This window comes from Bos javanicus, chromosome 23 (genome assembly GCF_032452875.1).
Source record: "Bos javanicus breed banteng chromosome 23, ARS-OSU_banteng_1.0, whole genome shotgun sequence".
Lineage (NCBI taxonomy): Eukaryota > Metazoa > Chordata > Mammalia > Artiodactyla > Bovidae > Bos > Bos javanicus.
Genome location: NC_083890.1, coordinates 29,549,594 through 29,621,682, shown reverse-complemented (window position 1 = coordinate 29,621,682; position 72,089 = coordinate 29,549,594). Strand labels below are relative to the sequence as shown.

At 39.0% G+C, this 72,089-nt stretch overlaps 6 protein-coding genes and 2 pseudogenes across 6 annotated transcripts; all 8 read left to right on the top strand.

Moving 5' to 3' along the window:
* Positions 1-1,270: 1,270 nt before the first annotated feature.
* LOC133236543 (olfactory receptor 12D1-like) lies at positions 1,271-9,223 on the top strand. The gene is made up of 2 exons (XM_061398634.1): positions 1,271-5,245; positions 7,175-9,223. The coding sequence occupies exon 2, from the start codon at positions 7,178-7,180 to the stop codon at positions 8,102-8,104; it is 927 nt and encodes a 308-aa protein (XP_061254618.1). The 5' UTR covers positions 1,271-5,245; positions 7,175-7,177; the 3' UTR covers positions 8,105-9,223.
* Positions 9,224-19,487: 10,264 nt separating this feature from the next.
* Positions 19,488-20,612, top strand: LOC133235907 (olfactory receptor 1361-like; annotated as a pseudogene).
* A 2,425-nt stretch (positions 20,613-23,037) lies between these two features.
* LOC133236542 (olfactory receptor 12D1-like) lies at positions 23,038-24,934 on the top strand. The gene has a single exon (XM_061398633.1). The coding sequence runs from the start codon at positions 23,516-23,518 to the stop codon at positions 24,440-24,442; it is 927 nt and encodes a 308-aa protein (XP_061254617.1). The 5' UTR covers positions 23,038-23,515; the 3' UTR covers positions 24,443-24,934.
* Positions 24,935-32,359: 7,425 nt separating this feature from the next.
* On the top strand, positions 32,360-33,369 carry LOC133235906 (olfactory receptor 1361-like; annotated as a pseudogene).
* A 3,801-nt stretch (positions 33,370-37,170) lies between these two features.
* Positions 37,171-38,442, top strand: LOC133236541 (olfactory receptor 12D1-like). Its single transcript, XM_061398632.1, has one exon. It carries the CDS (start codon positions 37,171-37,173, stop codon positions 38,086-38,088), a length of 918 nt encoding a protein of 305 aa, XP_061254616.1. The 3' UTR covers positions 38,089-38,442.
* Positions 38,443-45,149: 6,707 nt separating this feature from the next.
* On the top strand, positions 45,150-46,381 carry LOC133235905 (olfactory receptor 12D2-like). The gene has a single exon (XM_061397687.1). The coding sequence runs from the start codon at positions 45,185-45,187 to the stop codon at positions 46,136-46,138; it is 954 nt and encodes a 317-aa protein (XP_061253671.1). The 5' UTR covers positions 45,150-45,184; the 3' UTR covers positions 46,139-46,381.
* Positions 46,382-55,211: 8,830 nt separating this feature from the next.
* Positions 55,212-56,138, top strand: LOC133235904 (olfactory receptor 12D1-like). Its single transcript, XM_061397686.1, has one exon. It carries the CDS (start codon positions 55,212-55,214, stop codon positions 56,136-56,138), a length of 927 nt encoding a protein of 308 aa, XP_061253670.1.
* Positions 56,139-68,541: 12,403 nt separating this feature from the next.
* Positions 68,542-70,188, top strand: LOC133235903 (olfactory receptor 12D1-like). The gene has a single exon (XM_061397685.1). It carries the CDS (start codon positions 68,976-68,978, stop codon positions 69,900-69,902), a length of 927 nt encoding a protein of 308 aa, XP_061253669.1. The 5' UTR covers positions 68,542-68,975; the 3' UTR covers positions 69,903-70,188.
* Positions 70,189-72,089: the final 1,901 nt, after the last annotated feature.

Here is a 72,089-nt window from a genome sequence, read left to right as displayed (position 1 = left end):
TGAATCTTCAGAATCAAGTTTAAAAATAAAAAGTCTTACCTACAGAAGAAAGTGAAGTTGCACAGTTGTGTCAGAATCTTTAAAGCTGCACAGTCATGCCCAAGTCTTAGCGACTCCCATGGACTATACAGTCGATGGAATTCTCTAGGTTAGAATACTGAAATGGGTAGCCTTTTCCTTCTCCAGGGGATCTTCCCAAGCCAGGGATCAAACCCAGGTCTCACACTTTGCAGGAGGATTCTTTACCAGCTGAGCCACAAAGGAAGTCCAGGAATGCTGGAGTGGGTAGCCTATCCCTTCTCCAGAGGATCTTCCCGACCCAGGAATCAACCCAGGGTCTCCTGCATTGCACGCAGATTCTTTACCTACTGAGCTATCAGGGAAGCCCACCTATAGAAGAAAGGTGTTTGCAACTACAAATGCACTAAAAGGAACAACTCATCAAACACCGTTATGGACCACTGTAACACATTACCACAAAAGAAAATGACAGTTTCTAGAAATCAGACTTAAAATATAATGTCCCCTAACAGATAAAGAATTTTAAAAATAAAGGTTTCCACTACTGCATCCCTGCTACTGTAATAGATCTCAGCCAATGTAATTAAATAATAAAATGAATAGGAAATAAAAGAAGAGGAAGGGAAGAGACAAAAACCTTAAATAATGCAGAATATATTATTTTTGACATTATAAAAACTGTAAATTTATCCAAAATAAGTTGCAAACTTCCGTTCACACAAAAACCTGCGCATGGATGTTCATAGCAGCTTTATAACTGCTGAAATTTAGAAGTAAACAAGATGCCCTTCAACAGGTGAATAGATACTGGTGCATCCTTACACATGCCTGCATGCTCAGTCTCAGTTGTGTCCAACTCTTTGTGACCCCATGGACTGTAGCCCACCAGGCTCCTCTGTCCTTGGAAATTTCCAGGCAAGGATCCTGGAACAGGTTGCCATTTCTTTTTTTTTTTTTTTTTGGTTGTTGATTTTTTTATTGATATATAATTGACATACATTATATCAGTTTCAAATATATAACATAATGATTTGATATTTGTCTATATTGCAAAATGATTACCCCAAAATTAAATATATATATAAAAGGTACAATCTTCCAATTATAAAATAAATATGTCCTGGGTATACAAGGTATAGGTTGACTATAGTTAATAATTGCATATTTTAAAATTGCTAAGAGAGTAAATCTTAAAAGTTCGCATCACAAGGAAAACAATGTTTATTATATGGTGACAAATGCCATTTCTTCTTCCAGGGGAACGTCCCAACCCAGAGACTGAATCCACATCTCCTGCCTCTCTTGCACTGGCAGGCAGATTCTTTACTGACTGTGCCACCTGGGAAGCCATATCCATACAATGGATAGGTAAAAAGAAAAAAAAAAGCACAGCTATCAAGCCACAAAAAGACATGAAGGCATCTTAAAGGCATATTAATAAGTGAAAGAAGATTCCAAGTACATGGCATTCTGGAAAAGGCAAAACTGAAGACAATAAAAAGATCAGTGGTTGCCAGGAGTCTGGGGAGGGAGAGATAAAGAGATCTAACTTGGGATTTTTAGGGCAGAAAAACCATTCTGTGTGACACTGTAACTGTGGATACCTGACATTATGCATTCGTCCAAACCATAGAATGCACAACACAAAAAATGAAACACGATGTAAACGGTGGGCTAGAGAAGGAAATGGCAACCCACTCCAGTGTACTTGTCTGGGAAATTCTACGGACAAAGAAGCCTGGCAGGCTACGGTCCATGGGGTCGCAAGAGTCAGACACGACTTCACGAATAAACCACCACCACCACACAGGCTTGGAATGATGTGCCAGTGTTGATTCATTGATTGTAACAAAGGTATTTCTCTGTAGAGATGTTGGTAGTGAGGAGGCTGTGTGGGAAACGAGGAGGGGTTATGTAGGAACTATGTATTTTCTGCTCAATTCTTCTGTGAAACTAAAAGTGCTCTGAAAGTCTGTTCATTTAAAACAGTAACAATAAAATCGATGTAAATAAGAAGCAAATTTAAAATGAATTTGAAGCTTAAGTAATGCTGCCTAATAAAAACCAACATATACAAATCAAATATTCAGCTACAACAATAACGATTATATAGAAAATTTAGTAGACCATGAAATACAACTAAAAATAGAAATGAATTCACTTTTTAAAAATGAACAAAACTTACAAAAGTTTTTCTATCCAAAGATTTAAATTAAAACTGAATAAAAGTAGCAATATATCACATTTAAATATGAGATAATTAAATACTGTAACAGATATCTTGTACAAAAAAACAAAAACAAAATAAATCCAATAAACTTTAAAGAAAATTCCACAATCAGTGCAAAGGGAATAATGAAGGAGACCACACAATTAATGAATAATGTTCCTACCTAGACCACTCACTCTAGAGTCTGAACAGGTCAGTTCAGTTCAGTCTTTCAGTCATGTCAGACTCTTTGCAACCCCATGGGCTGCAGCATGCCAGGCTTCCTTGTCCATCACCAACTCCTGGAGTTTACTCAACCTCATGTCCATGAGTCAGTGATGCCATCCAACCATCTCATCCTCTTTCGACCCCTTCTCCTCCTGCCTTCAATCTTTCCCAGCAATAGGGTCTTTTCCAGTGAGTCAGTTCTTCGCATCAGGTGGCCAAAGTATTGGAGCTTCAGCTTCAGCACCAGTCCTTCCAATGAATATTCAGGACTGATTTCCTTTAGGATGGACTGATTGGATCTCCTTGCAGTCCAAGGGACTCTCAAGAGTCTTCTCCAACACCACAGTTCAAAAGTATCAATTCTTTGGCACTCAGTTTTCTTTATGGTCCAACTCTCCCATCCATACATGACTACTGGAAAAACCATAGCTTTGACTAGACGGACCTTTGTTGGCAGAGTAATGTCTCTGCTTTTGAATATGCTATCTAGGTTGGTCATAACTTTCCTTCCAAGGAAAAAGCGTCTTTTAATTTCATGGCTGCAATCACCATCTGCAGTGATTTTGGAGCCCCCCAAAATTAAATCTCTCACTGTTTCCATTGTTTCCCCATCCATTTGCCATGAAGTGATGGGAACAGATGCCATGATCTTAGTTTTCTGAGTGTTGAGCTTTAAGCCAACTTTTTCACTCTCCTCTTTCACTTTAATCAAGAGGCTCTTCAGCTCTTCTTCACTTTCTGCCATAAGGGTGGTGTCATCTGCATATCTGAGGTTATTGATATTTCTCCTAGCAATCTTGATTCCAGCTTGTGTTTCATCCAGCCAGCATTTCTCATAATGTTCTCTGCATAGAAGTTAAATAAGCACAGTGACAATATACAGCCTTGACATACTCCTATTTGGAATACTTATATTTCCTATTTGGAAACAGTCTGTTGCTCCATGTCCAGTTCTAACTTTTGCTTCCTGACCTGCATACAGATTTGTCAAGAGGCAGGTCAGGTAGTCTGGTATTCCCATCTCTTTCAGAATTTTCCACAGTTTATTGTGGTTCACACAGTCAAAGGGTTTGGCATAGTCAATAAAGCAGAAATAGATGTTTTTCTGGAACTCTCTTGCTTTTTCGATGATCCAACAGATGTTGGCAATTTGATCTCTAGTTCCTCTGCCTTTTCTAAATCCAGCTTGACCATCTGGAAGCTAATGGTTCATGTACTGTTGAAGCCTGGCTTGAAGAATTTTGAGTATTAGTTTACTAGTGTGTGAGATGAGTGCAATTCTGCAGGAGTTTGAGCGTTCTTTGGCATTGCCTTTCTTTGGAATTGAAATGAAAACTGACCTTTTCCAGTCTTGTGGCCACTGCTGAGTTTTTCAAATTTGCTGGGATATTGAGTGCAGCATTTTTACAGCATCATCTTTTAGGATTTGAAATAGCTTAACTGGAATTCCATCACCACCACTAGCTTTGTTCATAGTGATGTTTCCTAAGGCCCACTTGATTTCATATTCCAGGATGTCTGGTTCTAGGTGAGTAATCATACCATCGTGATTATCTGGGTCATGAAGATCTTTTTTTGTATAGTTCTCCTGTGTATTCTTGCCACCTCTTCTTAGTATCTTCTGCTTCTGTTAAGTCCATACCATTTCTGTCCTTTATTGTGCCCATCTTTGCATGAAATGTTCCCTTGGTACCTCTAATTTTCTTGAAGAGCTCTCTAGTCCTTCCCATTCTATCACATGGAAATATTGAATGATAAGCAGGTCAGGCTTATCAAAGGCATGGAGTCACAGCGAAAGTGGCTATTTTGGTTGAGCCACAGAACTTCAACTGGGCCCGTCAGGGCCACAACCAATCCATCCACCATTAAGCCAAATAGACAGGCTATGTCCACCAGCTCCAAGTACCATCTGGGAGTGGCAGAGAGGGTAATAATTACTAGTAGGGATTATATCCTTTGACAACCACCCAGAAGCATCCAGCTATCCTGGGAGAGTCAAAGATAAAGAACTGGATCAAGGAACCAGCCATAGAAATAAATACCTCCTGCAGGAAGCCCTTTAGCATTTTTGGCATCACTTTAAAGATGTAGGGGGGAAAAAAAAGATATGGAGATTATCAAGGAAGGACAGAAATACAAATATATGGACTGAGAACAATATTTTACACAATGAGTATACAATAATTCTTATTGATTTGTATTCTATTCATAGCATATCCTAGAACAAGAAACTATTAATGTGATGAATATGTAATGAGTTTCGGCAAAGCAAGAAAAATAAACTGCAGTAGAAAGATACATAAAGTACATGGCATTCATAACTGTAATTAGAAAACTTTGATAGATGTTAGATCACATACAGGTACTCCTTCAATGAATCAGATTTTTTACCTAAAGGATATAGGAAGAAGTGAAGATACACATTGGAGAGACCAGCCTCATTCTCCCAGAGAGAAATGTGAGCTCAGGGACCCCAAAATTAAAGAAAATATTTTAGTGTTAATACCAACAGTGAAGAATCAGATTTAGAAGAAACAAAAACAATACTACTTCTCCATATTCCTCTTTTTTTTTTTGTTTTGTTTTCCATAGAACCACAGTAATAAATGAGCAAAATATTTAAAAGGTATTGAAATACAGATATCTTTCTGTATGGATCAATGGGATATCACTGGCCCTCATTCTTTAACTGTCATTGCTCAATTTCCTTCCATTTCATACAGTTTTTGAAGGAAAGTGCCCAAGATAAGAAAGTGCATCCACACCTCTGGTCCCAGGAAATAAAAGGTAATTTAAGAAAACACGAGGTCATTGTGAATTGTCTCAAACTGTTTGTGGTTCTAAAACTAAGAAAGAAACACAGTAAGCAAAGAAAATAGGAACAACAACAAAAATGGAACTCAAGATGACGAATTCCCTGAGGAGAATCCTCTTATATTGCGAGGAAAGAAAGGTAACATGTTAATTTTTACAATAATCTTCACAAACCCAGGGGACACTCTCTCTTAGGGATGATATGTTTAAAGATCCGTGGATCATAAAAACGGGCAGAATTTCAGCAAGAAGAGGTTTTAGAAGATGAAGAGCTTATACTGTAATCCCAATATAAACCATCACATCAAATATTTTTCAAATATTTTTATACCATTTACTTTTCAGGAGTGTCAACCTGATAAGGCTTCTTAACTGTGAATTTGAACACTCAACCAGGTAGGAAAATGAACTAGGAGACAAGCTGGAGAGTTGTCCATATTATCTGTCTTCTTGCCTGTAGTAAATTTATAAGCCGAGGATTTAGACCTGTTTCTTATCTTATAATGAAACTTGTGTTTGTAGATTATGAAGGTTCTTTACTGTCTACAATTTTATTGCCATATCTCTAGATATTCTAAAAAGTAGATATGTAATCTCTACATATTCACTGTGATGCAGTGAAATAAATCATTTAGTACAGAAAGTTTCATTGATTTTTTTTTAATGTTAGGAAATGGTTTTTTCTCCAAATGAATTTTTGATACGATTTTGTTTTGTGTAGAGAACCAAAAATAATATCTGGCATGACAATTATATCTTAAGCAGGAGTCACAGAGTTTAACAATTTACAAAATATACTTGGCTATTAAGGAAAATTAATAACAATTATTAATTTCCCTGATGCTGGGAAAGATTGAAGGTGGGAGGAGAAGGGGATGACAGAAGATGAGATAGTTGGATGGCATCACCAACTCAATGGACATGAGTTTGAGTAAACTTTGGGAGTTGGTGATGGACAGGAAGGCCTGGCATGCTACAGTCCATGGGGTCGCAAAGAGTTGGATACGACTGAGTAACTGAACTGGACTGATTAAGGAAAATTACTCTGAATCCCTTGAAGCCAGTCTTTCATAAAGGTGTAATAAAAGTTAGATAATTTCTCAAACTTTATCTGGTTATAAAGCCTAGAATCCCACAGGATCCCTAGAAATGTCCCCTAATTCACTTTTCTATTTTAGTCACTTAAAATCTTTTGTCTCTCCTCTCAGGGATTTTCCAAACTTGAGATGATTTCCTGTTTATAGGGAACACTTTAATGTTTGCATCTCTATTCAGATTCTTATAGCTCTTATTATCCTTTCATTGTCTTTTTTTCTGAAGTGAAACCCTTCAGGTGGTTTCCTACTAAGTCAAGAGACAGCAGAGGGGAGTGCTTAAAAGTTTACCCTCTGTTAGAGCTGACTTGGGATGACAAAAAGGAAGTTGCATCAGAATGTAGAAGTTCACAGCCAGATAAGATGCTAGGCTGGCAACATGCTCCGAATCTCTGGGTAAAGGAAAAAATAATGATAAACCTAATGAAGAAAAAAAGTGGTTAGGAAACAGTTCATTACCAACATGTAGCCTTAATATTTATGAAGTTAATGGTCCAAATATTATACAATTTCTGGTGCTGTAAATGTTTAAAATAACAATGCTCTCCCTCAGAATATGGTGTCTAGGTAGGAAAATCCTCAGCAGGAGGCTTTTGGTTCTGATGAAAGTGAAAGTGGCTCAGTCATGTCCGGCTCTTTGAATTCTCCTGGCCAGAATACTGGAGTGGGTAGCTGTTCTCTTCTCCAGGGAATCTTTCCAACCCAGGGATCAAACCCAGGTCTCCCGCATTGCAGGTGGATTCTTTACAGGCTGAGCCACCAGGGAAGCCCACAGGAGATAGCATTTCATTATTGTTTTGTCTTTTAGGTGATGCTGAATCAAACTTCCGTCACTGAATTTTTCCTCCTGGGAGTGACAGACATCCAAGTACTGCAGCCGGTTCTCTTCGTGGTTTTCCTTACAATTTACTTTCTCAATTTGGCTGGAAATGGAGCCATCCTGATAGTTGTCATCTCTGATCCAAGACTTCATTCTCCTATGTATTTTTTCCTGGGCAACCTGTCATGTCTAGATATCTGCTACTCCACGGTGACTCTGCCAAAGATGCTGGAGAATTTCCTCTCTACACACAAAGCAATTTCTTTCTTGGGATGCATAAGCCAGCTTCATTTCTTCCACTTTCTGGGTAGTACAGAGGCCATGCTGGTGCCCGTGATGGCCTTTGACCGCTTTGTGGCTATCTGCAAACCACTTTGTTACACTCTTATCATGAGTCATCAGGTCTGTATCCAGATGGCTGTCACTATCTGGATCATTGGTTTTTTTCATGCCCTGCTGCACTCAGTAATGACCTCTCGCTTAAACTTCTGCAGTTCCAACCACATCCATCACTTCTTCTGTGATGTTAAGCCATTGCTCAAGCTGGCCTGTGGGAACACTGAGCTCAACCAGTGGCTGCTCAATAATGTCACGGGGACTTTTGCCATGGGCTCATTCTTTCTAACCCTTCTCTCCTATTTCTACATTATTATTTATCTGTTCTTCAAGACCCATTCTTGTAGCATGCTCCATAAAGCACTGTCCACGTGCGCCTCTCACTTCTTGGTAGTTGTTCTTTTATTTGGTCCTGTTTTTTTCATTTACATCCGTCCTGCCTCGGGTAGCTCCATGGACCAGGAACAGATCATTGCCATTATGTACAGTGTGGTCACTCCTGTACTAAATCCACTGATCTATACTTTGAGGAACAAGGAAGTGAAGGAGGCATTGAGGAGGGTGATCAGAAGGAAACTCTGACTTGAAGAAGTCTATGATATTTTCTGAAGCATAAACAAGCAATGAGACAGTTGAAATGTGAAATATATTGCTTCTCAAATTGTTTATCAAATATATAAATACATATATATAGATAGATATAAATACATATATATGTGTGTACATGCTAAATCACTTCTGTCAGGTCTGACTCTGTGACCCTTTGGACTGTAGCCCTCCAGGCTCCTCTGTCCATGGGATTTTCCAGGCAAGAATACTGGAGTGGATTGCCATTTCCTCCTCCAGGGGATCTCCCAGACCCACGTCTCTTACACCTCTTGCATTGCCAGGGGGGTTCTTTACCACTAGAGCCACCTGGGAAGCCCATCTATACATGTGGACCTGCAAAAGGCTTGTCTAGTGTTCAACAATACATTCTTAGGTAATAGAAATGAAATGTGAACAAATGAAACATCAGCCATGGAAGTCTAATGCTGAATTTGTTTTTGAGATACCAGTGATAAAGTAGATTTGCTATATATCTCAACAAACTCTTCTCTGGATTTAGTTACAGAAATTTGCCTCTGTTGCCCATGTAACGTGTACAGTTTTTTAAGCCTGTCTAAATCACCCCTCCAGGTTAGCACATTTTAATGTGAGAAGTAAAATTATTATGCTTTCAGATTTTGAGAATTTTAATCTAGGACATAATTACTCAGAAAATTAAATGTTAACTCACCATTTAACATACGATTTAAGGGGAATTTTTTTAAGAGGTACATCATGATTTCTTGTTATCCAAGCAGGGAGGCAAAATAAATAAAATTATATTGTAATCATGAATGAACAGAAAATAACCAGTAATTTAACTTCAAATGATTTCAATATTTTTAGAACTCAATGGTCAAATTCTCAATTACTATGAAGTGTTATTAATAATGGAGGCAGCTTGAAAAGACATCTCAAGAATATCTTTTATCTTATTTATGGTTTAGTTATTTTTCTCAACTTCTGGTCATGGAAAATGTTGATTTACAGAATTTTTTCTAATCTTTTGTTTTTCTTTTACATTCTACCCTTATTTCAACAAACTGTAAAGCAGTGTGACATGAAGTAATATAAGAGAAATATTAAGAATAAATAAATTAGTATATTCTTTCACTTCTCTGTTCTTAGTCTTATACTTAGTGGCTTTAACTGATAACATTTTCATTATCACTGCAACTTCCATGGATGGCAGTCTCTGTTTACCTGTATATTTCTTCCTGAAACATCTCTCCTTCCTGGACCTATGTTATATTTCTGTGACTGGACCAACGTTCATCTGCAACTTGACTCTGCACAGTAGCAATATTCCCCTCTGGGAATGCATTTGCAGTGTTGTGCTTTCACTCTTTGTGGCTCTGCTGAGATGGCCGTGCTCACAGTGATGCCTTATGATTGCTGTGTGGCCGTCTGTCTGCCTTCCTCTGCGCTCTGAAAGCATCATGAACGTCAACATCTGTACTCAAGAAATCTTGGCCATTTGGATGAGTGGGGTCATCTCTGAAGTTATGCATACATCTGCTACTTTCTCCATCACTTCTATGGTGCCAATATCATTTACAAACTCTTCTGCAATATCTCCCAGCTCCTAAAACTCACTTGTTCCAATGAGTATGTCAGTGAGCTTGGGGTTACTGGCTTCCTGTCCTTGATGGCATTTCTTTGCTTCATTTCCATTTGATTCACCCAATCACACACACACGCACACACAGACACATATTCTCTACTGTGTGGAGGATCCCATCTGCTGAGGGCAGAGCAAAGGCCTTTTCCACCTGCCCCCTCCACCAGCTATCATCATATTGTGTGTCTCTACTGGTGTCCTTTGAGTTTCTAAAGCACATACTGACTCTCCAACTGCATTAGACTTTACTTGAAAGTGAAAGTCGCTCAGTCATGTCTGAGTCTTTGTGACCGCATGGACTAATGCAGTCACTGGAGTTCTCTAGGCCCGAAAACTGGAGTGGATAGCCTTTCCCTTCTCCACGGGATCTTCCCAATCTAAGGATCGAACCCAGATCTCCCATATTGCAGGCAGATTCTTTACCAGCTGAGCCACAGGGGAAGCCCAAGAATACTGGAGCGAGTAGCCTATCCCTTCCCCAGCAGATCTTTCTGACTCAGGAATCGAACCATTCTTCTTCATTGCAGGCGAATTCTTCACCAACTGAGCTATGAGGGAAGCTTACTATTTTTATATTGTTTTTTTATAATATTTTGCTTCCGACACTTAATCTGATGCTCTAAAGCCTGAGAAACAAAGCCATGAAGGCAGCTCTAATAAAGTTTTCAAGAAAAGAAAAGCCTACCTCTTTTGCTGAGTCACATCTATTCATTCCTCACTGAGAAACAAATCAAAATATATTGGGAAAATATGGCAGAGTCAATCAAGAACTTAAAGCTCAAGCATAACTCATAATAAGGAAAATCATACCAATGGAGTGTCTCTGAGCAATAATAACATATACATGTTGCTGCTTTGCTTACATAGAGTTATCTAAACACTATTCTTGTAAATAGAGTAGATTTAAATCTCACTATACAATGCCAAGTATGGTGAAAATATAAATTTTTTTAACTCTGAAGACTCCAACTTAATTATCCTTTCTGACTCATTTCTTTTTTTTTTTCTTTTTTGGTTTTCCCATTTAATTTTTTTATTTTCACTTTGACTCATATTTTATCTCAGGTTATTATTATCTCCTGTGCTTTCTTTGCTTGGTACACATCTGTCTTTTCCTTCACTTTTAACTTTTCCAGGTCCCTTTTCTTTAGTCTAGACTCTTATTAAATCATGTATAGACAGACTTTGGTTCTGTTTCAGCTCAAGGGTCCCTCTTCAGGAATAAGGTAATTCCTTCAAAATTTCTGTACCACATTTTGTCTAATTTTTATCCCATTGTTTACTGTGCTTCTAATCTCTTATTTTCTTATTGTTGTCTTCATCATATGTCATATCTTCTTTTTCTTTGAGGACAGTGATTGTAAGGGCATCTGTACATTGCTTTCTGGCTAATTTCTGTCAAAGAAAAGGACAGCTCATTCTTTTTTCTGAGTTACAATCAAGTTTGGAATATTATATAGTACGTAAACACATAAGAGAACCACCTGGCCCTCAGTGTTTTCTGTCTGTTTAAGGGTCCACCTAATGTCCTATTAATCTTACAGGGCTTCAGTTGGTAAACCACATGGTCATCAGGGACAAGTCTGGTGCTTTGTGTTGCACCCTTGTCTTTCATGTGAGTGACAAGTTGAAAAAATACAAATAATACATGACTCATAAAATGCTTATAGGAATAAATACAAACACAATTAAACTAATATGTTTTTAAAATGCACATTTGAAAAATAAGCAAAAAAAAACATGTCAATATAATATACAGTGACCAAAATGTAAAAGAATGGATGATATAAGCAGCAGATAAAATGCAAAAAAGGGCAGAAGAAGCTAGCTGACAGATCCAAGAATTTCTCACAGAATGAGGAAAAAAAATTTTTTAAGCATGAAAAAGAGCTTAGTTTTCATAAAAGATACAAAAAAATATTCAATATCTGTCTAATAATGGTTCCAGAAAGATCTACTTTCCATGCAATTGAGGGAATGTGTGACAAGGAATATTCAGAGAAATAACTTTAAAGATTTTTTTCCCAGAATTCATAGAAATGTAGATCATCAGGTTTGAGAAGCACAACAAAAATTGGCAAGGATAAGTAAAATGAATATAAATGTAGTTATATCATTCTGAACCTATAAAATACAGAAAACAGAAATTTAAAAAATCTTAAAGCAGAAAAACTGTTTTAAAAATACCAATGTTATATCCTAGAAGCTTTATTATTTTACCTTTTCTATTTAGTTCCGTAATCCATTGGAAAACAATTTTTGTGATGGCATAAGGTGGATGTCATTGTTTGCTTTACTCATTGATATCCAATTCACTACAATAATTAATTGGAAACAAACTTTTCCCCCCAAAGAATTGCAGTTGGTGCCTTTGTAAAAAGTTTAGTAATTGTATATGTGTGGGAGTCTCTCATCTGTTCAATTGATTTATGTATTTATGCTTATTCTATTAAGCTCTATTAATTATTGCAGCTATACAGTTTTTTATATTAAGTTGTAAGTTTTCCTACTCTGCTCCTTCAGATCTTATGGTCTATTCCAAGTCTTTTGCTCATCCACATGTTTTAGAAACAAGCTTTTAATTAAAAAAAAAAAAAAAAGGTATTGACTGAAGTACATTGAATCCATAGATCAAACTGAACAATCTTCTTTAAAAGTTTGCATCTTCTAATTTATATAAACAGGGTAATTTATGAACAGGGTATTTTTCTGCACTTCTTTAGGTTTTTAAAAATTCTGTCAGAAATGATGTATAATTTTGAACACAGTAGTTTCAACATCTTTTATTTGATTTATCTCTATGTATTTGATGATATTTTAAGTTGTAATTGTAAAAATTTAATTGTCTAATTTTTGTGTATATAGTACATAGAAATCCAATAGACTTTTGTACATTAACCTTATATTCATTGATCTTCTCTATAAACATATACTTTCTAATAGATCTTTATAGATTCTTTTAAATTTCTATTATACATTGTTATCTGTGAATAAAGAGCTTTATTTCTTAATGTCCAAAATTTTAAACTTTCATTTCTTTTCCTTGCTTTTGGGCTGGCTAGGGTCAGATTAGGATCTAATTATGGTTCAGTTATTCCTAACAATGTAATCATGAGCAAATGGCTTATTTTTTTCTGAAACGTTTGTTTTCTCTGTAACACATGGATGTGATACTTACCTTGAGAAACAATTGAAATGATGTTTGTGATGTGTCGCACAGATCTTTGCAAAGATCTACTATTTTGTCCCATAAATAGTAGATTCTAGTGGAAAAAATATAGTCAAATTCTGAATACTCTAATATTGTAATGGTGATTCAGTCACTTTAATTCTAAAAGATAGAAGTATTTCAAATTACTATAGAAGAGTGATCTCACCAAGATGGCAACATAAATTGTTCCCAACTTTATTCCCTCTCGCAAAAAGAACAACTAACAAGTATTCATGGATAATACATCACTGAGAAAATTACAGAATTGAGGCCAAAGCACCACAGAGACCAAGGCAAACTGCATTAGAAGGGTAAGAGAAATGGCTACCTGCTGACTGCACTGACTCTCCCCCAGGTCAGGGGAGAATCACGCTGAGAGCCTAGGTTTGAGCAATCCTGAGAAAGAACAACAAAGCTGGACATATTACTCTCCCCAATTTCAAATATTACAAACCTATAGTAGTCAAAGCAATGTGATAGTGGCATAAAAATGGATGCATAGATCAATGAAACCAAAGAGAGTATCCAGAAATCAGGGATTAAATTCTAGACAATTAGGTGTGGAAAATTTTCTACAGGAAAATAGCATGATTACCAAAACTAATGCAGCTCCAACAGTTGACCTTGAGGATAAAAATCATATGCTAAGGACAGAGAGAGTTTTACTCTATAATGACCCACCACATCCTCACCAGACTACCTACCTGGACTTAATTTACATTAGAGAAAAATGAACTTATACTTGTTTATAACTCCATATTGATAGTCTTTAATGGCTGAATGTGATTCCTTTATGAACTCAAGAAATGATATACCACAAACCTTGTTATTAAAATGGTAAATATCAGACTAGAAACAAGGTAAAGTTAAGAGGTTGGGGCATTCTCATTTAGATAGAATTAAAATTGAGATGCTTGTCAGATATCCAAAGGTAGATGACATATGCACAGTCTTAATATTCAGTCTCTCAATCTATTTATACAAAAGACAGAAAAAGGATTGTTATTTTATATATATATATATATATATATATATATATAAAGGGTTATGAAATGTTATGGTCATGTGTTCACCTCTTCAAAACAATCTGACTTAAGGAAGCAGAGCAGTAACCAGAGAGAAATTTTGAGTTTTAGATAATCTTTCTGATTTTACTTCCAAGTTATTCTTAATAACAGACCTCTGTTAATTATTGACTTTATTCCTCAGCACCATTTATAGCCAACTTTTTCTACGGAAAATTCCTCAAGATTTGCCATTAATGAGTAACTCTGGGAATAGTCTCCAAGGACAAGAAAGATTCCTAGTGCTAACCAACCCTTTCCAATCCCAAGAGACATGAATACTGTTAATACTCAGCTCCTGAGCTACATCTTTGCAGCTATGAACATCACCTCACCAATGTAGGCAAAGGATTCTGGGATCTCTGGACTATACCACTTGCTTAATAAAAGCACTGGATAGAATACATATATCAAATGATAGAATACATAGATCAACTCATGGGTTGAAGATTATGAATGCCAGTAGGTAAGTGTGGAAGGTAGCATTTGACAAATAGAGAAACAGGCTCAGACTTCAGAGTGGAACATAGTGGATGAAAGTTCTGTGCTTGAAGTCTACATCTGTATCTGTTTCTAAATCCATATGTAAATCAGTTGAGCTATAAGAAATATCTTAGACAGTAAAACTTCTAACAGACATTCATACGGACATATCTAATAGGAAGTTAAATATGCAAGTCTAGAGTTTAGAAATGGAGAAGGAAATGGCAACCCACTCCAGTGTTCTTGCCTGGAGAATCCCAGGGATGGGGGAGCCTGGTGGGCTGCCGTCTATGGGGTCGCACAGAGTCGGACATGACTGAAGTGACTTAGCAGAGTTTAGAAAAGAAGATGGATTAGAAGATATAATTTAAAAGTTATCTAATTATGACAGAAATAGGCTCACAAACTTAGAGAACAAACTTACGGTTGCTGGAGGGGAGGGATAGTTAGAGTTTGGGATGGACATGTACACACTGCTGTATTTAAAATGGATAATTGACAAGGACCTACTGTATAGCACATAGAACTTTGCTCAATGTTATGTGGCAGCCTAGATGGGAGAGGAGTTTGGGGGAGAATGGATACATGTACATATATGACCCTCTTCAGTCAGGCTATTGCTCTTAACATACCATTGAAATCACTCTCATCCATGTCAAAGTTCAATTTTCAGTCCTTAAGTTACTTGATGTCTCAACAAGACTTACCCCAGCTAACTTCTCTTACTTCACATACTCTTTTTTGCTGGTGATCTCAATGATGGCTCCTTAGTCTCCATGTCTGGCTTCTCCTCTTTCTTATTATTCATTTTTGGACCTCTTCTTTTATTTCTAGTTTCAGACTTCAAATATCTATAAACAGGTAATTTGTTAACCCTTAAATTTTTTTAGGGCATAGCCAATTAACAATGTTTGTGAGAGTTTCAGGTGAACAGCTTGACTGAAGACGATTCATAAAAAGCATGGAAGGTAAAATAACAAATCTGGAGAGTAATGGACAATGTGTGATGGAGACAAGTAGCTTTTTGAAGGATCTGTCATTAAGAGTGGAGAAGTGGAGGAGTAGCTGAGGAAGGCTGAGGGGAAACAGTAGGATATGAGGGTATTGTCCATCTGAGGCTGAGATTTTAGACAGTTAGGACTTCACAATTTTAGATAGTTAGGATCTCGTATATTTTCCATGTGGAAATATGATTCTGATAACCTCAGTTTTCAACCACTCCTGGTCTATCTGAGATCCAACACGAATGATTATTTTTCAGGTGAATTATCAGGAGGTGGATATAAAAGCAGAAAGGTATTCAAGCAAAAGTATCAGGAAGATTCAACCTGGGAAAGGATGTAAAAATGTGAGAGGTATGGTCAGAGAGAACACACACTCAACTTGTAGACTCTTGGTTTAAAGAAATTTTTTAAAAATATATGATTCTACTCTCAGTGTATTTATAATATAATTGATACAAGAAAATATGTATGTCATAAACATTAGAAAACATCTTAAGATAATATTCAATTAAGGACTAGGTTGGAGAAGGCAATGGCACCCCACTCCAGTACTCTTGCCTGGAAAATCCCATGGACGGAGGAGCCTGGTAGGCTGCAGTCCATGGGGTCGCGAAGAGTCGGACATGACTAAGCGACTTTACTTTCCCTTTTCATTTTCATGCATTGGAGAAGGAAATGGCAACCCACTCCAGTGTTCTTGCCTGGAGAATCCCAGGGATGGTGGAGCCTGGTGGGCTGCCATCTGTGGGGTTGCACAGAGTTGGACACGACTGAAGCAACTTAGCAGCTCAGCAGCAAGGACTAGATTATCCTGTGTATATATCAGTGTGTGAAAGCATAAGTGAGAATATTCGTGGAGTTATGACATGATCAGCTCAAGGAGAAAGGAGACTAAATAGTGATAAAAAGTAGAAAATCGTGTTTATTGGAAAGTGGGTACAAGGATAGAAATTATCAATAACTAGACACAGATAGGTAGAAGTGATGCATTTTGTGTGCATGCTCATTTGCTCAGTCTTGTCCTACTCTTTGTGACCCCATGGACTGTATGGTCTTCCAGGCTCCTCCATCCATGGAATTTTCCAGGCAAGAATATCAGAGTGAGTTGCTATGTCCTTCTCCAGGGGATCTTTCCAACCCAGCAATGGAACCAGCATCTCTTATGTCTCCTGCATTGGCAGGTGGGTTCTTTACCATTAGTACCACCTGGGAAGTGATGCATTAGAAAATAAGACATTAGAGATATTTGAGCAAGGGAGCGTCAGGCCAAAACCATAAAGCTGTACGTTTTCTGGAATCAATAAAGCTGGTAAAGCCACTGATTAAGTAACTGGGAGCAAGTTGTTGAAAGTACAAAGATGGTAACTGTAAAAAGTTGAGAAAAAGACAAAAATGAGGATCATTTTGTAGTTTAAAAAAAGTGTTATACTACTAATATAGATTTTAGGGATGAAGTAAGAAGATGAATCAGTGTTTCCAGTCTTCTAAGAGAATATTTGAAGGAAAAATCTTTTATTCATAAAGTGTTGAAATGGAAGGAAGAACATTTCAGCACTTGGGAGGAAAGCTCATGATCCTCTCCTGTCCTCACTATCAATTAATTTATTTATTATTCATCTTGTGCAAATATACTTTATGGATGCCTACACTGGGAACACAAGGGAGAAGAAAACCAGACACGTTATTTGCCTTAATGCACTTTATGGCCCCCGTGAGGGAGTCCAACACTAACTGCTGCTAAGCTGCTAAGTCGCTTCAGTCGTGTCCAACTCTGTGTGACCCCATAGACCACAGCCCACCAGGTGCCCCCGTCCCTGGGATTCTCCAGGCAAGAACACTGGAGTGGGCTGTCATTTCCTTCCCTAATGCATGAAAGTGAAAAGTGAAAGTGAAGTCACTCAGTCATGTCCAACTCTTCACGATCCCATGGACGGCAGCCTACCAGGCTCCTCCGTCCATGGGATTTTCCAGGCAAGAGTACTGGAGTGGGGTGCCAGGCCTTCTCTGAACACTAACTAAATATCTTAAATAAATATTTGAACAAAATAAATATGAACAACATTGTCCGTATGACACCTATAGCAATTCTATGAAGGTGCTACGCGTGGTAGCGTATGAAAAGTAGGTTTGACTTAATCAAAGAGGCAAGGGAAAACTTTCCTAAGAAAGTCACTAATTGATCTGAGACTGTGAAAGGATGAACAGGAGTTGACTCAGAATGAAGCAAAGGGAAATAGTGCACAGGAAGAAATGCAAGGCAGCTAGAGTGGCTAGCAAGCAGAGAATGAGGGGACTGTAGTGTGAGATGAAGCTGCTGAGACATCACAAGGTCAAGACAGATTGAGCTTTGTTAGATAGGTGGGGATTTTTGTTCCTTCACAAGCCCAGTGGTTCTCTGGACATCTGTTTTTAAGCAAATAACAGACGTGATCAGAGTTTCTTTTTTGAAAAGATCACTCTGGTGGCAGTGTGGAGAATATATTGAATGAGGCAAGAGTGGGACTATTCAAGCAGCTCAGAAGTTAGCAGGACTCTAGTCATTAACAATAACTTAAACTAGAGTAGTGACTGTGTAGATGGGTAGGAGCGTTCACCAAGCTCCTATGATGTGTCAAGCACTAAGCTAAGTACCGAGATGCAGTCTTTGCCTTAGTAGGCTCATGTTCTTGTAATAAAAACTGATTCATAAACAAGTCTGCCGGGGACCAGCCCCGGCTGATCCAGGGAATTCGAAGCGGGGACGGCGTCGGCGAAGATCAGGAAACAATTGCTTAATTAAACGTTAATTAAGGATATAAAGAGTAATAGAATGAGGATAGCTCAGTAGGAAAATTCAGTGGAGAAAAGAGGCTGAATAATTCAGCCTGAAGGTAAGAGAAAGAACGACATGGTGAGACCAAGTTTCGGTGAACAAGGCCCACACTTTATTTTCCAAAGTAGTTTTTATACCTTAAGTTATGCATAGAGGATAATGGGGGAAGGGGTAGAGTCATGCAGTAAGCCAGGCTTTCTTCCTGCAAACTTATCATATGCAAAAGTTTAGGTGATTTGCATCATCTTCTGGCCCGGAGGCCTTTTTCTCTAAAGGTGATTATTCTAAAGTCAGGCGCCAGCCTCCAAAAAGCATTAGATAAAGTTGCATTCCTACAGAGCAAAGGTATGGTGGGCTATAACAAGAAAAAGAATTAACTCAAGGGTCCCAGGTTACAAACATTAAAGCTACTATTTACACCAATTATATTAATCAATACACTGCCAGGGACACAGCAGGTAAGGGATATGGAGACTTAGCAGCAAACATTGGCCCAACAAGTGAAAATCCCTTCACCAATACAATTTCTAATCAATCTTTTGACTGCTCAAAGGAATCTGTATTTAGACAGTTTAGAACATCTCATGCCTCTCACAGTTTGGAGGCTCTGAGCAATCACATGTGGCCGGAAAAACCTATTCAGGCAGGCTAGAGGACTTCCAAGGGAGTTTGTAGGTTGAAACACTGTCACACCCAAGAATTATTAACTGGAGCTATAAGCTAACTCTTTTTTCAGAGAGGTAGTGGGGGACAGCCCCCCATAAAGTCAGAGGTGTAGGTGAAAGCACAAAGCAGAAAGTAGGCAGACTCTGGTTTTGGGGGTAGATTGCTCGAGAATTTCCAGGGAGACTCCTGAGGCTTGATCCCGCCTTTGCGTATGCCAAGCCTCCTTCCTCATGACCTTTGCCAGAGGCGGAGCTCGCTCCCCGCACAAGTCCTTATGCCATCCAATAATATGAAGACTAAGAGAACTCTTTCACCCTTAAAAAACTCCAGGAAGCTCCTGGTGTTCCCTTCATTCCGTCATCTTTGTGCCTCCTCACTTAGATCATCCTTCAGAAAGTGCAAATTCTATCCCTCTCATTGCTAATTGAGTTTCTTTTCTTCATTCCTCATATTTGTGGTATAAGGAAACCAACTGAAAAGAGAACCATGGAGGTTAGCTATAATTAACTTCAGTAGCTAACTGTAGTGAATCCTCTTCATGCTGATTCTTTTCTTATAACCCATCAAGACCTGAAATGAACTGCAGTAAGAACCCTGACTTTGTCCTCTCGGGACTGTCCAATGACCCAGACAAACCAAAGCTCCTCTTTGGTCTCTTCCTGGCCCTCTACTTGCTGAGTCTCTTAGGAAACTCGCTACTGCTACTGGCTATTGGCGCTGACATCCACCTCCACACCTCCATGTACTTCTTCCTCAGCCAGCTCTCCCTGGTCGACCTCTGCTTCACTACCACCACTGCCCCCAAAATGCTGGAGACTTTGTGGACCAGCAATGGACTGATCTCCTTCTCTGAGTGCCTGGCCCAGTTATATTTCTTCATGGTTTTTGCTGATATGGACAACCTGCTTTTGACTGCCATGGCTATCGACCGCTACACTGCCATCCGCCATCCCCTGCACTATGCACTCCTAATGACTCCTTGCAGATGTGCACCACTGGTGGGTGGGTCATGGGGAGTGGCCCACTCTATCTCTCTTGTCCATGCCCTGTTGCTATCCCAGCTCTCATTCTATAGTAATCAAGAAATTCCCCACTTTTTCTGTGATTTCAGACCACTCTTAAGGTTTTCCTGCTCTGATACCCACCTCAATGAGGACCTGATGATGGTTCTGACAGGACTCTTAGGAATCAGCCCTCTCCTTTGCATCATAAGCTCCTATGCCCATATTTTTCTTGCTGTAGCTCGGGTCCCATCAGCACAGGGGAAAAAGAAACCCTGGCCACATGCAGCTCCCACCTCTCCATGGTCATCCTCTTCTACAGCTCGGTCTTTGCCACCTACCTGAAGCCCCGTCAGCTTCTCATGCCTCTGGGGAGCTGGGTGCTGCTGTCATGTATGACCTGGTCACCCCCACTCTCAATCCTTTCATTTATAGTCCAAGAAATAAGGATTGTCCTAACAGTTTTCACTGGAAAATCTGATTATAAACTTAATGATCCAACTTCTGTTATTTATACATATGCATAGAATGCAATTCTGATGTCATAAAACAGTGCTATAAATAAACAGTATTTCTAGGTTTCTTTTAGTGATACTACTTGTGTTTGTTTTTTATATAAAATATTCATGACCTATTTAATAGACAAATAATAGAATTTAAAACAAAAAATTTAACCTAACACTTAAAAATTGCCATACTTGCCTCACTTATAGAGGAACCATAGAAAGATTAGAGGGGAACAAAAGAATAGACAAAGATATGCTTTCTCAAACATTCTTGGAAGACTTCTCAGTGGAGAAATCTGCACTTCCAAAAGAAAATATCAACACCCTCCTTTGTAAGTCAAATGTGTCAGTTTCCTTATGAGAGCTGCCTCCTCAGTGCTTAATGAGCCAACTTGCTCCCAAGAGGGTAGATCAGAGGATTGAAGATGGTGGTGACCATCAGATAGAGCAGGGTAATAACTTGAATGGAGACTGAGCAGCAGAGACTGTAATGTAAAAGACCATGAGAATTTCACAGCATGTGAATGTTATAGCTAGGTAGGAGGACCATGTGGGTGAGCCTTTCTCTTGCTGACCACAGCAAGAACTGCCAATACAATCACTACAATCCAGACATAAGATATCAGAATCAGTCCAAAAGGAATAGTGAGATAACCACACAATGAATGAATGCATTTTGTCACCTGGACCACTGACTCTAGGATCTGAGCGGGCCAGTCTTCACAAAGGCGTGAAGTCACAGTAAAATTGGCTAATGTGATTGGGCCACTGGACCTCTGCTGGACCAGAGCCACAACCAATCCATCTACCATGAAGCCAAAGAGCCAGGCTATGCCCACCAGCCCCAAGTACCGACTGGGAGTGAGTGGCAGTGATGTTAACAATTATTCAGTAGTGATTATATTCCTTGACCACCAATCAGGAGAACCCAGTTGACCCTAGAGAGTCAAAGATAAAGAAAGGGGTCAAGGAACCAGTCATAGAGATGAATGCCTTCTGCAGGAAGTCCTCCAGCACATTTGGCATCACTTTAAACATATAGAAGAAAGGATGGAAATGCAAGTACATAGACTCAGAAACATCACTTACACAATGAGCACATAATAATTGCTATTCACTTGTATTATATTCATAGCATATACTAGAACAAGAAATTATTAATGTGATGAATATACAGTGAACTTCTGCATAGCAAAAAAAAAAAAAAAAAACTGATTTGCAATAGAAAGATGGACAAAGGACATGGCATTTGCAATTGAATTAAAGCTTAGATAGATGTCAGAACACATACAAATATCCTTTGGATAAGGCAGATAGAATATTTTTACCAAAAGGGCATAGCAAGAAGTAAATATATACAATGAGAGACCAGCTTCATTCTCCTAGAGGGAAATGTGAGCTTGGGAATTTCAAAATTAAAGGAAATAATTTAGTGTTAATACCAACAGTGAAAAGTCAGATTGAAAAGAAATAAATCACTACTATTTTTCCCTATTCCTCTATTTTCCATAGAGCCACAGTAATAAATGAGGGGCATATTTAAAGATAATCATCTTTCTGTATGGATTAAAGAAATATGTCTGATCCTCATGCCTTAAATGTCATAGCCCAATTTCCTTCCATTTTATACTTTTTCCAAGGCAGGTCCCAAGATGAAAAAGTGTACCCATACCTCTGTCCCAGGAAATGAAAGATAATTTAAGAAAATTTGAGGCCACTGAGAATTGTACTGACTGTGGTTCTGAAACTAAGAAAGAAACAGGAAAGAAAAGAGGAAAAATGAAAAAAGAAATGGAACTCAAGATAAGAATTCCCCAAGGAGAATTCACTTATGTTGCAGGTATAGAAAGGTATCTTGTTTATTCTTACAATACTCCTCTCAAACCCAGGGGACACCCTCTCTCAGAGTTTATATATCAAAAGAACAATGGATCATAAATAAAAGGAAGAATTTCAGAAAGAAGAGGTTTTGGAATATGAAGAACTTATCCTATAATCCCAATATAAACTATCACTTCAAACATTTTTCTACTCTTTATTTTTCATAGTTTTCTACTGTTTATTTTTCAGAAGTATAAACCTGATCAACTTTCTTAACTATAAATTTGAACACAGAATCAGGTAAGAGAATGAAACAGTCTCTAAGTTGCCCATATTCTCTGATTTCTTGTTAGTGTTAAATTTACATACCAAGAACTTAGAGTTGGTTTCCTATTTAATGATGGACATTGTATTGGTGGGTTATGAAGGCTCTCTACTGCCTACATTTTAGTGCCATACCTCTAGACATTCATCAAAGTAAATGAGTAATCTCTAAAGATTCAGTGAAATAAATTATTTAGTACAGAAAGTCTAATTGCTGTTTTCTTTAAACCATAGGAAAAGGTTTTTTTCCCCCAAATGAATTTTTGATACAATTTTGTTTTGTGGGTAGAGAACCAAAAATAACATTTGGCATATCATGTGTATCTTAAGCAGGAGTGATAAAGTTTAACAATATACAAAATACACATGGTTATTAAGGAAAGCTACTCTGAATTCCTTGGTGCCAGCCTTCAGTAAAGGTGTAATAAAGCTTAGATAATTACTCCAAATATTCTCTAGCTATAAAGGTGAATGTCCCATGGGATCCCTAGAAATGTTGCCTAGTTAATTCACTTTTTTATTGAGGTCACATCGAATCTTTTTCTTCTCCACTCACGGGTTTCCCAAACTTTGTGTACGTGCTCAGTTATGTCCAACTCTTTGCAACCCCATAGACAGTAGCCCACTAGACTCCCCTGTTTACAGAATTTTCCAGGCAAGAATACTGGAGAGAGTTGCCATTTCCTCCTCCAGGGGATCTTCCTGACCCAGGAGTTGAATCCATGTCTCTTGCATTTAGAGGTTGCTTCGTTACCACTGAGCCACTAGGTAAGCCCCAAAACAATGCTCTCCCTCAAAATATTACTGTCTAGATGGGAAATCCTCAGCTGTAGGACTCTTGTTCCCATGAGAGATATCATTTCATATCTTATTTTCTCTTTTCTTTCAAGTGATGCTGAATCAAACCTCAGTCACTGAATTTCTCCTCCTAGGAGTGACAGACGTCCAAGTACTGCAGCCTGTTCTCTTCGTGATTTTCCTTGCAATTTACATTGTCAATGTGGCTGGAAATGGAGTCATCATGATGGTTGTCATCTCTGATTCAAGACTCCATTCTCCTATGTATTTTTTCCTGGGAAACCTGTCATGTCTAGATATCTGCTATTCCATGGTGACTCTGCCAAAGATGCTGGAGAACTTCCTGTCTATCCACAAAACAATTTCTTTCTTGGGCTGCATAAGCCAGCTTCATTTCTTCCACTTCTTAGGCAGCACAGAGGCCATGTTGTTGGCTGTGATGGCCTTTGACCGCTTTGTGGCTATCTGCAAACCACTTCTTTACACTCTTATCATGAATCATCAGGTCTGTACCCAGATGGCTGTCACTATCTGGATCATTGGGTTTTTCCATGCCCTACTGCACTCAGTAATGACCTCTCGCTTAAACTTCTGTGATTCCAACCACATCCATCACTTCTTCTGTGTTGTTAAGCCATTGCTGGAGTTGGCCTGTGGAAACACTGACCTCAATGAATGGCTACTTCATTCTGTGACAGGGACCATTTCCATGGGCCCATTCTGTCTAACCCTTCTCTCCTATTTCTATATTATTATCTATCTTTTCTTCAAGACCCATTCTTGCAGCATGCTCCATAAAGCACTGTCCACGTGTGCCTCCCACTTCATGGTAGTTGTTCTTTTCTATGCTCCTGTTGTTTTCACTTACATTCGTCCTGCCTTGGGTAGCTCCATGGACCAGGAATGGATCATTGCTATTATGTACAGTGTGATCACTCCTGTACTAAATCCACTGATCTATACTTTGAGAAACAAGGAAGTACAGGGGGCTTTGAGGAGGGTGATCAGAAGGAGACTCTGACCCTAAGAAATCTAGAGAACTCTTCGAAGGCATCAGTAAAAAGGCTATGAGAAAGTTGAGATGTGAAATTATACTGCTTTTCTAATTGTTTACTCTTTGTGAAACAGAAGGCATTATGTAAAGAAAAAATAAATGGGAAACTCCAGTCTAGTTGTGTTAACAGTGTGTGACTAGGTAATGTAAGGGAAACTTGAACAAATAGGACACTATCCACACAATCTTTGTTTTTTTTTTTTTTTGGCTGTGCTGAGTCTTCATTGCTGTGGCAGCCTTTTCTCTGGTTTCAGCGAGTGGGGGCTTCTCTCAGGTCACGGTGCTCAGGTGTCTCAGTGCAGTAGCTTCTCCTGTTGTGGCAAGTGGGCTTAATTGCTCCATGGAATGTGGGATCTTCCTGGATCAGGGATCAAACCAGTGTCTCCTGCATTGGCAGGCAGATTCTATACCACTGAGCCATTAGGGAAGCCCCCCTTGGAATCTTAATGTTGAATTTGTGTGGGGGATATAAGTTGATAAAACTATTTGTTTATGTATTCTTGTGTGTTCTTGAATAAAATCAGATACAGAAACTTGCCTCAAATATGCATATATTATACAGTTGGATAATACTAAGGCTTGTTAATCTGCATGTTTCCTGTAAATTAACATATTATAAGTGAACAATAAAGTTATTATGCTGTTTTATTTTAAGAATTTGAGTATAGGGCTATGGTTACTCAACTATATGTTAACTCATATATGAGTTAAGGGAAATTTTTAAGGAGTATATCATGATTTCTTTTTCTCCAAGCAAGGAAGCAAGTAAGTAATTAAAACAAATAATGCTTTGAGTACTAATTAACAAAGATAAATTGTGAACTCTGACTCCAAAGATGCTTTGTAATTCAAATGGACAAGCTGTCAAAGATTACCGAAAAATATTGCTAAAAATGGAGGCAGCATGAAAAAAAAATCTCAGGAATATCTTTCTTGCTCATTGATATGTTATTTTCCCTTCAATTTCTGGTCATAGAAAATTGAGCTTCAAAATTCTTCCTTATTATTTATTTTGTTTTGATTTCTATACTCATTTTCACAGATTGTAATGTGATAGAATATGATATAATACCAGTGAAATATGAAGAATTCATCAAGTTTGTTTTCCTTACCTATCACCAAATTTATACTAAGTGAAAGCTATCGAATAGTAATTCAGTTCAGTTCAGTCGTTCAGTCATATCCCACTCTTTGCGACCACATGGACTGCAGCACGCCAGGTTCCCTGTCCATCACCAACTCCTGAAGCTTGCTCAAACTCATGTACATGGATTCAGTGATGCCATCCAACCATCTCATCCTCTGTCGTCCCATTCTCCTGCTGTCAGTCTTTCCCAGCATCAGGATCTTTCCAGTGAGTCAGTTCTTTGCATCAGGTGGCCAAAGTATCAGACTTTCAGCTGTAGCATCATCCCTTCCCATGAATATTCAGAACTGATTTCCCTTAGGAAATACTGGTTGGATCTCCTTGCATTCCTAGGGACTCTCAAGGGTCTTCTCCAACACCACAGTTCAAAAGCATCAATTCTTCGGCACTCAGCTTTCATTGCGGAAGTATTTTTGGAGCTAATAGACAAGAATTACTATGTTCCTCACTTTCTATGTTCCATGAAGTGTCACTGGACCTGAAACTATAGTGGATACCAGCATTCCCAACTATTTAGAGATATAGGATTCGCTGTGGTCCCGTGGTTAGCATTCTGCATTTTCACTGCCAAGGGCCTAGGTTCAACCCCTGGTTGGAGAACTAAGATCCCACAAGCCAGGCTGTGCAACCAATAAATAAATAAATAAGACTACTATATAAATAATAGAGATACAGACTGAAAAGTTATAAAAGGATATTTTGAGTTGATGAACAGACTATCCAAATTGTTTACATCCACTTTTGTAAAGCAAAGAATTTGGTTCTAACCTAGCTCACATAGTTCTTCCATCTTCCTACTCTATCTTCTTTGGTCTCTTAATTCCAGTTCTGTTTATAATAGAATGTATGGGGATAAGACATTTTATATCCTGAACTATCTCAGACTAGAATTCCTATTGATCAGGATTTTTTACGTAATCCAATATACATGGGTATTGTCACCCTGCTTATTCAACTTATATGCAGAGTACATCATGTGAAATGCTGGGCTGGGTGAAGCACAAGCTGGAATCAAGATTTCCAGGAGAAATATCAATAACCTCAGATGCGTATATGACACCACCCTTATAGCAGAAAGTAAAGAAGAACTAAAGAGCCTCTTGAGGAAAGTAATAGCGGAGAGTGAGAAACTTGGCTTAAAACTCAGCATTCAAAAAACTAAGATCATGGCATCAGGTCCCGTCGCTTCATGGCAAATAGATGGAGAAACAATGGAAATAGTAAAAGATTGTATTTTGAGGGCCTCCAAAATCACTGCAAATGGTGACTGCAGCCATGAAATTAAAAGACACTTGCTTCTTGGAAGAAAAGCTATTACCAACCTAGGAAGCATATTAAAAATCAGAGACATTACTTGCCAACAAAGGTTCATCTAGTCAGAGCTATGGTTTTTCCAGTAGTCATGTATGGATGTGAAAGTTGGACTATAAAGAAAGTTGAGCACTGGAGAATTGATGATTTTAAACTGTGGTGTTGAAGAAGACCCTATGGGTCCCTGTGACTGCAGGGAGATCAAGCCTGTCAATCCTAAAGGAAATCAGTCCTGAATATTCATTGGAAGGACTGATGCTGAAGCTGAAACTCCAATACTTTGGCCACCCGATTTGAAGAACTAAGTCATTGAAAAAGACCCTGATGGTGGGAAAGATTGAAGGCAGGAGGAGAAGGGGATGACAGAGGATGAAATGGTTGGATGGCATCACCGACTGGATGTACATGAGTTTGAGTAAGCCCTGGGAGTTGGTGATGGACAGGGAAGCCTGGCGTGCTGCAGTGCATGGGGTTGCAAAGAGTTGGACATGATGGAGAAACTGAACTGACTGACTAAACATACATGGAGGCTGTAAATTATAAAAGAGCACACAGTTACCTATTGCTGCATGACACCCTATAACACAGATGGTCAAACACTTATTTAATTGAATTGCATAATTCAGTGATTCAGAAATTGGTAAGAGTACAGCAGAGAATCACTGACTCTGTTTAATGTTTCAAGTCTCAACTCAGATGACTTTATCAACAGATGTATGAAACAATTTGTTAAATTTCAGTAAATTTGTATGACAAAACTTCTAAGAAAAATAAAAACAAAAGGATACATATAACATTATATGGCTCTATGTTAGTCTTTTCAAACTATTCTTATATAAGGAGAGAGGGCAGTGACTAGACAAAATTGTGAGTTTTAAGTCATCTTTCTAATTCCATGTCCAAATCAATATTAGACTTCTGTTTAATTGTTGATTTCATTCCTCAAACCTATCTATAGGAAATTTTCTCAACAGAAAATTCCTCCAGGTTTTTTTCTGAGTAACTTTGGGAACTGTCTCTAAAGCCAAAATGATTTCTTCTGCTGCCAAAATCTTTCTGATCCCCAAAGAGACAAATATTGATAATGCTCATCTTCTAAACTACATTACCTTTGCCCAGTCTCATCAATGTATGCCGAGGCCCTGGATTCTTTGTTCTTTCCCATCCACTCACCAATATCATTGGATAGATGAATATTTCTAAGGTCACCGTTTATAGAGATTAGGGAAGCCAGAGGCAGGAGTTGAAGACGTCATTTGGCAAATAGAGTAATGGGATCATCCTTCCAAGTGGACCACAGAGAGTTCAAGTTCTGCACTTGATGGACTGCATAAAGTTTTGTGTATCTGTTTCCAATGCAGTACATAAATCAAGCCATCTGTAAGAAAATATATTAAAGTGTTAAATTGCTACTGAAGAACTGTCTAGTTGGAAGTTAAATATGTAAGTCTAGAGATAGGAAAATAAGTGGAAATTAAAGGTATAACTGGAGAATTATATGTTTATAGCTATATGAAGCACAGAACTATAAGACAGAGAAGAGGAGATGGCCAGAAGTACATAATAAGGAAGAAGAGCAGTAACCAGCCAAGAAGACTGGAAAGGAGTCTGCTAGGTGGGTCTCCTGAGTGCAGATTTTTTAAAATTAGAATATAATTGCTTTACAATGTGTTTTAATTAGAATATAATTTCTTTACAATGGACTTCCCTGGTGGCTCAGAGGGTAAAGACTCTGCCTGCAATGCAGCAGACCTGGGTTCAATCCCTGGGTCGGAAAGATTCCATGGAGAAGGAAATGGCAACCCACTCCAGTACTCTTGCTTGGAGAATCTGATGGATGGTGTAGCCTGGTAGGCTACAGTCCACAGGGTCACAAAGAGTCAGACATGACTAGGCAACTTTACTTTCACTTTCTTTCACAATGTTGTGGTAGTTTCTGCTCTACAGAAATGTGAACAAGCTATATGTATGCACATATCCCCTCAAAATTTGTTTCAGATGCTGATGGCATGGATGCCAATGGCGTGGATTTTAGTTACTAGAGAGTAGAAACAGTGAAGCATGTTAAGCTGCTGATGAAACGTGAAACTAACTGGAAGTGAGTTGATTAGAGAAATCTCAAAAAGGATAACAATTTAAAAGATGTGAAAGGGTCTGAAATGAAGGACATTTTATAGGAAATAAAATTTCTAGCCATTGGTCTAAAGTTGATGGATGAAGGAATTAGATGGATCAATGTTTCCAACCCATGTTGCTACGACAATATTTTGTTGGTAAAAAGTTTTATTCTTAAAATGGAAGAGGACTTTTGGAAGAAGACAATGTATCGTCCTCTCCTGCCTTCACTTTTCATTAACCAATTTATTCATTTTCTGACAAATACCATATTTAGCATTCCAAGTGCTAGAGATACACAAGAGAGGAAAACCTTGTTAGGGAGACCAACATTAACTAAATAACTTAAATATTAAAAAAAAATAAATGTGATTACATCCTCCATATTACAACTTCAACAATTGACCAAGAGCCTAGACAGGAAGGATTGTCTTTGTCAAAGAGGCCACAGAAGACTTTCCTAAGAAAGTCACCAATAGAGCCAAGGTTAGACGGATGAGCAAGAGCTGACTCAGAGTGATGAGAAGGAACATGGTCCATACAATGCAATGCAGTGCAGACAGTGTTGCTGGGAGCACATGATAATCGACTGTGGTGCGAGTTGAAGCTGGTGACATGAAGCTCAAAACCAAATGAGCTTTGTCAGACATTTCATATATAAGTGGTATCATATGGTATTTATCTCTTTCTGATTTACTTCACTTTTGTTGCTGTTTAGTTACTCAGTCGTGTCTGACTCTTTGCAACCCCATGAACTCAGCATGCCAGGCTTCCCTGTCCTTCACTATCTCTCAGAGTCCACACATACTTAGGTCCATTGAGTTGGTGATGCCATCCAACCATCTCACCCTTACTTCACCTAGTATGATAATATATATAAGTTTATATAACGCATCTTCTTTATCCATTCATCTGTCCACGGACTTTTAGGTTGTGTTTATGTTTTGGCTATTGTAAATAGTGCTGCTGCTATGAACATAAGGGAGCATGCATCTTTTTGAATCATAGTTTTGTCTGAGTATAAACCCAGGAGTGGAAATGCTGAATCATACATGCTATAGCAGCTCTATTTTTAGTTTTTTGAGAAAAACTTCGTATGGTTTTTCATTATGGTTATACCAGCTTATGTTCCCATCTACAATGTAGGGCAATTCTCTTTTCCCCATACCCTCTTCAGAATTTGTTATTTGTAGACTTTTTAATGATGGCCATTCTGACCAGTGTGAGGTGATACCTCATTATAGTTTTGATTTGCATTCCTCTAAAGCCAGGCTTCAGCAATACGTGAACCGTGAACTTCCAGATGTTCAAGCTGGTTTTAGGAAAGGCAGAGGAACCAGAGATCAAATTGCCAACATCCGCTGGATCATCGAAAAAGCAAGAGAGTTCCAGAAAAACATCTATTTCTGCTTTATTGATTATGCCAAAGCCTTTGACTGTGTGGATCACAAGAAACTGTGGAAAATTCTGAAAGAGATGGGAATACAAGACCACCTCACCTGCCTCTTGAGAAATTTGTATGCAGATCAGGAAGCAACAGTTAGAATTGGACATGGAACAACAGACTGGTTCCAAATAGGAAAAGGAGTACGTCAAGGCTGCATATTGTCACCCTGCTTATTTAACTTATATGCAGAGCACATCATGAGAAATGCTGGACTGGAAGAAGCACAAGCTGGAATCAAGATTGCCAGGAGAAATATCAATAACCTCAGATATGCAGATGACACCACCTTTATGACAGAAAGTGAAGAGGAACTCAAAAGCCTCTAGGTGAAAGTGGAAGAGGAGAGTAAAAATGTTGGCTTAAAGCTCAACATTCAGAAAACGAAGATCATGGCATCTGGTCCCATCACTTCATGGGAAATAGATGGGGAAACAGTGGAAACAGTGTCAGACTTTATTTTTGGGGGCTCGAAAATCACTGCAGATGGTGACCGCAGCCATGAAATTAAAAGACGCTTACTCCTTGGAAGAAAAGTTATGACCAACCTAGATAGCATATTCAAAAGCAGAGACATTACTTTGCCAACAAAGGTCTGTCTAGTCAAGGCTATGGTTTTTCCAGTGATCATGTATGGATGTGAGAATTGGACTGTGAAGAAGGCTGAGCACCGAAGAATTGATGCTTTTGAACTGTGGTGTTGGAGAAGACTCTTGAGAGTCCCTTGGACTGCAAGGAGATCCAACCAGTCCATCCTAAAGGAGATCAGTCCTGGCTGTTCTCTGGAAGGACTGATTCTAAAGCTGAAACTCCAATACTTCGGCCACCTCATGCGAAGAGTTGACTCATTGGAAAAGACTCTGATGCTGGGAGGGATTGGGGGCAGGAGGAGAAGGGGACGACAGAGGATGAGATGGCTGAATGGCATGACTGACTCGATGGACGTGAGTCTGAGTGAACTCCGGGAGTTGGTGATGGACAGGGAGGCCTGGCATGCTGTGATTCATGGGGTCGCAAAGAGTCAGACACTACTGATTGACTGAACTGAACTGAACTGAATAATTATAGTAGTTTCAGGTGTATAGCATAGTAATTCAGTATTTTTTACAGATTATGCTTCATTAAAAGTTATTACACGATAATGGCTGTAATTCTTTGTGCTATAGAATATATCCTTGTTGCTTATCTATTTTATTTTCATTTTCTTTTTAAAACTTTTTATTTTATACTGGACTATAGCCAATTAACAATGTTGTAATACTTTTAGGTGGACAGTAAACAGAGTCAGCCATACATACACTTGTGTGAATTCTCGTCCAAACTCTCATCCCATCCAGGCTGCCACATATTTTTGAGCAGAGTTCCATGGGTAGAGACCAATTTTTAAATAAAGAAGTGACTTTATGAGTTTTTTTTTTTTTAAGGATCACGCTGACCACAGTATGGAGAACAAATTGGGTGGGGCAAGATCCATGTTAAAATAGTTAGGAGGATAACAGTTCTCCAGCCGTCACAACCTTGAACTAGAATAGTCACTGTGAGTGTGGGTGGGAGTATTTATTGAGCCCCTTCTATGTGCCAGACACTGAGCTAAGTACTGAAACATCACTTCTGCCTTGAAAGATTCGTGGTCTTGAGAAGAAAACAGATTCACAAGCAAGTAGTTAAATACCAGTCACGCAAAATTTTATTAAGAAAACTCGTTACGCATTCATAACTCCAGGACGTCTCTGTGGTTTCTTTCATTCTCTTACCTTGATGTCTCCTTAATTTGACCATGTTTCGTGAGGTACAACCCTTGTCCTCCCATTGCTATTTTAGTTGTTTATCCATTCCTCACATTGGTGGTATAAGGAAAACCCATTGCCAAGAGAAAGGATCCAAGGTTCTAGCTAACTGTAGTGAATCCTCTTCATGCTGATTCTTTCCTTATAACCCATCAAGACCTGAAATGAACTGCAGCAAGAACCCTGACTTTGTCCTCTCAGGACTGTCCAGTGACCCAGACAAACCACAACTCCTCTTTGGTCTCTTCCTGGCCCTCTACTTGCTGAGTCTCTTAGGAAACTCCCTACTGCTGCTGGCTATTGGTGCTGATATCCACCTCCACACCCCCATGTACTTCCTCAGCTAGCTCTCCCTGGTCGACCTCTGCTTCACTACCACCACAGCCCGCTAAATGCTGGAGACTCTGTGGACCAGCAGCAGTTGATCTCCTTCTCTGAGTGTCTGGCCCAGTTAAATTTCTTTGCAGTTTTTGCTGATATGGACAATCTGCTTTTGATGGGCACAGCTATCAGCCACTACGCTGCCATCTGCCATCCCCTGCACTATGCACTCCTAATGACTCCTTACAGATGTGCACTGCTGCTGGGTGGGTCTTGGGGAGTGGCCCACTCTATCTCTCTTGTCCATGCCCTGTTGCTATCCCAGCTCCCATTCTATGCTAATCAATAGATTCCCCACTTTTTCTGTGATTTCGGACCACTCTTTAGACTTTCCTGCTCTGATACCCACCTCATTGAGGACCTAATGATGGTTCTGACAGGACTCTTAAGAATCAGCCCTCTTCCCTGCATCATAAGCTCCTATGCCCATATTTTCCTTGCTGTAGCTCGGGTCCCATCAGCACAGGGGAAAAAGAAAGCCCTGGCCACATGCAGCTCCCACCTCTCCATGGTCATCCTCTTCTACAGCTCGGTCTTTGCCACCTACCTGAAGTCCCCGTCAGCTTCTCATGCCTCTGGGGAGCTGGGTGCTGCTGTCATGTATGCCCTGGTAACCCCCACTCTCAATCCTTTCATTTATAGTCTAAGAAATAGGGATGCGGAGAGTTCCCTGAAAAGGGTTCTGGGCATAGAAAGCTCATGGCATTAGGAATAATTCCAAGAAACAAGTGTTTTGGGGGAAAAAAATCACACTCTTCACCACCACACTGATAAAGTGAGGCTATTGCACAGTATAGATATGCTATAGCATAAAGAACACTTAACAGAAATTGGGAGAATTAGTTGTTAGAACTCACTTTAACTGCTAGCTCTAAGTTCATATATTATATATTATCTATATTATTATATCAAAATATATCAGTAATATATCAAAGTGAAATTGTTAGTCACTCAGTTGTGTCCAACTCTTTGTGACCCCATGGACTGTAGCCCATCAGTCTCCTCTTGTCCATGGAATTCTCCAGGCAAGAATACTGGAGTGAGTTGTCATTCCCTTCTCCAGAGGATCTTCCTGACCCAAGGATCGAATCTGGGTCTCCTGCATTTGCAGGCAGTCTGATCCACTAGGGAAGCCCACTTCAGGTTGTCGTGGTTTAGTCACTAAGTCGTGCAGGACTTTTGCAACCCCATGGACTGTAGCCCTCTAGGCTCCTCTGTCTATGGTATCCTCCAGGCAAGAATACTGGACTGGGTTGCCATTTCCTTCTCATATACATAATACCATAAATATTATATTATAATATATATAATGAGGTATATTAGCTAAAAATAGAATACTTGAGTGGATTGGATGAGCTCTTCTTTAAAGTTGACTTATAACACTAATAGTATTGAAACTTAGTCATCTGTTCTCATCATTACCACCATTTTGACCATCATTTCCATGGCTATCACTGGTTTAATAATGAAGATTCTCACCATCAGCTTTACTATAGTCAGTATCATTTTTTTGTCATTAGCATCACGTTACAAATTACCATCTTCAGCTCTTTCCTTATCAATACTGCCAGTACCATCACCATGAATAAGAGACTGGAAACTGGTTCTACACATTTTTTCCTTCTTAATGCCTCATTTTTCAGAATCTTCTATTTCTTTGTGTTTTTGTGCTGTGTTGATAATTGTGGGAAGTATCATAATGGCATGGTGAATATGTTTTATAAAAATGTCTTCATAAATTTGAGAGTATAATAAATATTTACGTTTGAAATGAATGATTGCATAGGTTATATAACACAATACATACACAATGTCTAAAACTTTCTTTAAATTATTCCAGAAAAAAAGGATATCTAGATATTTGGCACAATATTGGCAAAATGTTGATGTCAAAGCAGGATGATAGCTACAGGAGGGTTTACACCACTGTCTGCATTTTTCTGAATGTTTAAAATTTTCTACATTAAACGTTAAAATGAAAAAGTAAAGTGCGTTCGCTTTAAATAATTTTTAAAACATCAATGTCTTTAGGCACAGCAATTAATCCATAAAGAATGTATCAAGGTAAATTCTGAATATCAATAATACTTTTATAGAAAAAAAATTGAATACAACCAAAAATTCCCAATGATAAATGTTTATTTATTTGTAAGTCTCCAGAGCAGACTGTTGGAGTGGGTAGCCTTTCCCTTCTTCAGGGTATCTTCCCAACCCAAGGATCAAACCCAGGTCTCCCACATTGCAGGTGGATTCTTTACCAGCTGAGAACACTAATTTAAGAATGAATTACAATATCAAACAACAATGCAAAAACCGCAACTACTTTTGCACCAAAGATACAGCAGGGCTTCCCCAATGGCCCAGCAGTAAGGAAACTGCCTGCAATGCAGGAAAAGCAGGTTTGAGCCCTAGGTTGGGGAGACCCCTGGAGGAGGGCATGACAACTCCCACTGCAGTGAACCCACTGAACCCACTCCAGTGTTCTTGCTGGGAAAATCTCATGGACAGAGGAGACTGCTGGGTCCATTGGGGCCTAAAGGGCCAGACATGACTTGAGCAACTGAACACAAATGATACAGCAAGAAGTGAAGATACTTTGGAGAGACAAGTCTCATTCTCATAGAGAGAAATATGAATTTTGGGGATCCCAAAATTAAAGAAAATATTTTAACAGTATTACTAACTGTGAAGAGTCAGATTTAGAAAGAACAAAAGGAATACTACTTCTCCCTCTTTCTTTTTTTTTGTTTTCCATAGAACCACAGTAAAAAATTAGTAGAATATTTAAAAGATAATCATCTTTCTGTATGGATCCATGGGATATGACTGGCCCTCATTCCTTAACTGTCATCGCCCAATTTCCTAGCATTTTATACAAAGTTTTTCCAGGGAAGTCCCCAAGATGAGAAAGTATATCCATCTCTCTGTCCCAGGAAATGAAAGGTAATTTAAGAATTCCTGAGGCTCTTGAAACTGTACTGTCTATGGTTCTGAAACTGGGAAAGAAACATAATAAGGAAAGAAAATAGGACCAATGAAAAAAATGGAACTCAAGATAGGAATCCTCCAAGGAGAATTTTCTTATATTGCAAGTATAGAAAGGTAACTTGTTTATTCTTTCAAAAATCCTCCCAAACCCCAGGGACACTCTCTCACAGGGTTTGTGTATCTAAAGATCTGTGGATCATGAAAGACAGGCAAAATTTTAGAAAGAGGTTTCGGCAGATGAAGATCTTATACTATAATTCCAATATAAGCTATCATGTTAAATACTTTTCTACTCTATTCATTTAAATTTTTTTCTACTATTTACTTTTCAGGAATGTCAACCTGAGAAGCCTTCTTAACTGTGGATTTGAACAGTCAAGCAGATAGGAGAATGAACCAGGAGACAGGCTGGAGAGTTGCCCATCTTCTCTGTCTTCCTGCCTGTATTAAATTTACATGCCAAGGATTTAGAGCTGAATTCCTATCTTATGATGGATATTGTGTTTGTGGATTATGAAGACTTTTTACTAGCTACATTTTTTTTGCCATATCTCTAGATATTTTCAAAGTAAATATATAGTTGATAAATATTCAGGATGCAGTGAAATAAATGTTTAGTGCAGAAAGTCTGATTGCTTTTTTCTTTAAATGTTAGGAAAAAGTTTTTTTTACCACAAGTGAATTTTTGATACAATTTTGTTTTGTAAGTAGAGAATCAAAAGCAATGCTTGGCATATGTGTATCATAAGTAAGAATGATTAAGTTTAACCATATACAATATATACATGGCTATCAAAGAAAGTTACTCTTAATTCCTAAAGCCAGCCTTCAATAAATGTGTATTAACATTAAATAATTTCTCAAAATTCTCACTGCATTTAAAGGTGATAATCTCATGGGATTTCTAGAAATGTTCCCTACTAAATTCACTTTTTTATTCTAGTCACATCATATCTTTATCTTCTCCTTTCATGGGTTTCCCAAATATTGAATGATTCCTTTTAATAGCAAGGACTCTAATGTTTACATCTCCATTCAGAGTTCTTTATAGCTCTTATTATTTCCTCACTGTCAAATTTTCTTAGGTTTAAAACCCTTCAAATGATTTTGTACTAAGTCAAGAGACAGTAGTGTGGTGGAGAGCTTAATAATTTACCCTCTGTTAGATTTTAGGATGATAAAAGACAAGTCTTTATCAGAAAAGATGGTAGGCTGGCAATTTGCTCTAAATCCCTGGAAAAAAGAAAAGATTTTCACTTTAAAAGATTTATACATATATATTTGAGAAGATATGTCAAATAAAAAACAAAAGTGTTTGAGTAAAAGTCCATAAACAGCATATAATGTTAATATTTAATAATCTAGTGGTCCAAATATTCTATAATATGTGATACTCAGACTATTTAAAACACCACTGCTCTACCTCAAAACACTATTGTCTAGATGGGAAATCCTCAGCTGCAGGACACTGGTTTCCATTAGAGATAGCGTTCCATATGTTATTTGTCTTTTTTTTCAAGTGATGCTGAATCAAACCTCAGTCACTGAATTTCTCCTCCTGGGAGTGACAGACATCCAAGAACTGCAGCCTGTTCTCTTTGTGGTTTTCCTTGCAACTTACATTGTCAGCTTGGCTGGAAATGGAGCTATCCTGATGGTTGTCATCTCTGATTCAAGACTGCATTCTCCTACGTACTTTTTCCTGGGAAACCTGTCATGTCTGGATATCTGCTACTCCACAGTGACTCTGCCAAAGATGATGGGGAACTTCCTGTCTACCCACAAAACAATTTCTTTCTTAGGATGCATAAGCCAGCTTCATTTCTTCCATTTCCTGGGCAGCACAGAGTCCATGTTGCTGGCCATGATGGGCTTTGACCGCTTTGTGGCTATGTGTAAACCACTTCATTATACTCTTATCATGAATCATCAAGTCTGTATCCAGATGGCTGTCACTGTCTGGATCATCATTGTTTTTTTCCATGCCCTGCTGCACTCAGTAATGACCTCTCACTTAAACTTCTGTGGTTCCAACCATATCCATCACATCTTCTGTGATGTTAAGCCATTGCTGGAGTTGGCCTGTGGGACCACTGAGCTCAATGAGTGGCTGCTCAATACTGTCACAGGCACCATTGCCATGGGCTCATTCTTTCTAACATTCCTGTCCTATTTCTATATCATTATCTATCTTTTCTTCAAGACCCATTCTTACAGCATGCTTCATAAAGCACTGTCTACGTGTGCCTCCCATTTCTCGGTAGTTGTTCTTTTCTTCGTCCCTGTTGATTTTGTTTACATTCATCCAGCCTCAAGTAGCTCCGTGGATCAGGATCAGATCATTGCCATTATGTACAGTGTGGTCACTCCTGTGCTAAATCCGCTGATCTATACTTTGAGGAACAAGGAAGTAAAAGGGGCCTTGAGGAGGGTGATGTGAAGGAGGCTTTGACTTGAAGATATCTGAAGAACTCTTCAGAGGCATAACTAAATAGGTAATGAGAAACTGGAGATAGCGAGTTTATACCTCTTCTCAAATGGTTTACTCTTTGTAAAACAGAGTGCATGTGTGCTAAGTTGCTTCAGTTGTGTCTGACTCTTTGCGACCCTTGGACTGTAGCTTATTGGGCTCCTTTGTCCATGGGAGTCTCCAGGCAAGAATACTAGAGTGGGTTGCCATTTCCTCCTCCATGGGGTCTTCCAGACTCAGGGATTGAACTCACATCTCTTATGTCTCCTGCATTAGCAGGTGGTTCTTTACCACTAGTCCCACCTGAGAAGCCTATGAAACAAAAGGAATAGTATAATGCCGGGGACCAGCCCCGGCTGATCCAGGGTATTCGAAGGGGAGACGGCGTAGGCGAAGATCAGGAAACAATTGCTTAATTAAACGTTAATTAAGGATATAAAGAGTAATAGAATGAGGATAGCTCAGTAAAATTCAGTGAAGAAAAGAGGCTGAAATAAGGATAGCTTAGTGAGGAAATTCAGTGGAGAAAAGAGGCTGAATAATTCAGCCAGAAGGTAAGAGAAAGAACGACATGGTGAGACCAAGTTTCGGTGAACAAGGCCCGCACTTTATTTTCCAAAGTAGTTTTTATACCTTAAGTTATGCATAGAGGATAATGGGGGAAGGGGTAGAGTCTTGCAGCAAACCAGGCTTTCTTCCTGCAAACTTATCATATGCAAAAGCTTAGGTGATTTGCATCATCTTCTGGCCCGGAGGCCTGTTAACATTTTAAGACCTTTTCTTCAGAAAATTTATTTTTCTCTAAAGGTGATTGGTCAGGAGCCACCCTCCAAAAGCATTAGATAAAGTTGCATTCCTGCAGAGCAAAGGTGTGGTGGGCTATAACAAGAAAAAGAATTAACTCAAGGGTCCCAGGTTACAAACATTGAGGCAACTGCTTACATTTCTATACACCCATTATATCAATCAATACACCGCCAAGGACACAGTAGGTAAGGGATATGGAGACTTAGCAGCAAACATTGGCCCAACAAGTGAAAAACCCTTCACCAATACAATTTCTAATCAATCTTTTAACTACTCAAAGGAATCTGTGTTTAGACAGTTTAGAACATCTCCTGCCTCTCACAGTTGGGAGGCTCTGAACAATCACATGTTGCCGGAAAAAACCTATTCAGGCAGGCTAGAGGACTTCCAAAAGAGTTTGTAGGTTGAAACACTGTCACACCCAAGAATTATTAACTGGAGCTGTAAGCTAACTCTTTTTCAGAGAGAGGTAGTGGGGGACAGCCCCCCGTAAAGTCAGAGGTGTAGGTGAAAGCACAAAGCAGAAAGTAGGCAGACTCTGGTTTTGGGGGTAGATTGCTCGAGAATTTCCAGGGAGACTCCTGAGGCTTGATCCCGCCTTTGCGTATGCCAAGCCTCCTTCCTCATGACCTTTGCCAGAGGCGGAGCTCGCTCCCCGCAGTATAAAGAAAAAAGAAATGAAAAAGCCCAGTAAGTTGCATTAAACAGTGCATTCCTAGGTAATAAAGGGAAATTTGAACAATTGTACACTCTCCATGGAATCTGAAAGTTGAATTTGTTTGGGAGATATTGGTTGACACAACTGATCTGTCATGTTTGTGCTCTTAAATAAAATCAGGTACAGAAATTTGCCTCAGTTACTCATACATTGTATAGCTGGAAAGTGCTTAGGCCAGTTTATCTGTGTGTTTCCTGCAAGTTAACTTATTATAATGTTAACAATAAAATTATTATGCCATTATACTTTAAGGATTTGAATTTAGGATCATGGGCTCAAATGGAAAAGTAAATATTAACTCACACATGAGTGAAAGGACATTTTTAATCAGTATGTCGTGATTTCTTTTTCTCTAAGCAGGGAGGCAAGTAATTAAAACAAGTATTGCTGTCAGTTCTAGTTAACAGAGGTAAAGTAACCAATGGTTTATCCAGAGTTTGTGAACTCTGACTGCCAAGATGTATTATAAGTCAACTGACAACCTGTCAAAGATTACTGTAAAATATTGTTAAAAGTATAGTCAGTTTAAAAAAAATCTCAGGAATACATTTTTAGCTTTTAGCATGTTATCTTCCTCTCAATTTTTGGTCATGAGTATTGAGTTTCAAAACGTTGCCTATCATTTATTTTGTTCTTTGAATTCTATACATATTTTCACAGATTGTAATGTGATATAATATGATGTAATTCCAGTGAAATATAAAGAATTCATCAAAAATTTTGTCTTTTTTCCTTATCTGCCACCAAGCTATACTAAGTGAAAGTTATTAAATAGTAATTGCTGAAGTATGTTTGGAGGCTAATAGACAAGAATTACTATGTTCCTCACTTTCTAAGTTCCTAGATGTGCCGCTGATACAGACAGATAAATCAAGATTATAAAAGGATATTTTGAGGTCACGGACGGACTGCTTGCTTTTGTAAACCCAAGAAATTTGGTTCTAACCTGACTCACATGGTTCTTCCATCTTCCACTTCTACCTTCTTTGGTCTCTTGATTCCAATTTTGTTTATACAGGAATGTGTATGGGAGAAGGCATCTTACATCCTGCACTATCTCAGACAGAATTTCTATTGAACGGAATTTTTGACATAATCCAAGCTTCGTAGAGACTGTAAACTGTAGAGGAGCACATGGTTACCTATTGCTCTATGACATGCTGTCACCCTAAACACAGATGGGTAAACACCTATTTAATTAAACTGCATTATTCGGTGATTCAGAAATTGGGGAAAGTACAACAGAAAAGCACTGACTCTATTTAATGTTTCAGGTCTCAACTGAGATGACTTTATCAACAGATGAATGAAATAATTTGTTTAACTTCAATGTATTTGTATGATAAATGTTCTCAGAACAATAAAAATAAAAAAAAAAAACACATATAATGTTAACGTTATGACTGTATGGCCGTCTCTTTGAGCTATTCTTATATAAGGAGACAGGGCAGTGACTAAACAGAAATTGTGAGTTTTAAGTAATCTTTCTGATTTTATGTCCAAATCAGTGTTAGACTTCTGTTTATTGATTTTATTCCTCAGCCCTATCTATAGGAAATTTTCTCAAGAAACAATTCCTCCAGGTTTTTCTCTAATGAGTAACTCTGGGAACTGATCTCTAAGGCCAAAATGATTTCTTCCTCAAAATCCTTCTGGTTCAAGAGAGATAAAGCTTGATAATGCCCAGTTTCTAAACTACATTATTTTTACCTGGTCTCATCAGTGTATTCCAAGGCCCTGGCTCCTTTGCTCTTCCATCTACTCACCAATATCATTGGATAGAATGGAGAATTCCAAGGTCATTGTTTATAGAGATTGGGGTAGCCAGAGGCAAGTGTTGAAGCTGTCATTTGGCAAATGGAGTAATAGGATCAGCCTTCAAAGTGGACTATAGAGAGTTCAAGTTCTGCACTTGGTGGACTGCATAAGGTTGACAGTCTATGTGATTGTGTCTGTTAGACTGTGACAGTCTAACAGATTTGTGTATCTGTTTCCAATGCAGTATGTAAATCAAGCCAGCTGAAAGAAAATATCTTAATGGTTAAGACAGCTACTGTAGAACTGCCTAGTTGGAAGTTAAATATATAAGCCAGAGTTAGGAAAATAAGTTGAAATTAGAAGTATAACTTGAGAGTTATCTGTTTATAGATATATAAAGCACAGAACTAGAAGACAGAGAAGAGGAGATGCACAAAAGTGAATGATAAGGAGGAAGAGCAGTAACCGGCCAAGGAGACTGGAAAGGAGTCACCATGGTGGCTCTCCTGAATGCACTTTTTTTTATTGGAGTATAATTGCTTTACAATGTTGTGTTAGTCTGCTGTACAGCCAGATGAATCAGCTATATGTATACACTTATCTTTCCAAAATGTATTTCAGATGCCGATGGCATGGATGCTGATGGCATGGGCATTAGTAATAGAGAGTAGAGACAGTGAGCCTGTAAAGCTGCTGATGAAATTAATAATTAAGAAATTATTAATGTGATGAATATATTATGAACTTCGGCAAAAATGAAACACAATTGAAAGGTGGACAAAGTACATTGCATTTGTAATGGCAATTAGAAAGCTTGGATAGATGTTGGATTGCATATAGATATTCCTCGGATGAAGCAGATACAATACTACTACTAAAGCAGAGAGCAAGAAGTGAAGAAGACACACATTGGCAATATCAGCCTCATTCTCCTAGGGAGAAGTGTGAGGTCTGGGATACCACAATAAAAGAAAATATTTGAGTGTTAATACCAACAGTAGGAGAATCCTGGTGTTCCAGTGCTTAAGAATCTGCCTGCCAATGCAGGGGACACAGATTTGATTACTGGTCCGGGAAGATCTTACATGCTGCTGAGCAGCTAATCCCGTGTGCCACAACTCTTGATCCCAAGCTCTAGAGCCTGAGAACCACAACTACTGAAGCCGGCATCCTCTAGAGTCCATGCTCTGCAACCCGAGACGCCACCGCAATGAGAAGCCCATGCACCACAACGAGGGAGTAGCCTGGGCTCACAGCAGCTGCAGAAAGGCCGCGCACAGCAGTGAAGACTCAGTGCGGCCAAAAATAAACAAATCAATTAAAAAAAAAAAAAAAGACACCAACAGTGAAGTGTCAGACTAAGAAGGAACAAAAGCATTACCGCGTCTCCTCATTCCTCTCTTTTTTTATTCCATAGAACCACAGTAATAAATGAGTAGAATACCTAACGGAGAAGGCAATGGCACCCCACTCCAGTACTCTTGCCTGGAAAATCCCATGGACGGAGGAGCCTGGTAGGCTGCAGTCCATGGGGTCGCTAAGAGTTGGACACGACTGAGAGACTTCACTTTTACTTTTCACTTTCATGCATTGGAGGAGGAAATGGCAACCCACTCCAGTGTTCTTGCCTGGAGAATGCCAGGGACGGCGGGGCCTGGTGGGCTGCCGTCTATGGGGTCTCACAGAGTCGGACACGATTGAAGCGACTTAGCAACAGCAGAATACCTAAACGATAATCATCTTTCTGTGCAGATCAATAGGATGTGACTGGCGCTCATTCCTTAACTGTCATCACCCAATGTCCTTCCATTTTATATAGAATTCTCCCAGAGCAGTCCCCAAGATGAGAAAGTGTATCCATACCTCTGTCCCAGGAAGTGAAAAGTAATTTTAGAGAGTGCAGTACTAAGTGAAGTAAGTCAGAGAAGAAGTATCATATGACATCCCCTGTATGTGGACTTTCAAAGAAATGATACAAATGAACCTACTTGTGGGACAGAAAAAGACTCACAGACTTAGAAAATGAACTTATGGGTGCCAGGGGAAGGGATAGTTAAGGGCTTTGGTATGGTTGTGTACACACTGCTATATTTAAAATGTATAACCAACAAGAACCTATTGCATGGCACATGGAACTCTCTCAGTGTTATGTGCTGGCCAGGATGTGAGGGGAACTTGGAAGAGAAGAATGGATACATTTACTTGTATGACCTGAGTCCCTTCACTCTTCACGTGAAACTACCACAACATTGTTAATTGGCTAAACTCCAATTAAAAATAGAAAGTTTAAAGTTTGGGGGGAAAAAGAAAACATAGGCCATTGAGACCTATACTGTCTGTGATTCTTAAACTAAGAAAGAAGTATAGTAAGGAAAGAAAATAGGAATGATGGAAAAAAACAAAAATGGAACTCAAGATAGGAGATCCCCAAGGAGAATTCTCTCATACTGCAGGTATAGAAAGAGCCTCCCAAACCCCTGGGATATTCTCTCTCAGGGTTTGTCTGAAGATCTGTGGAACATAAAAGACAGGCAGAATTTCAGAAAGAAGAGGTTTTGGAAGATGAAGAGCTTATGTACTTGGTCCCAATATAAGCTGTCACTTCAAATATATTTTTACTCTTTATTTTTCTTAATGTTTTTCTACTATTTACTTTACAGGAGTGTCAACCTGGTAAGCTTTCTTAGCGGTGAACTTGAACACTCAAACAGGTAGGAGAATGAGCCAGGAGACAGGCTGGGGAGTTGCACTTATTGTCTGCCTTCTTGCTAGTATTGAAGTTGAATGCCCAGGATTTCGGGCTAGTTTCCTATCTTATGATGGACTCCCCATTGTGTCTGTGGATTATGAAGGCTCTTTACTGCCTACATTTTTATTGCCTTTCTCTAAGTGTTCTCCAGGGTAAATATGTGATCTTTAAATATTCAGGATGCAGTGAAATAAATCATTTGGTACATAAAGTCTGATTACTATTATCTTTAGATGTTAGGAAATGGTTCTCTTCCCCAAGGATTTTTGAAACAATTTTGTTTTGAGGGGAGAGAACCAAAAATGATATTTGGCATATCATGCATCTCTTAAGCAGGAGTGATAAAGTTTAATAATATAAAAACATACATGGTTATCAAGGAAAGCTACTCTGAATACCTGGAAGCCAGCCTTCAATAAAGCTGAAATAATGGTTAGATATTTACTCAAAATTTTTTCTAGCTATAAGGGTGAGAATCCCATGGGATTGCTAGAAATGTTCCCTACTGAATCCACTTTTTAATTCTAGTCACATCAAATCTTTTTCTTTTCCTTTCAAGGATTTCCCAAACTTAAAATGTTTCCTTTTTACAGAAAGCATTCCATAGTTTGCATCTCTATTTCAGTTTCCTTAGAGCTCTTACTGTTCTGTCTTTGTTTATTTATCTTAAGTAAGTCAAATGAGTTCTTACTTTGTTAAGAAAAAGCAGCGTAGTGGACTATTTAAAAATTGACTCTCTGTTAGATCTTAGGATGATAAAACACAAGTGTTATTAGAGAAGAGGGTAGGCTGGCAACATGCTCTGAATCCCTGGAAGAAAGAAAAATATTGATAAATCTAATTTTTAAAAAGTGTTTGAGTAACAGTCCACAAACACCATGTAACTTCAATATTTAATAATCTAGTGGTCCAAATATTGTACAACCTGTGATGCTCGGACTATTTAAATAGCAATGCTCTCTCTCAAAATATTATTGTCTGGATGAGAAAATTCTCAGCAGGAGGACTCCGGTCCCCATCAGAGATTGCATTCCATGTTATTTTGTCTTTTCTTTCAAGTGATGCTGAATCGAACATCGGTCACTGAATTTCTCCTCCTGCCAGTGACAGACATCCAAGTACTGCAGCCTGTTCTCTTTGTGCTTTTCCTTGCAATTTACATTGTCAATGTGGCCGGGAATGGAGCCATCCTGATGGTTGTCACCTCTGATCCAAGACTCCATTCTCCTATGTATTTTTTCCTGGGAAACCTGGCATGTATAGATATCTGCTTCTCCACAGTGAGTCTGCCAAAGATGCTGGAGAACTTCCTCTCTACACACAAAGCAATTTCTTTCTTGGGCTGCATAAGCCAGCTTCATTTCTTCCACTTCATGGGCAGCACAGAGGCCATGTTGCTGGCCGTGATGGGCTTTGACCGCTTTGTGGCCATCTGCAAACCACTTCATTATACTCTTATCATGAACCATCAAGTCTGTATCCAGATGGCTGTCACTGTCTGGATCATTGGTTTTTTCCATGCCCTGCTGCACTCAGTAATGACCTCACGCTTAAACTTCTGTGATTCCAACCAGATTAATCACTTCTTCTGTGATGTTAAGCCATTGCTCAAGTTGGCCTGTGGGAACACCGAGCTCAACTGGTGGCTGGTCAATAATGTCACAGGTACAATTGCCACAGGTGCATGCTTTCTAACATTCCTGTCCTATTTCTATATTATTATCTATCTTTTCTTCAAGACCCATTCTTGCAGAATGCTTCGTAAAGCACTGTCTACGTGTGCCTCCCACTTCGTGGTAGTTGTTCTTTTCCACGTCCCTGGTGTTTTTGTTTACATTCATCCTGCCTCAAGTAGCTCCATGGACCAGGATCAGATCAGTGCCCTTATGTACAATGGGGTCACTCCTGTGCTAAATCCACTGATCTATACTTTGAGGAACAAGGAAGTAAAGAGGGCCTTGAGGAGGGTGATTTCAAGGAGTCAATGACTTGAAGAAGTCTAGAGAACTCTTCTCAGGCATAAATTAACAGGCAATGAGAAACTGGAGATATGGAATTATTCTGCTTTGCAGAGTGTTTACTATCTGTGAAACAAAAGGAACTGTCTAAAAGAATAATAAATGGAAAATCCAGTAAGTCATGTTAAACAATGCATTCCTATATAATATAAGGAAAACTTGAATAAATGGGATACTGCTCATTGAATTCGATTGTTGAATTTGTTTTGGAGGTATCAGTTGATAAAAATGATTTGTTATCTATTTTTTGTGTTCTTGAATAAAATCAGATACAGAAATTTGCCTCAATTACTCATATGTCGTATAGTTGGATAGTACTTAAGTATGTTTACCTATGTGTTCCCTGCAAGTTAACATATCATAATGTAAATAATAAAATTATACTGTTTCAGGGACTTCTCTGGTGGCCCAGTGGTTAAGACTCCAAGCTCCCAGTGCAGAAGATACAGGTTCAGTCCCTAATCAGGAAACTAAGATCCCACATGTTGCATGGCACAGCCAAAAAATAAAATAATTTTTAAAAATTATTACACTTTAAACTGTTTTCTTAAACTGCTATACTTTAAGGATTTTAATTTAGGGCCATGGACTCCACAAGAAAGAAAACGTAAACTCACATATGAATTAAAGGACATTTTTAAGCAGCATGTCATGATTTCTTTTTCTCTAAGCAGAGAGGCAAGTTATTAAAATAAACAGTAGTCTGAGTTCTAATTAATACAGGTAGTGTAACTAATGGTTTAGCTAAAGAGTTTTGTGAACTCTGACTCCAAAGATATTTAATAATTCAATTGAATAACCTGTCAAAGATCACTGTAAAATATTGTTCAAAGTGGAGTCAGCTTGAAAAAATGTCAGGAATATCTTTCTAGTTCATTATTATGTTATTTTCCCCTCAATTTCTGGTCATGGAAAATTGAGTTTCAAAATTCTTCCTTTTTACTTAGTTTTTTTATTTCTATACTTATTTTCACAGACTGTAACATGATATATTATGATGTAATACCAATGAAATATGCTGCTGTTGCTGCTAAGTCGCTTCAGTCGTGTCTGACTCTGTGCGACCCCATAGACAGTAGCCAACCACACTCCCCCATCCCTGGGATTCTCCAGGTAAGAGCACTGAAGTGGGTTTCCATTTCCTTCTCCAGGGCATGAAAGTGAAAAGGGAAAATGAAGCCGCTCCGTCGTGTCCAACTCTTAGGGACCCCAAGGACCTCAGCCTACCAGGCTCTGCCATCCATGGGATTTTCCAGGCAAGAGTACTGGAGTGGGTTGCCATTGCCTCCTCCAATGAAATATGAAGAATTCATAAAAAGTTTTTGTCTTGTTTTTCTTTTCTGTCACCAAACTTATACCAAGTGAAAACTATTAAATAGTAATTGCAGAAGTATTTTTGGAGCTAATTCACAAGAATTACTATGTTCCTCACTTTCTAAGGTCCTAGAAATACCACTGGACCTGAAACCATGGTGGGGGCCAGCACTTAAAACTATTTAGAGATAAAGAATGCTGTGGCAGTTCAGTGGTGAAGAGTCTGCACTTTCTTTCTCGAGGGTCCAGGTTCAATCCCTGGTTAGGAAACTAAGATACCACAAAGCCAGGGAGCACAGCCAATAAAAAAAACATTGAATAGAGATACAGACAAGTAAGACTGTAAAAGAATATTTTGAGCTGATAGACTATTCAAATTGTTTACATTCACTTTTGTAAATCTAAAGAATTTGGTTCTGATCTTACTCATATGTTTCTTCTATCTTCCAATTCTACCTTCTTTGGCCTCTTAATTTCAGTTTTGTTAATAAAAGACTGTATGTGGGGGCAAGATATCTTACACTCTGGACTGTCTCAGAATTTCTGTTGAACAAAATTTTTGACATAAGCCAACCTACATGGAGGCTGTAAACTATAGAGGAGTACATGATTACCTATAGCTGCATGATACACTGTCACCCTAAACAGAGAAGGTTAAGCACTTATTTAATTCAACCGCATTATTCTGTGATCCAGAAATTGGGAAGAGTACAGCAGGGAAGCACTGACTCTGTTTAATGGTGTTACAGGTCTCAACTGAGATGACTTTATAGATGTATGAAAATAATTTGATCAACTGCGATACATTTTCATGACAGAAATTCTCAGAACAATCAAAATAAAAGGACATATATAACAGTTTATGCCTGTATGTCAGTCTCTTCCAACTATTCTTACTTAATGAGACAGGGCAGTAATGAGGCAGAAATTGTCAAGTTTTAAGTAATCTTTCTAATTTCATTTCCAAATCAATATTCGGCTTCTGCTTAATTGTTGATTTTATTCCTCAACTCTATCTATAGGAAATTTTCTCAAGAAAAATTTCTCCAGGTTTTTCTCTAATGAGTAACTGTGGGAACAATTGAGATCTAGTTTCTTAGCAAGTTTAGTTTCTTTTATCTTTTTTAAATTGAATTATGGTTTATTTACAATATTATCCTACCATCAAGTGTACAGCATAGTCATTCATTAATTTTACAGATCATGCTCCATTAAAAGTTATTACAGAATAATCACTATAATTCTATCTGCTATACAATGTATCCTGGTTGCTTATCTCTTTTCTTTTTTAATGGATAAGCAACAAGGATACATTGTGTAGCACAGAGAATTATATTATTATATTACCTTTCTTTTTTCTTTTTATTTATTTCCATTTATTATTATTATTATTTTAGGCTTCCCTCATAGCTAGTTGGTAAAGAATGTGCCTGTAATGCAGGAGACCCTGGTTTTACCCCATTGTTGGGAAAATGTACTGGAGAAGGGATAGGCTACCCATTCCAATATTCTCAGGCTTCACTTGTGGCTCAGCTGGTAAACAATCTGCCCACAATGCGGGAGACCAGGGTTCAGTCTCTGGGTTGGGGAAGATCCCCTGGAGAAGGGAAAGGCTACCCACTCCAGTATTATGGCCTGGAGAATTCCATGGACTATATAGTCCATGGGGTCGCAAAGAGTAAGACACGACTGAGCAACTTTCACTTTTATTTTTTATTTTATTTTTTTTTTACATGTATACCTGTGGCCGATTCATGTTGATATATGGCAAAAATCTCAAATATTGTAAAGTAATATCCTCCAATTAAAATAAATTAATTTAAAAATAATATAAAATATTCTATATTCAAAAAAATTAAAAAGTCCAAAAGTCCTGAGACCTCCCTGGAAGTCCAGTAATTAAGACTCCATGTTCCCAGTGCAGGGGTCACAAGTTTGATCCCTGGTCGGGGAACTAAGATCCTGCATGCCGCACAGCATGCTGCTGCTGCTGCTGCTGCTAAGTTGCTTCAGTCGTGTCCGACTCTGTGCGACCCCATAGACAGCAGCCCACCAGGCCCTGCTGTCCCTGGGATTCTCTAGGCAAGAACACTGGAGTGGGTTGCCATTTCCTCCTCCAATGCATGAAAGTGAAAAATGAAAGTGAAATCGCTCAGTCGTGTCTGACTCTTAGCGATCCCATGGACGGCAGCCTATCAGGCTCCTCTGTCCATGGGATTTTCCAGGCAAGAGTACTGGAGTGGGTTGCCATTGCTACGGCATAGCCACTAATAAATAAATAAACAGAAAAATTAAGTTTTGTTTTTTTTTTTTAAAAAGAACAAGAGTCCTTTCTTTCTTTCTTTCTTTCTTTTTTTTAACATTTGAATGCACTTTTTATTATTGTGGAGATTGGCTAGCATTTTCATTAAATCAGGTTAATTTTCTTTTTGGAAGTCAGGAAAATTGATCTGTTCATTGTGAATTAAAGAATCTTGGAAATAATTTGACAGTCAATCATCATTTCATAAAACTGAAATAAAATGTCAAGAGTAAACTTTTTTTTTTTGGCACTTCCATTTTTAATCTTTTGAGAAATATTCATGATGTTTTCAATAGTGTCTATACCAATTCACATTCCCCAAGCTAGTGAACATAGGTTCTCTTTTCTCCATATCCTTACCAACAGTCATTATCTCTATTCTCTTTAGCCATTCTTTTTTTTTTCTTTTGATTGACCACATGTTTTAATTTTATTTTATTTTTTAACTTTACAATATTGTATTGGTTTTGCCATATATCAAAATGAATCCGCCACAGGTATACATGTGTTCCCCATCCTGAGCCCTACTCCCTCCTCCCTCCCCATACCATCCCTCTGGGTCGTCCCAGTGCACCAGCCCCAAGTATCCAGTATCGTGCATCGAACCTGGACTGGCGACTCGTTTCATGTATGATATTATACATGTTTTAATGCCATTCTCCCAAATCATCTCACCCGCTCCCTCTCCCTCTCCCACAGAGTCCAAAAGACTGTTCTATACAACTACAGCTCAACTCCAGAAAAATAAATGACCCAATCAAAAAATGGGCCAAAGAACTAAATAGACATTTCTCCAAAGAAGACATACAGATGGCTAACAAACACATGAAAAGATGCTCAACATCACTCATTATCACAGAAATGCAAATCAAAACCACTATGAGGTACCATTTCACGCCCGTCAGAATGGCTGCGATCCAAAAGTCTATTAGCAATAAATGCTGGAGAGGGTGTGGAGAAGAGGGAACCCTCTTACACTGTTGGTGGGAATGCAAACTAGTACAGCCACTATGGAGAACAGTGTGGAGATTCCTTCAAAAACTGGAAATAGAACTGCCTTATGACCCAGCAATTCCACTGCTGGGCATACACACTGAGGAAACCAGAATTGAAAGAGACAGGTGTACCCCAGTGTTCATCGTAGCACTGTTTATAATAGCCAGGAAATGGAAGCAACCTAGATGTCCATCAGCAGATGAATGGATAAGAAAGCTGTGGTACATATACACAGTGGAGTATTACTCAGCCATTAAAAAGAATACGTTTGAATCAGTTCTAATGAGGTGGATGAAACTGGAGCCTATTATACAGAGTGAAGTAAGCCAGAAAGAAAAACACCAATAAAGTATACTAATGCATATATATGGAATTTAGAAAGATGGTAACGACAACCCTGTATGCGAGACAGCAAAAGAGACACTTTTATTTTTTTTATTTTATTTTATTTTTAAACTTTACAATATTGTATTAGTTTTGCCAAATATCGAAATGAATCCGCCACAGGTATACCCGCGTTCCCCATCCTGAATCCTCCTCCCTCCTCCCTCCCCTACCCTCCCTCTGGGTCATCCCAGTGCACCAGCCCCAAGCATCCAGTACCGTGCTTTGAACCTGGACTGGCGACTCGTTTCATACATGATATTATACATGTTTCAATGCTATTCTCCTAAATCTCCCCACCCTCTCCCTCTCCCACTGAGTCCATAAGACTGATCTATACATCGGTGTCTCTTTTGCTGTCTCATACACAGGGTTATTGTTACCATCTTTCTAAATTCCATATATATGCGTTAGTATACTGTATTGGTGTTTTTCTTTCTGGCTTACTTCACTCTGTATAATAGGTTCCAGTTTCATCCATCTCATTAGAACTGATCCAAATGTATTCTTTTTAATGGCTGAGTAATACTCCATTGTGTATATGTACCACAGCTTTCTTATCCATTCATCTGCTGATGGGCATATAGGTTGCTTCCATGTCCTGGCTATTATAAACAGTGCTGCGATGAACATTGGGGTACATGTGTCTCTTTCCCTTCTGGTTTCCTCAGTGTGTATGCCCAGCAGTGGGATTGCCGGATCATAAGGGACTTTTATTTTTTTTTAAGTTTTATTTTTATTGGAGTATAGCCGATTGACAATGTTACGTAGGTTTCAAGTAGACAGCAAAGGGACTCAGCCATACCAATATCTGTATTCATTCTTCCCCAAACTGTCCTCCCATTCAGGCTACCACGTAACACTGAGCAGCAATCCATGTGGTAGAGATCAATCTCTCTCTCTGTCAGGCCCAATTATATTTCTATGAAGTTTGCTGATATGGACAACCTGCTTTTGACTTCCATGGCTATCAACCACTACGCTGTCATCTGCCATCCTCTGCACTATACACTCCTAATGACTCCTTGCAGATGTGGGCTGCTGGTGGGTGGGTCATGGGGAGTGTCCCACTTCGACTCTTTGACCCAAACCTTGATGCTAATCTATCATTCTGTACTAACTAGGGATGCCTCATTTTTTGTGTGTGATTTTAAACCTCTCTTAAGGCTTTCCTGCTCTGATGCCCACCTCATTGAGGACCTGATGATTGTTCTGACAGGACTCTGAGGAATCAGCCCTCTCTTCTGCATCATAAGCTCTTATGCCCATATATTCCTTGCTGTAGCTTGGGTGCCATCAGCACAGGGGAAAAAGAAAGCCCTGACCACATGCACCTCCCACCTCTCCATGCTCATCCTCTTCTATAGCTCGCTCTTTGCCACCTACCTGAAGTCCCCATGCCACTGGGGAGTAGAAGAAATGAAGCTGGCTTATGCATCTGAAGAAGGAAATTGCTTTGTGAGTAGAGACGGAGTCTTTCAGCAATTTTGGCATCCCTTTAAAGATGTAGAGATTGTCAAGGAAGGACAGAAATACAAACATGTGAAAACAGAACAATAACTTAAACAATGAGCACACAATAATTATTTATTTATATTATATTCATGGAATACTATAAGAAGCAATTATTGTGATGAATATATAATGAACTGCAATGCAACAAAAGTGAACTGTGATAGATGGACAAAGTACATGGTATTTACAACAATAATTAGGATGCTTGGATCCATGTCACATTGCATATAGGTATTCCTTGGATGAAGCAGAAAGAATATTGTTACCTAAAGGGTATAGCAATAAGTGAAGATACACATTGGAGAGACCAGCCTCAGTCTCCTAGATATAAATTTGAGCTTTTGGGATCCCAAAATTAAAGAAAATATTTAAATGTTACTGCCAGTGGTGAATAGTCAGATTTAGAAGGCACAAAAGCAATACTACTTCTTCCTAGTCCTCTTTTTTGTTTTCCATAGAATCACAGGAATAAATGAGTATAATATTTTAATGATAATCAATTTTCTGTATGGATCAATGGGATCTGATGGCCCTCATTCCTTAACGGTCATTGCCCGATTTCCTTCCATTTTTCCATGGAAGTCCTCAACATGAGAAAGTGTATCCAAATCTCTGTCCCAGGAAATGAAAGGTAATTAAAGAAATCCTGAGGCCCTTGAGAACTGTACTGTCTGTGGTTATGAAACTAAGAAAGAAACAGAGTAAGGAAGGAAAATAAGGAAAAAAATGGAACTCAAGATTGAAATTCCCCAAAGAGAATTCTCTTATATTGCAGGTATAGAAAGGTAACTTGTTTATTCTTTCAATAATCCTCCCAAACCCCAGGGACACTCTCTCTCAGGCTTTGAATATCTCAAGATCTGTGGATCATAAAAGACAGGCAGAATTTCAGAAAGAAGAGATTTCAGAAGATGAAGAGCTTATGCTGTAATTCCAGTATAAACTATCACATCAAATATTTTTCTACTCTTTATTTTTCAAAATTTTTTCTACTATTTACTTTTCAGAAGTGTCAATCTGATAAGCCTTGTTAGCTATGAATTTGAACACTCAATCAGGTAGGAGAATGAACCAGGAGACAGGCTGGGGAGTTGCCCATATCCTCTGTCTTCTTGTTTAGACCTGTTGCCTATCTTACCATGAACCTTGTCTTTGTGGATTATGAAGAGTCTTTGTTGCCTACATTTTTATTGCCATATCTCTAGATAGTCTCCAAAGTAAATATGTAATTGATAAATATTCAAGATGCAGTGAAATAAATATTTGGTACAGAAAATCTCATTGTTATTTTCTTTAAATGTTAGGAAAAGATTTTTCCCCCAAGGGAATTTTTTTTATATAATTTTCTTTTCCAAGCAGAGAATCAAAAACGATGTTTGACATATGTGTATCTTGATCAGGAGTGATAAAGTTTAACAGTATACAAAATATACATGGCTATCAAGGAAGGCTACTCTGAATTCCTGAAGCCATCTTTACAAAAAAGATGTGCAGCGTCCAGCATAGCAGGTGAGAAAGACCTGAAACCCGGGGGTGGGGGGAGCACATAATGAAAAAACAGATGCATATATTTGGCAAGTGGGGAGTCAGGGGGGCCCTCCTGCTCTCCATGGCAGGAAGACAAGATGGCTCCTTTCAGCCCTCACTTTTATTGGCACAAGTCACATGAGATCAATAGGATAAAGCTATACTGGGGAGTTTGATCAGCACACCATCAAGAGGAAGTAAAATTAAGGCTCTGCTGTTAATCAGGAACATCTTGCTTGGTTTCCATGAGGACGGACGCAGGGGCAACCAGTGAAGCCGAGCAGAGAGCACGGCCAGCTCCACATATGTCCATCGGTCATGCTTACTAGGACAATCTCAGGGGCGCAGTTTGCCGCACCCTCCTGCCATGGGGCAGGTTCTGATCTCTGCCCTGCCAGGCTGCAACAAAGATGTAATAAAGGTTAGATAGTTTCTCAAAATTTTCTCTAGCTACAAAAGTGATAATCCCTGGGGATCTCTGGAAATGTTCCCTAGTTGATTCACTTTTTTATTCTAGTCATATCAAATCTTTCTCCTTTCATAGATTTCCCAAACTTTGAATGATTCCTTTTTATACGAAGTGCTCCAATGTCTGCATCTCGATTCAGATTTCCTTATAGCTCTTATTATTCTCTCACTGTCTATTTTTCTTAAGTAAAAACTTCAGATGGTTTCTTCCCAGGTCAAGAGATAGCACTGTGGTGGAGTGCTTAAAATTTACCTGCTTTTGGAGTTGATTTAGGATGATAAAAGGCAAGTTGTATCAGAGAAGATGATAGTCTGGCTAAAGAAAGTCTGGCATTTTTCTTTCCTGGAAGAAAGAAAAATATCAATGATAAATCTAATTCTTAAAAGGTTTGAGTAACAGTCCATAACCAACACGTGACCTTATTTAAATAGCAATTCCTTAAAATATTATTGTCTAGATGGGAAAATCCTCAGCTGTGGGACTCTGTTTCCATCAGAGATCGCATTCCATATGTTATTTGTCTTTTCTTTCAAGTGATGCTGAATCAAACCTCAGTCACTGAATTTCTCCTCCTGGGAGTGACAGACATCCAAGTACTGCAGCCTGTTCTCTTCGTGATTTTCCTTGCAACTTACATTGTCAATGTGGCTGGGAATGGAGCCATCCTGATGGTTGTCATCTCTGATCCAAGACTCCATTCTCCTATGTATTTTTTTCTGGGAAACCTGGCATGTCTAGATATCTGCTACTCCACGGTGACTCTGCCAAAGATGCTGGAGAACTTCCTCTCTATACACAAAGCAATTTCTTTCTTGGGATGCATAAGCCAGCTTCATTTCTTCCACTTCCTAGGCAGCACAGAGGTCATGTTGCTGGCCGTGATGGGTTTTGACCGCTTTGTGGCTATCTGCAAACCACTTCATTACACTGTTATCATGAATCATCAGGTCTGTACCCAGATGGCTGTCACTGTCTGGATCATTGGGTTTTTCCATGCCCTACTGCACTCAGTAATGACATCTCGTTTAAACTTCTGTGGTTCCAACCACATCCATCATTTCTTCTGTGATGTTAAGCCATTGCTGGAGTTGGCCTGTGGGAACACTGACCTCAATGAGTGGCTACTTCATACTGTCACAGAGACCATTGCCATGGGCTCATTCTTTCTAATTCTTCTCTCCTATTTCTATATTATTATCTATCTTTTCTTCAAGACTCATTCTTGCAGAATGCTTCGTAAAGCACTGTCTACTTGTGCCTCCCACTTCATGTTGGTTGTTCTTTTATTTGGCCCTGTTTTTTTCATTTACATTCGTCCTGCCTCGGGTAGCTCCATGGACCAGGACCGGACTGTTGCCATTATGTACAGTGTGGTCGCTCCTGTGCTAAATCCACTGATCTATACTCTGAGGAACAAGGAAGTAAAGGGGGCTTTGAAGAGGGTGATCAGAAGAAGGCCCTAACTTGAGGAAGTCTAGAGAACTCTTAGAGGTATAAATAAACAAGCAATGAGACAGCTGAGATGTTAAATGATACTGCTACTCAAAATCTCTTGCCATATATATTACTTTGCCAGCAAAGGTCCGTCTAGTCAAAGCTATGGTTTTTCCAGTAGTCAAAAATGGATGTGAGTGGTGGACCATAAAGAAAGCTGAGCACTGAAGAACTGATGCTTTTGAACTGTGGTGTTGGAGAAGACTCTTGAGGGCCCTGGACTGCAAGGACATCAAACTAGTCAATCCTAAAGGAATATTCATTGAATATTTATTGTAAGGACCAATGCTGAAGCTGAAACTCCAATACTTTGGCCACTTGATGCGAAGAACTGTTGGAAAAGACCTTGATGCTGGGAAAGATTGAAGGCAGGAGGAGAAGGGGATGACAGAGAATGAGATGGTTGGATGGCATCACTGACTCGATGGACATGAGTTTGAGCAAGCCTTAGGAGTTGGTGATGGACAGGGAAGCCTGTCATATTGCAGTCCATAGGGTCACAAAGAGTTGGATACTACTGAGCTACTGAACTGAACTGATACATGCATATAACAGAGGGAATAATATAAAGGAAAAATAACTGGGAAAGTCTAGCCTAGGGCTCAACAATACATTCTTAGGTAATAGAAAGGAAATTTGAGCAAATGGAATACTAGCCATGGAAGTCTAATGATGAATTTCTTTTTGAGATGTTAGTCGATAAAATTTATTTGTTATATATTGTAATAAGCTCTTCTCTGAGTTTAGTTATAGAAATATGTCTCTATTGCCCATGTAGTGTGCAGATGCGTTGTTTTAAAGCCTATCTGTGTGATCCCTCCATATTGCACATTTTAATGTGAGATGTAAAATTATGACACTTTCAGATTTTGAAGATTTTAATTTAGGAGCATAATAACTCAGTTAGAAAAGTAAATGTTAATTCACATGATTGATCGGGAATTTTTATGAGGTAGTCATGATTTCTTGTTATCCAAGCAAAGAAGCAAAATAGTAATTAAAGAAAATGACATTGTAATCATGAATTACAATGAAACTGAAATTCCAATACTTTGGCCACCTGATGCCAAGAGCTGACTCATTTGAAAAGTCCCTGATGCTGGGAAAGATTGAAGGTGGGAGGAGAAGGGGATGACACAGGATGAGATGGTTGGATGGCATCACCGACTCAATGGACATCAGTTTGGGTAAATTCCGGGAGTTGGTGATGGATAGGGAGGCCTGGCATGCTGCAGTCCATGGGTTTGCAAAGAGTTGGACAGGACAGAGTGACTGAACTGAACTGAATCATGAATTAACAGAAAACAAACAATGGTTCATCTAAGGAGTTTGGGAACCGCTCTTTTCAGAGATTTTGGGGAGTCATTGGCCAAACTGTCAAGGATTACTGTGAAATGTTATTTAAAATGGAGGCAGGTTGAAAAAGCATCTCAAGAATATCTTTTCCTTATTTGTGGCTTATTTTTTCACTCAACTTCTTGTCATGGAAAATGTTGATTTATAGAATTTCCCCCTTTTTTGTTTTGTTTTCCTACTCTATTTCAACAAACTGAAATGCAATGTAATATGATGTAATACAGGAGAAATAGTAAGAATAAATAAAATGAGTTTTCTTTCCCTTGTACTCATGTTCAGTCACAACTCTTTGCTACTCCATGGACTGAAGGCCACCAGGCTCCTCTTTCCATGGGATTTTCCAGGCGAGAACACTGGAGTGGATTTCTGTTCCTCCTCCTTCTTCCCCTTACTTGGCAACTTTATACTAAGTAAAAGCAATGAGGCCATAATTTCTGAGATGTTCCTGCAGCTAATAGTAAAGACACAGTATGTTTCTTGGTGTCTCAGTATCTAGGAGTGGCTGTTGGCCCAAGGATAGGGTATCAGCATTTATAACTCTTCAGATACACACATGGGGCCTCCCAGGTGGTTTAGTGGGTAAACACCCTGCCTGCAATGCAGGAGATACCAGAGACGTGGGTTCAATTCCTGGGTCAGGAAGATGCCCCCAGAGGAGGCCACAGCAACCCACTCCAGAATTGTTGCCTGGAGAATCCCATGGACAGAGGAGCTTGGCAGGCTCTAGTCCATAGGTTGCAAAAAATCATACATGACTGAAATGACTGAGCATAGACATACACATAGGTAAGAACTATGAAAGTTAATTTGAACTGTTGGATTGACCATTCAAAGCTCCTGCTTTTACTTTTGCATACCCAAATAACTTGGTTCTGATCTCGTGCTTGTACTACTTCTATCTTCCTGCTCAGTCTTCTTTAACCCATCAATTCAGGTCTTTAGATGAGAGAAGGCATTTGTGGATAAGGTATATTCCAACGTGAACTATCTCAGACTAGCTTTACAGTCAGTTGTAATTTGTTCTATAATCCAATCTGAATGGACGTTATGAACTACAGAAGAACAATAGAGCTCTGATTTTACATTGCTGCATAAAACACGAGGAACTAAAGAGCCTTTTGAAGAAAGTGAAAGAAGAGAGTGAAAAAGTTGGCTCAAAACTCAACATTCAAAAAACTAAGATCATGGCATCTAGTCCCCTCAATGCATGGCAAATAGATGGGGAAACAATGGAAACCGTGAGACACTTTACTTTGGGGAACTCCAAAATCACTGCAGATGGTGACTGCACCCATGAAGTTAAAAGACCTTTGCTCCTTGGAAGATCAGCTATGACCAACCTAGATAGCATATGAAAAAGCAGAGACATTATTCTACCAACAAAGGTCTGTCTAGTCAAAGCTATGGTTTTTCCAATAGTCATGTATGGATCTGAGAGTTGGACCATAAAGAAAGCTGAGTGCCAAAGAATTGATACTTTTGAACTGTGGTGTTGGAGAAGACTCTTGAGAGTCCCTTGGACTGCAAGGAGATCCAACCAGTCCATCCTAAAGGAAATCAGTCCTGAATATTCACTGAAAGGACTGATGCTAAAGCTGAAGCTCCAATACTTTGGCCACCTGATACAAAGAACTGACTCATTGGAAAAGACCCTGATGCTGGGGAAGGATTGAAGGCAGGAGGAGAAGGGGCTAACAGAGGATGAGATGGTTGGATGACATCACTGATTCAATGGATATGAGTTTGAGTAGGCTCTGGGAGTTGGTGATGGACAGGGAAGCCTGGCATGTTGCAGTCCATGGGATAGCAAAGATTCAGACATGACCTAGCAACTGAACTGACTGATAACACAATAGTACTTAAAATTTTACTGATTTAAAACCACTTTTTTCATTAAATTGCATTATTCCATGGGCCAGAAAACAGAAAGATTTGACTCTGCTAAAACAGTCTGGGTCCTCTTGGTTAAGTTAACTTGAACAGTTGTTCATGGAATAACTAGGACCTGATAAAATGTTTCCCTGTGTTTCTCTCTCCAGTTTCTCTTTGTAACAGTTGGACATAGAATGGGTGGGCACTGATAAAATCTTCCCCTTTTTTTTCTCTCCTCCTCCACTTTCTCCTTGTGACTACCCTGTACTTCCTCAGCAGGGATAATGCAGGGACTCAGAGGGCCAACAGACTAAGGCAAAAGCTGTTAGTCATTGAGAGAAAAACCCCATAACCAGAATTAACATCATTTCTATCATATTCTATTAGTTTAAGAAGTTACATTTTCCTTCATATTTCTTCATGGAGAGAGAAAATAAATCCTACCTTTCAAGGGAAAGAGTGTCAAAGAATTGTGGCCATCAGTCCCATCTCTAACTGTTGCAGAAACCAGTACTCAAGAAACCAAGCACCACACTTGGAGAGTTGGAGAACTCAGGTTTATTTCACTGGTGGGCCCAGAGGAGCTAACTCTCCAAGCTCTGAGCCCCAAACAAAGCAGTTACAGAGATTTTTATACATGACAGGCGTGATTAAGTGGGTTTGTGGATTTGCAGGGGCTAAAGCAATTGCAAAGAGCAGGACAAGGGTGAGTGAGATAAACTCCTGTTCCTAGTATTGTGAGTCCCACTTTCTGAGACCTATGTGATCTAGACTTTGCAAGGAGCAAGCTGGGTTACAGAGGCAGAAGGAGAAGAAAGTTATATAAATTTTAACTTTTCCTCTTCATAACTACAAATAGCTTTCATAGTCCTCATGTACAAAGTACACTTACTCCCTCTCCTAGTTCTAAAATGTATAACATTACAACATCAGTTCAAAGTCTTTCCATCAAATCAAGGTACAAATGGGGCTTCTTGTGTAGATCCTTCAAGTATGATTTCTTGTAGTCTGAAGAACTTAGAATAAAGAGTCAAATTATCTGCCCATCACAAACTCAACAGATAATGATACAATAGATATAGAATGACCAAAACAGAAAACTTTTATTGTAAAAGGGGAAAATGGGAGGCACATAACAGCAACAGGACATCCCTGGGGGCTCAGATGGTAAAGCGTCTGCCTACATGCGGGAGACCTGGGTTCAATCCTTGGGTCGGGAAGATTCCCTGGAGAAGGAAATGGCAACCCACTCCAGTACTCTTGCCTAGAAAATCCCATGGATGGAGGAGCTTGGTGCAGGCTACTGTCCATGGGGTCACAAAGAGTCGGGCATGACTGAGCGACTTCACTTTAACAGCAACATAGTAGTAGTAAACTCCAAGCGGGGGCATTTTTCTAAATTTGCCCCTAAAGCCCAATATGATGAAATTGAAAATGATGACACCAATGAAATTATTTTTAAAAATATTTTATGGCCTTACAATTATTATTAAGATATACTCAATTAGACAAATGCCATATTCACAAAGCTCTTTGATACAAGCTTTTCTCTGAGTTGGGCTGAGGGTCAGGGTACTTTGGAACAATATTGTTAAGATTTCTAGGAACATTTTTGTCTGGTTGAAAGTCTATAAGTCATGTCCTTAAGATTCTTAGAGATTTTCTTATCTAGCATAGAGCATCTAGGAGACCTGACCTTAAGTCTTTTAGAATCTAATCTAGGTTTCCTGTTTATTTTACTGAGGTCCCAACAAAGGATCTTACAGCCACATCCTTGAGATCTCTAACCAAAGACCACATTTTCCTCCCAGCACCTAAGAATTTGATCTTTGCCTCGACATCATTTTTACTTTGATAACCTTCTACCATGTAAAGTATCTACGACTTACATACAGTTAAACTTTTGAGTCTAAACTGTCCTGGCTTCTTTAATTTTCCTCTAAATTCTGCTTGAAAGCTGAATGGTTTGGTTTTTAGCTCATCTCATTCCTTATGTATTTTATAATAGTCAACTGAAAGAAATTGCTTGGAACTTTCACAATTCTTCCTGGTAGTCTCCTCAGCAAGATATATGGGCTCAGGGTGACGTCAGCATCATGGCTGTATGGCTCCCTTTGCCGCTCCCCTTCCATCTAAAACCAGTAAAACATCCATAACTCAACAAAGTTGCCTCTGCCAAATATCCCATGATGCCAGAGAATTCCACATATCTGTTCATATAAGTGTTTGGGCTAGAATATATAGAAAAGGCACAACCAGGAGCAGAGGAGGGGCGGGGATTATAATTCCCAGCCTGCAGGGAGAGCAGCTGAACCTACGGTCCCAGAAAACAGAGTATCTTCAGGGGAGACAGCACATGACTCCAGCCTCCGAGCCTCAGCAGTCCCCATGGCCACAGGCAACCAAGTGGCAGAGACAGTGAGGCCTGGGACCCCATCCCGCTAGTTGTGGAGACACTCCAACTCCAGGCAGCGTCCACCCACAGCAGCAATGCCCATGAACCCAACAACCCCGGGCAATATGGGGACCCTCCCAACCCTGGCTCTCCAGCCACCTCCACCCTTTTCCTGTGGTGGCTGGAGCCTGCAACACAGGAGGCCCTGGGTGCAGTGGATGTGCCAGCCATTCCAATGCCCTAGGTGGCAATGCCAGTAACACCAGATGGGCAAGGTGTTAACAATCCTGGAGGCACAAGCAGTGACAACAGGAGTACTGGATGACACCTTGACAGAGGTGCTAGGGGGAGCAAAGTGCCAATTCTCAAGTGTAACCAGAGGTAGCTCGGGTAAGGGAAACCAAAAACTTATGCAGCAGTGCTACCACTAGGAACCAAAGACAAGACCTCTCCTTTCCAACTTTTGAGTCCACATAATCAAATAAAAAATAAAAAGTTTTACCTACAGAAGAAAGTGAAAGTTGCGCAGTCGTGTATGCAGTAGTGCCACCTACAAGGAACCAAAGGAAAGCCCTCTAATTTCTAACTTGTTGAATCTTCAGAATCAAGTTTAAAAATAAAAAGTCTTACCTACAGAAGAAAGTGAAGTTGCACAGTTGTGTCAGAATCTTTAAAATTGCACAGTCATGCCCAAGTCTTAGCGACTCCCATGGACTATACAGTCGATGGAATTCTCTAGGTTAGAATACTGAAATGGGTAGCCTTTTCCTTCTCCAGGGGATCTTCCCAAGCCAGGGATAAAACCCAGGTCTCACACTTTGCAGGAGGATTCTTTACCAGCTGAGCCACAAAGGAAGTCCAAGAACACTGGAGTGGGTAGCCTATCCCTTCTCCAGAGGATCTTCCCGACCCAGGAATCAACCCAGGGTCTCCTGCTTTGCACGCAGATTCTTTACCTACTGAGCTATCAGGGAAGCCCACCTATAGAAGAAAGGTGTTTGCAATTACAAATGCCCTAAAAGGAACAACTCATCAAACACCGTTATGGACCACTGTAACACATTACCACAAAAGAAAATGACAGTTCTCCAGAAATCAGACTTAAAATGTAATGTCCTCTAACAGATAAAGAATTTTAAATAGCTGCCATAAAAAAAAAAAAAAAAAAAACTGCAGCCAAAGTCACATGCAGTGAAGAACTTTAGAAATATCCTTTTAATATATGAAAGAAAAATAAAGGTTTCCACTACTGCATCCCTGCTACTGTAATAGATCTCAGCCAATGTAATTAAATAATAAAATAAATAGTAAATAGAAGAAGAGGAAGGGAAGAGACAAAAATCTTTTTTTTTAATTTATTTATTTTAATTAGAGGATAATTACTGTACAATATTGTATTGGTTTTGCCATACATCAACATGAATCCGCCATGGGTGTACACATGTTCCCAATCCTGAATCCTGCTTCCACCTCCCTCCCCATACCATCCCTCTGGGTCATCCCAGTGCACCAGCCCCAAGCTTCCTGTATCCTGCATCGAACCTGGACTGGCGATTCACTTCTTATATAATATTATACATCTTAAATAATGCAGAGTATATTATTTTTGACATTATAAAAACTGTAAAATTATCCAAAATGAGTTGAAAACTTCCATTCACACAAAAACCTGTGCATGGATGTTCATGCTGCTGCTGCTGCTAAGTCACTTCAGTCGTGTCCAACTCTGTGCGACCCCATAGACGGCAGCCCACCAGGCTCCCCCATCCCTGGGATTCTCCAGGCAAGAACGCTGGAGTGGGTTGCCATTTCCTTCTCCAATGCATGAAAGTGAAAAGTGAAAGGGAAGTTGCTTAGTCGTGTCCAACTCTTCCCGACCCCATGGACTGCAGCCTACCAGGCTCCTCCGTATGGATGTTCATAGCAGCTTTATTTATAACTGCTGAATTTAGAAGTAAACAAGATGTCCTTCAACAGGTGAATAGACACTGGTGCATCCATACACATGCCTGCATGCTCAGTCTCAGTTGTGTCCAACTCTTTGTGACCCCATGGACTGGAACCCACCAGGCTCCTCTGTCCTTGGAATTTTCCAGGCAAGGATACTGGAACAGGTTGCCATTTCCTCTTCCAGGGGATCGTCCCAACCCAGAGACTGAATCCACACGTCTTGCCTCTCTTGCACTGGCAGGCAGATTCTTTACTAACTGTGCCACCTGGGAAGCCATATCCATACAATGGATAGGTAAAAAGAAAAAAAAAAGCACAGCTATCAAGCCACAAAAAGACATGAAGGCATCTTAAAGGCATATTAATAAGTGAAAGAAGATTCCAAGTACATGGCATTCTGGAAAAGGCAAAACTGAAGACAATAAAAAGATCAGTGGTCGCCAGGAGTCTGGGGAGGGAAAGATAAAGAGATTTAACTTGGGATTTTTAGGGCAGGAAAACCATTCTGTGTGACACTGTAACTGTGGATACCTGACATTATGCATTCGTCCAAACCATAGAATGTACAACACAAAAAATGAAACACGATGTAAACGGTGGGCTAGAGAAGGAAATGGCAACCCACTCCAGTGTACTTGTCTGGGAAATTCTATGGACAAAGGAGCCTGGCCACTACGGTCCATGGGGTCGCAAGAGTCAGACACGACCTCACGAATAAACCACCGCCACCACACAGGCTTAATCAGGAATGATGAGCCGGTGTTGATTCATTGATTGTAACAAAGGTATTACTCTGGTAGAGATGTTGGTAGTGAGGAAGCTGTGTGAGAAATGAGGAGGGGTTATGTAGGAACTATGTGTTTTCTGCTCAATTCTTCTGTGAAACTAAAAGTGCTCTGACAGTCTCTTAATTTAAAACAGCAACAATAAAATCGATGTAAATAAGAAGCAAATTTAAAATGAATTTGAAGCTTAAGTAATGCTGCCTAATACAAAACCAACATATACAAATCAAATATTCAGCTACAGCAATAATGATTATATAGAAAAGTTAGTAGGATATGAAATACAACTAAAAATAGAAATGAATTCACTTTTTAAAAATGAACAAAACTTACAAAAAAATTTTCTATCCAAAGATTTTAAATTAAAACTGAATAAAAGTAGCAATATATCACATTTAAATATGAGATAATTAAATACTATAACAGATCATTTGTACAAAAAAAAAAAAAAGAATCCAATAGACTTTAAAGAAAATTCCACAATCAGTTCAAAGGGAATAATGAAGGAGACCACACAATTAATGAATAATGTTCCCACCTAGACCACTCACTCTGGAGTCTGAGCAGGTCAGTTCACTTCAGTTCAGTTCAGTCGCTCAGTCATGTCAAATTCTTTGCTAACCCCATGGACTGCAAAATGCCAGGCCTCCCTGTCCATCACCAACCCCTGGAGTTTACTTAAACTCATGTCCATGAGTCAGTGATGCCATCCAACCATCTCATCCTCTGTCGACCCCTTCTCCTCCTGGCTTCAATCTTTCCCAGCATCAGGGTCTTTTCCAATGAGTCAGTTCTTTGTATCAGGTGGCCAAAGTATTGGAGCTTCAGCTTCAGCATCAGTCCTTCCAATGAATATTCAGGACTGATTTCCTTTAGGATGGACTGATTGGATCTCCTTGCAGTCCAAGGGACTCTCAAGAGTCTTCTCCAACACCACAATTCAAAAGCATCAATTCTTTGGCACTCAGCTTTCTTTATAGTCTAACTCTCACATTCATACATGACTGCTGGAAAAACCATAGCTTTGACTAGATGGATCTTTGTTGGCAGAGTATTGTCTCTGCTTTATAATATGCTATCTAGGTTTGGTCATAACTTTTCTTCCAAGGAGCAAGTGTCTTTTAATTTCATGGCTGCAATCACCATCTGCAGTGATTTGGGAGCCCCCCAAAATTAAATCTCTCACTGTTTCCATTGTTTTCCCATCTATTTGTCATGAAGTGATGGGACCAGATGCCATGATCTTAGTTTTATGAATGTTGAGCTTTAAGCCAACATTTTCACTCTCCTCTTTCACTTTCATCAAGAGGCTCTTCAGCTTTTCACTTTCTGCCATAAGGGTGGTGTCATCTGCATATCATCTGCATATCTGAGGTTATTGATATTTCTCCTGGCAATCTTGATTCCAGCTTGTGTTTCATCCAGCCCAGCATTTCTCATGATGTACTCTGCATATAAGTTAAATAAGCAGGGTGACAATATACAGCCTTGACACACTCCTTTTCCTATTTGGAACCAGTCTGTTGTTCCACGTCCAGTTCTAACTGTTGCTTCCTGACCTGCATACAGATTTCTCAAGAGGCAGGTCAGGTAGTCTGGTATTCCCATCTCTTTCAGAATTTTCCACAGTTTATTGTGGTTCACACAGTCAAGGCTTTGGCATAGTCAATAAGGCAGAAATAGATGTTTTTTCTGGAACTCTCTTGCTTTTTTGATGATCCAACAGATGTTGGCAATTTGATCTCTGGTTCCTCTTTTCTAAAAAAGAGGCCTTCTCTGGCCTTTTCTAAAGCCAGCTTGATCATCTGGAAGTTCATGGTTCATGTACTGTTGAAGCCTGGATTGAAGAATTTTGAGAATTTTGAGTATTACTTTACTAGTGTGTGAGATAATAATCAATAATTCTTATTGATGTGTATTCTATTCATAGCATATCCTAGAACAAGAAATTATTAATGTGATGAATATGTAATGAGTTTTGGCAAAGCAAGAAAAATAAACTGCTGTAGAAAGATACATAAAGTACATGGCACACATAACTGTAATTAAAAAACTTTGATAGATGTTAGATCACATACAGGTACTCCTTCAATGAATCAGATAAATTATTTTTACCTAAAGGATATAGGAAGAAGTGAAGATACACATTGGAGAGACCAGCCTCATTCTCCCAGAGAGAAATGTGAGTTCAGGGACCCCAAAATTAAAGAAAATATTTTAGTGTTAATACCAACAGTGAAGAATCAGATTTAGAAGAAACAAAAACAATAGTACTTCTCCATATTCCTCTTTTTTTGTTTTGTTTTGTTTTCCATAGAACCACGGTAATAAATGAGCAAAATATTTAAAAGGTATTGAAATACAGATATCTTTCTGTATGGATCAATGGGATATCACTGGCCCTCATTCTTTAACTGTCATTGCTCAATTTCCTTCCATTTCTTACAGAGTTTTTGAAGGAAAGTGCCCAAGATAAGAAAGTGCATCCATACCTCTGGTCCCAGGAAATAAAAGGTAATTTAAGAAAACACGAGGTCATTGTGAATTGTCTCAAACTGTTTGTGGTTCTAAAACTAAGAAAGAAACACAGTAAGCAAAGAAAATACGAACAACAAAAATGGAACTCAAGATACGAATTCCCCGAGGAGAATTCTCTTATATTGCAAGGAAAGAAAGGTAACATGTTAATTTTTATAATAATCTTCACAAACCCAGGGGACACTCTCTCTTAGGGATGATATGTTTAAAGATCCGTGGATCATAAAAACGGGCAGAATTTCAGCAAGAAGAGGTTTTAGAAGATGAAGAGCTTATACTGTAATCCCAATATAAACCATCACGTCAAATATTTTTCTACTCTTTATTTTTCAAATACTTTTATACCATTTACTTTTCAGGAGTGTCAACCTGATAAGGCTTCTTAACTGTGAATTTGAACACTCAGTCAGGTAGGAAAATGAACTAGGAGACAAGCTGGAAAGTTGTACATACTCTCTGTCTTCTTGACTGTAGTAAATTTACAAGCCAAGGATTTAGACCTGTTTCTTATCTTATAATGAACCTTGTGTTTGTAGATTATGAAGGTTCTTTACTGTCTACAATTTTATTGCCATATCTCTAGATATTCTCAAAAGTAGATATGTAATCTCTACATATTCACTGTGATGCAGTGAAATAAATCATTTAGTACAGAAAGTTTCATTGATATTTTTTTAATGTTAGGAAATGGTTTTTTCTCCAAATGAATTTTTGATACGATTTTGTTTTGTGTAGAGAACCAAAAATAATATCTGGCATGACAATTATATCTTAAGCAGGAGTCACAGAGTTTAACAATTTACAAAATATACTTGGCTATTAAGGAAAATTAATAATAATTATTAATTTCCCTGATGCTGGGAAAGATTGAAGGTGGGAGGAGAAGGGGATGACAGAAGATGAGATAGTTGGATGGCATCACCAACTCAATGGACATGAGTTTGAATAAACTTTGGGAGTTGGTGATGGACAGGGAGGCCTGGCATGCTGCAGTCCATGGGGTCGCAAAGAGTTGGATACGACTGAGTAACTGAACTGGACTGATTAAGGAAAATTACTCTGAATCCCTTGAAGCCAGTCTTTCATAAAGGTGTAATAAAAGTTAGATAATTTCTCAAACTTTATCTGGTTATAAAGCCTAGAATCCCACAGGATCCCTAGAAATGTCCCCTAATTCACTTTTTTATTTTAGTCGCTTAAAATCTTTTGTCTCTCCTCTCAGGGATTTTCCAAACTTGAGATGATTTCCTGTTTATAGGGAACACTTTAATGTTTGCATCTCTATTCAGATTCCTATAGCTCTTATTATCCTTTCATTGTCTTTTTTTCTGAAGTGAAACCCTTCAGGTGGTTTCCTACTAAGTCAAGAGACAGCAGAGGGGAGTGCTTAAAAGTTTCCCCTCTGTTAGAGCTGACTTGGGATGACAAAAGGGAAGTTATATCAGAATGTAGAAGTTCACAGCCAGTAGGCTGGCAACATGCTCCGAATCTCTGGGTGAAGGAAAAAATAATGATAAACCTAATGAAGAAAACAAGTGGTTAGGAAACAGTCCATTACCAACATGTAACCTTAATATTTATGAAGTTAATGGTCCAAATATTATACAATTTCTGGTGCTGTAAATGGTTAAAATAACAATGCTCTCCCTCAGAATATGGTGTCTAGGTAGGAAAATCCTCAGCAGGAGGCCTTTGGTTCTGATGAAAGTGAAAGTGGCTCAGTCATGTCCGGCTCTTTGAATTCTCCTGGCCAGAATACTGGAGTGGGTAGCTGTTCTCTTCTCCAGGGAATCTTCCCAACCCAGGGATCAAACCCAGGTCTCCCACATTGCAGGTGGATTCTTTACAGGCTGAGCCACCAGGGAAGCCCACAGGAGATAGCATTTCATTATTGTTTTGTCTTTTAGGCGATGCTGAATCAAACTTCCGTCACTGAATTTTTCCTCCTGGGAGTGACAGACATCCAAGTACTGCAGCCGGTTCTCTTCGTGGTTTTCCTTACAATTTACTTTCTCAATTTGGCTGGAAATGGAGCCATCCTGATAGTTGTCATCTCTGATCCAAGACTTCATTCTCCTATGTATTTTTTCCTGGGCAACCTGTCATGTCTAGATATCTGCTATTCCACAGTGACTCTGCCAAAGATGCTGGAGAACTTCCTCTCTACACACAAAGCAATTTCTTTCTTGGGATGCATAAGCCAGCTTCATTTCTTCCACTTTCTGGGTAGTACAGAGGCCATGCTGGTGCCCGTGATGGCCTTTGACCACTTTGTGGCTATCTGCAAACCACTTCGTTACACTCTTATCATGAGTCATCAGGTCTGTATCCAGATGGCTGTCACTATCTGGATCATTGGTTTTTTTCATGCCCTGCTGCACTCAGTAATGACCTCTCGCTTAAACTTCTGCGGTTCCAACCACATCCACCACTTCTTCTGTGATGTTAAGCCATTGCTCAAGCTGGCCTGTGGGAACACTGAGCTCAACCAGTGGCTGCTCAATAATGTCACGGGGACTTTTGCCATGGGCTCATTCTTTCTAATCCTTCTCTCCTATTTCTACATTATTATTTATCTGTTCTTCAAGACCCATTCTTGTAGCATGCTCCATAAAGCACTGTCCACATGCGCCTCTCACTTCATGGTAGTTGTTCTTTTATTTGGTCCTGTTTTTTTCATTTATATCCATCCTGCCTTGGGTAGCTCCATGGACCAGGAACGGATCATTGCCATTATGTACAGTGTGGTCACTCCTGTACTAAATCCACTGATCTATACTTTGAGGAACAAGGAAGTGAAGGAGGCATTGAGGAGGGTGATCAGAAGGAAACTCTGACTTGAAGAAGTCTATGATATCTTCTGAAGCATAAACAAGCAATGAGACAGTTGAAATGTGAAATATATTGCTTCTCAAATTGTTTATCAAATACATAAATACATATATATAGATAGATATAAATACATATATATGTGTGTACATGCTAAATCACTTCTGTCAGGTCTGACTCTGTGACCCTTTGGACTGTAGCCCTCCAGGCTCCTCTGTCCATGGGATTTTCCAGGCAAGAATACTGGAGTGGATTGCCATTTCCTCCTCCAGGGGATCTTCCAGACCCACAAACTTCCAGACCCACGTCTCTTACATCTTTTGCCTTGCCAGGGGGGTTCTTTACCACCAGCGCCACCTGGGAAGCCCATCTATACATGTGGACCTGGAAAAGGCTTGTCTGGTGTTCAATAATGCATTCTTAGGTAATAGAAATGAAATGTGAACAAATGAAACATCAGCCATGGAAGTCTAATGCTGAATTTGTTTTTGAGATACCAGTGATAAAGTAGATTTGCTATATATCTCAACAAACTCTTCTCTGGATTTAGTTACAAAAATTTGCCTCTGTTGCCCATGTAACATGTACAGTTTTTAAGCCTGTCTAAATCACCCCTCTAGGTTAGCACATTTTAATGTAAGAAGTAAAATTATTATGCTTTCAGATTTTGAGAATTTTAATTGAGGACATAATTACTCAGAAAATTAAATGTTAACTCACCATTTAACATACGATTTAAGGGGAATTTTTTAAGAGGTACATCATGATTTCTTGTTATCCAAGCAGGAAGGCAAAATAATAAATAAAATTATACTGTAATCATGATTGAACAGAAAACAACCAGTAATTTAACTTCAAATAATTTCAATATTTTTAGAACTCAATGGTCAAATTCTCAATTACTATGAAGTGTTATTAAAAATGGAGGCAGCTTGAAAAGACATCTCAAGAATATCTTCTATCTTATTTGTGGTTTATTTATTTTTCTCAACTTCTAGTCATGGAAAATGTTGATTTACAGAATTTTTTCTAATCTTTTGTTTTTCTTTTACATTCTACCCTTATTTCAACAAACTGTAAAGCAGTGTGACATGAAGTAATATAAGAGAAATATTAAGAATAAATAAATTAGTATATTCTTTCACTTCTCTGTTCTTAGTCTTGTACTTAGTGGCTTTAACTGATAACATTTTCATTATCACTGCAACTTCCATGGATGGCAGTCTCTGTTTACCTGTATATTTCTTCCTGAAACATCTCTCCTTCCTGGACCTATGTTATATTTCTGTGACTGGACCAAGGTTCATCTGCAACTTGACTCTGCACAGTAGCAATATTCCCCTCTGGGAATGCATTTGCAGTGTTGTGCTTTCACTCTTTGTGGCTCTGCTGAGATGGCCGTGCTCACAGTGATGCCTTATGATTGCTGTGTGGCCGTCTGTCTGCCTTCCTCTGCGCTCTGAAAGCATCATGAACATCAACATCTGTACTCAAGAAATCTTGGCCATTTGGATGAGTGGGGTCATCTCTGAAGTTATGCATACATCTGCTACTTTCTCCATCACTTCTATGGTGCCAATATCATTTACAAACTCTTCTGTAATATCTCCCAGCTCCTAAAACTCACTTGTTCCAATGAGTATGTCAGTGAGCTTGGGGTTACTGGCTTCCTGTCCTTGATGGCATTTCTTTGCTTCATTTCCATTTGATTCACCCAATCACACACACACGCACACACAGACACACATATTCTCTACTGTGTGGAGGATCCCATCTGCTGAGGGAAGAGCAAAGGCCTTTTCCACCTGCCCCCTCCACTAGCTATCATCATATTGTTTGTCTCTATTGGTGTCCTTTGAGTTTCTAAAGCCACATACTGACTCTCCAACTGCATTAGACTTTACTTGAAAGTGAAAATCTCTCAGTCATGTCTGACTCTTTGTGACCCCATGGACTAATGCAGTCATTGGAGTTCTCTAGGCCCGAAAACTGGAGTGGATAGCCTATCCCTTCTCCAAGGGATCTTCCCAATCCAAGGATCGAACCCAGATCTCCCACATTGCAGGCAGATTCTTTACCAGCTGAGCCACAAGGGAAGCCCAAGAATACTGGAGCGAGTAGCCTATCCCTTCTCCAGCAGATCTTTCTGACTCAGGAATTGAACCATTCTCCTTCATTGCAGGCAAATTCTTTAC

Excerpts from the sequence above, each read along its gene's own strand:
- LOC133236542 (XM_061398633.1), top strand. The coding sequence starts at position 23,516 with ATGCTGAATCAAACCTCAGTCACTGAATTTCTCCTCCTAGGAGTGACA.
- LOC133235903 (XM_061397685.1), top strand. The coding sequence starts at position 68,976 with ATGCTGAATCAAACTTCCGTCACTGAATTTTTCCTCCTGGGAGTGACA.
- LOC133235905 (XM_061397687.1), top strand. The coding sequence starts at position 45,185 with ATGTTATTTTGTCTTTTCTTTCAAGTGATGCTGAATCGAACATCGGTC.
- LOC133235904 (XM_061397686.1), top strand. The coding sequence starts at position 55,212 with ATGCTGAATCAAACCTCAGTCACTGAATTTCTCCTCCTGGGAGTGACA.
- LOC133236543 (XM_061398634.1), top strand. The coding sequence starts at position 7,178 with ATGCTGAATCAAACTTCCGTCACTGAATTTTTCCTCCTGGGAGTGACA.
- LOC133236541 (XM_061398632.1), top strand. The coding sequence starts at position 37,171 with ATGCTGAATCAAACCTCAGTCACTGAATTTCTCCTCCTGGGAGTGACA.